The sequence below is a fragment of the Schistocerca piceifrons genome, chromosome X, assembly GCF_021461385.2.
Source record: "Schistocerca piceifrons isolate TAMUIC-IGC-003096 chromosome X, iqSchPice1.1, whole genome shotgun sequence".
NCBI classification, from domain to species: domain Eukaryota; kingdom Metazoa; phylum Arthropoda; class Insecta; order Orthoptera; family Acrididae; genus Schistocerca; species Schistocerca piceifrons.
Genome location: NC_060149.1, coordinates 51,044,664 through 51,116,752, shown reverse-complemented (window position 1 = coordinate 51,116,752; position 72,089 = coordinate 51,044,664). Strand labels below are relative to the sequence as shown.

General features: G+C 38.2%; 1 protein-coding gene across 1 annotated transcript; it reads left to right on the top strand.

Moving 5' to 3' along the window:
* Positions 1–18,672: 18,672 nt before the first annotated feature.
* LOC124722171 lies at positions 18,673–49,337 on the top strand. Its single transcript, XM_047247372.1, has 4 exons — positions 18,673–18,836; positions 26,247–26,985; positions 27,669–28,724; positions 49,239–49,337. Exons 1-4 carry the CDS (start codon positions 18,673–18,675, stop codon positions 49,335–49,337), a joined length of 2,058 nt encoding a protein of 685 aa, XP_047103328.1.
* Positions 49,338–72,089: the final 22,752 nt, after the last annotated feature.

Here is a 72,089-nt window from a genome sequence, read left to right as displayed (position 1 = left end):
GCTTTTTTCTAAATCTTTATGATCACGATAAGCAATATCATCATGTTTATAAGCTTCATCTAATGGATTTATACCTTTATCTCCTCTTGCTAGTTGTTCTTCAAGTTTAGTGTATGGTCCACAGTAATTAAATCCTGATAGATGTATCTCAGGCATTGGAACATTATTTAAAACCCAATTGACTAATCCTTTACCATGGTTTTCACTCTTCCAAAATATATAAGGAAGATTATTCAAAATTACGTATGGCATTCCTTTTGGATTGTTGACGACCAAATCACTAAATTTATTTGCCAACATTTGCATTATTCCTACTTTTTCACTGTGATAATTCTTATTTCCAACTAGTTATTCACCATGAATTACTGCTAATGTACCAATTGATTGTCTAAATCATTCATTCAAACATATTCAGTTTTTCTGTATATTTTTTAACTAAGGCATCGCCAGTTTTTTCGTCTAAACTTGTATTTACATCTGATGTAATTTTTTGGGAAAGATAAAGTTGAACAATCTATTTTATGAAATATTTATATTTATTAGCTGTACTTGATTTTATGTTATTTGGATTATTGTCAGAATATAATGCTCCTGATTCAATGAATATATCTGCATAATTTGACAGATCATAACTTGTGAACTGTGCATTCATATCATCCATAGTTATTTGTTTTTTAGTTAAAAGATACATTAATCCATCACTTCCTTCCTATGTTCTATTACCAATTGTTAATTTATCGCCTTCAAATTTTACATGCAATCTACCAACAAATTTAAATGTTTGAACAGGCTTTAATCCAAAAACTTTATCTTCACTATGATTAATGTGTTCTAACGTTCTTTCACTTACGTTTATTTTTTTAACATTTTTCTGATGGTGGTTTGTGTTTTCTTTCTTCATCATAATTATCTAACAGCTTTGTTATTTCTGATTCACTTAATGTGTAATCTCTTTTGATTGCTGGAACATTGTTAAATTCATGGAAATAATAAGGAACCATTTGTTTTTCAACTTCTCTATTTTCTTGAATTGCTTTTAAAACATTGACACCGACTCCTTCAATTCCTTGTTTTACTTGTAACTGGTTGATACCCTTTTTAAATTTTTCATACTCTGTTCTCAGTTGTTTTTTCCATTTTTTAAATTCTTCCATTAATTGTTCTTTTACTCTCCTGTTCTGTCTAGCTTTTTTAATGATATATAGATCGTATTTTGCAAACATTTACTTAAGAATAAGAAACATTAATTAAGTTATTTATGCTGTTATGAAGTGTTGTATTTTATTTATAAACTTACCTTCATTTGGTTTTCTAGACATATCTATTGTGAAAAATACATATGCTACACATTTCTTTAAATTCATCAAACTTTAAATCTCCACCAACAAACTCATGCTAAATATGATTTAAATTAGTATCACCTTGTCTAAATATATTTAAAAAAATTAAGTTATCTCATACTAGTTGTTTTGGGATCTTAGAATAAGTTTGAACTAAGTAAAAACAATCTATTCGTTTATGTCTTCCTCTAGTGAAATATTCTCCAACAATATCATGTTTTTCAAGAATGAAGTCATCGAATACAACAACTGAATTATCTAGGCATTGATCTAATGGGATAATTTGTTCATTATTTCCTTTGAATGCAGCTATTTTTTCATCACGTTTATCTTCAATTTTTTCACATGTATTTATAAATTCTTGATATTTTGATTGTTCTAAACTCTTTGAATAAACATACAAATGTTAAATTTTATTCCAATTCAGCCATCCTGGAGCTAATATATTATTATCAATCATTAACATTGTTTTACCACAACCACTTGGTCCAATTATTGCACATCTAATAGAATTTGGTAAGAGTTTACCTTATTGTTTTGTGACTTCTTTTCTGGAATTCTTATTTATGGTTCCCAATGTGTTTTGATGATTTATTAATAAAATTTTTTAATAGTAAATGAGTAGGTTATTTCAATTAAGTGGTAAGTCATCTATTCTCCAAAAAAGATTAACTGTTCCAGTATGGGATAGTTTTAGTAGTGTTTCATTTGTTGGTTTTTATTCAACTTTTCTAACTCCAAATATTACATCGATAAATGGTAAACTTTATTGTGATGGAGAAACAATAGAAATTCCTATAGGCCATTACAGTATGAAAAATTTGGAAAAATTTATTCATTCGAAGAAGCCAAATATTCACATCAAAGCAAATGAAATTTTAAACAGAATTGTTATGGAAAGTGATGTAAAATTGTAGATGGACATAGAAGACAGCATTGTAAGTGTCTTGGATTTAGTATCCAAACTGCTGAAGCTAAAGAAATCACTGTTGCTGGAGGTGTTCCTAAAATTATTCCATATGAATTAATCAATATAAATTTTTAACTTGCTGATGTATGTTTGTGAAGCATACTGATTATTTTCACAGAGAATCTAATATTATTGCCTCATTCAAGCCCAATGCAGAATTTGATGGACCAATAATTCATGAACCAAATTATCCTGTAAATATTCCAATTTTTGATCCAATTCAGGACTTAGAAGTTACTATAACTGACGAAAATGATAATGTGATAGATTTTAATGGTGCTTGTGTAACAGTTATTTTAGAAATTTCTCAGTCTACTTTGCTGATGCTAATATTTTTTATTCTTAAATAAATCATGAACGAAGTCGGAAGTTATCAGTTTTATTCATTCCCTGTGAATGAAAAGACTAAAAATAATTTGAATCTCCCCAATAAGAACGTAGAGATTAATATAAATGTTAGAGATGGTTGGGTTTATCCAAATTATGTTCAATTGTACATGAATTTCAGTATTATTGGAAGTGATGGTACAGATTATCCAACTTATGACGAAAAATTCAATAAGAAATTTTTCGATAATTATGTAGCAAAACTGTTCGAGGTTATCACCATAAAGAAAGGTAACAATATTTTGTCTAGAATGGAATTTCCATTTATTTCTTCCTCGGCTCTTATTCGATTGACTTCGACTATAGCCAATGAGTTAACCATGGAACGTCATATTCTTAATAATGGAAAGATAAAAAGTAAGAAAAATGAAGTACTTAATCCATTAGAATTATTTGGTGGACTTTTTAAAGATTCTAAAGAAACAATGTGGGAAGGAGAGTTAACAGGCGTTTTTTCATGGTCATCGAGTGCCGGAGATTCTATTTTTCGTTGGTCAGATTGTAACCAAGCTGGAGTTGAAGATGTAACTAAACTTCCAAAAATTGTTGTAGAATCAATGGAAATTCATGTTCCTGTTGTTAAATTTGAATCAGAATATTCGCTTGAATTAGAACAAAATAGTCTTAAAATCCAAAAATCCCCATATCTTTCTTTGAGCCATTGACTGTAGAGATTGCTGGATTAGACGAAAACATATATTTTTAGTTAGATATTACAAATTTCTATAACAAAATTTGATATGCTTTATTTTACCTTCGTTGTTTTCCAAACTAAAAGGAAAAATAATTAGTTAGTTGACGCTTCTTTATTCGATGAATTACATATGAAAATCACATAGCTATGCTTTCAACTACATGAGTTTCAACTACTTTTTGAGAACAATAAAATTTTATGTCTTTTTATTAACAATTTTACATCTTTAGTTTTTTGCAACACTAATAAATTTTTATATCTCTAAATCGAAGTTGAAATTAAAATATTTACTACAAACAAAAATAAATATTCTTTAACAGAACTTTTGGGAAATAATGTAAATCCAACTAATGAAAGATTTGGATTATGGTTACCGACAAAAAATTTAAATAACTAGAAGAATTTAAACTAATTACAGAACCTTTTTGTGATAATATAATGGTAAAAAACAAACATGCTTTATAGAAATTACGTTTTCTGTTTCTTTGAAAATCTCTATATAGTTAATAGGCAACACGTTAAAACTAAATGCATATAAAACAAATTTAACGAATTTTTCTCTATCTTCTTAATTTTTTGTTTTTTATTTTTTTTGTATTCCTCTTAATTTGTTAGTATCTCTGTTACCCCAATATACATACTGTAAAAGATCATTAAAAATAATACAACAACTATTTTGTAACGAATCTGTTAATTTTTGCCACATTTTGGCTAGTGGAACAGAATAAAATGGAGCTTTTTCGAAATATCTGCTGTTATTACTTATTAATTCTAAACAGTCTGTTAATTGGTTAAATTCTTGTTTTTTCTGGAACCCTAGATTAATGTATATATAAATTGTTGCTTCAAATCTTGTAATTCCATTTTCTTTAGCTAATGCAGAAGGAAATGTTTCCTTTAATCGTTTATCAGAACAATTTAAAAAATTTATAATATGGTCACCAAGCTGTTTGTTAACACCAGGACTTGTTAATTGACAAATAAATTTATTGTAGATTTTAGCTCTAGAATTAGAATTAATCCATGTTAAACAGTCTTTTCCAACAGAATTACTGTTGTTAACTATTACATTACAATTTTCTTTACATTCTCCCTGCATTCTAAAATTAAAATTATTTGTTAAATATTTACAAATTTCTTCTTTGTTATACATTCCAGCAAAATCTTGTGTTATATCCAAATCCAATAAATAATATTGTTCCTTTTGAAGTTCTTCTAAAATTTATGGTATATCTTTTAAAAGCGTATCAAGTTTAACATCTGCTAATTCTATTTTGTAAGGAATAACAACAGAATTTTTATATTTTTGTTCTGTAATTTTCATATCTTGGGTAATAATTTGTTTAGTAGCTTTAATTGTTTGTGTATTAGAATCTAGTAAATAAGGAATTTTTGCTTTCACTCCATGTCTTGCCAAACTAAATTTAGAAAAATCTAGATCTTAAAATACTATTAAAACCACCACATGCTTCCTTTTTTACAGGAAATTTTCCATTTCTCATTTCTCCTTCACAATCTATAAAATCTGTTATTTTAATTACCATTATATTATGGCAAATTTATTCTGTAATTGGTTTAAATTCTTCTAATTTTTTCCTTCGTTTGTATATACTATACATCAAATATTTGTAACAAGATTATTATTATTTAAATTTTCTGTAAGTAACCATAATCCAAATCTTTCGTTAATTGGTTTTACTTTATTTCCCAAAAGTTCTGTTAAAGAAAATTAATTTTTGTTTGTAGTAGACATTTTAATTTCAACTTCCATTTAGAGATATAAAAATTTAGTAGTGTTGCAAAAAAGTAGTTAGAAGTAAAGATGTAAAATTGTTAATAAAAGAGACATAAAATTTAACTGTTTTCAAAAAGTAGTTGAAACGGAGGTAGTTGAAAGAATAGCGATGTGATTTTCATACCTATATGAGTCAAACAGAATATGTTACAAATTTACAACGATTTTATGAGATATTACTGGATGATTGATTAGATAACTTCGATGTAAATTTTATTACAGAGCAGATGGTTCAGATGAGGTACAATTTCAACGATTTTACATGGAAAACAATGCAGCTACTAACGTTTTCATAGCTGCATTCACTACATCAAACGCAAGACTTAGATTGTATGGTATGTTAGATAAACTAGGAGAATCTGTTGCATATTTTGATATTGATTTTGTAGTATATATTGATGATGATAAAAATACTGTGGAAATAGGTTGTATGTTAGGTGAATTGACTAATGAATTAGGAAAGAATTGGATTACAGACTGAGGTTCAACAGGGTCAAAAAGTTACTATTATGAGAAAAATGATGGAAAAACAGAAATGAAGGCGAAAGGATTCACATTAAATTACAAGAATATTCAAAAGTTGAAAGGTGAGTCGATGATAAGGTTAACAGAAAGTGAAGTTAAAGAAAAGATACAGCTGGAGTACAATCAGATAACAAGAGATGTTGAAACTAAAAATCTAGTAAACAAACAGGTTAAGAAAGAATTTTCATTTCAGTATGATAAAAGAATTGTTCTAGAAAATTATGATATGGTGCCTTATGGATATGCATATTTAAATAATTTATCTATATCTTCTAAAGTAAATAAGAAATTCATACCACATTCCTTATACAAATAGAATAAATTAGTTAGTTGCATTTTGTTGTATTCTGCATTGTCTAACTTATTGGTTATAGAGTGATAGACTTTTTAAAATAACAAATAAGCTTTAATGTAATTTTGTAGGTAAATTATTAATTGCCAAATTAGAATTCACTATTTGCTTTACCATAATAGAAAAGAGAGAATCGGAATTTTCTATTCCCTCCCATATTTCTATATTTGCTTCCTCATAGCTATCAAAGTACTTTTCGTATTCTCCTCTGTCAATTCTCTTTAATGCTCTAACATGTTTAGTATGATCCTGAGTTCTTGAGTCTTCTATAATTAATGATGGTTTAAAATATGCTTTGCAAGTGTATTACACTCAACTTGTTTTTCTCTTGGATTATTACTTCTTTCGACAAAGATGCCATACTGAAATTCATCCCATACATTAGTCGTATTTATAAAGATTAAAAATTTAAAAGATTATTAAAATTTTCTTCTATATAAATGGACACTCTACTTAAGACGCTCAATAATGCAAGCAATTCTAATCTGTTTAAAAAGATTAGTGAGCTTGATGTAAATGAGTGTTATTATATCACTGATTGTGAACATTTAAAAACTAGATATGGTGATAAAATTTCTCTTGAGCTCAATAATAAATTTAAAATTATTTTGCCAGAAAGGTTCATAAAATAATAGATAACTAGGACTTCCAATTTTTAAAGACGGTGACATTAAACTAAAATATAAAAGAATGAAGAGAACAAAAAATAATGATAACGAATTTCATGATCTGGAGTTTTTTTTCGTAGCCGTAGAATTTTATTTGAAAATTTTTGTTTTTTATGGCTTGCATTCGTTTATAAAAAATTATAGTAAGTAAGTTGCTAGTGTGTCAACCTAGCTGTTTATAAGAAATAACTGTTTCTAAGAAATAACTGTTTATAAGAAAAAGAAGAACATCATTAAATCATTTTCAACTGCATTCAACGTACCCACTTACTACTCACAGCCTTCAGGGGTAAGTATTTCTGATACTTCGGTCATTGTCAAATGTTATCAGTTTGGGTGTGCAGTCATACTATATTTTGGTCGTTACAATGACGAATAGGTGGATGGTTTCCTAGGACAACAGCGTTTGGTGTGCAGCAGAGGTAGCCAACGGCCAGGACAAATTGACATTTCCAGCTTAAGGCCCTTGCCAGTGATGCATAAAAAGAAAAGTTCCAGCCAGCCACCTAGTCTGTTCTTGCCTGAAGCTGCAGAGGCAGGTGCAGTGACTGCACTCTTTTTATAGCTGAATGGTGAACTACTACACAGTACTCAGTATGTGTTGGGTCATCTCCCGGATCATTTGTGTTGCGTGCATTCCCCTGTGAAAATTGAGCGATTCATTGTTGATCACTGCCAAGTGTTGATGCTGGACATATTGATAACATCCAAATTCCTACCACTCCAATCATCCCTAGATGCCCTCAATGGTCGGGGATGTTGCACTCTGGTATACACACTCGTCTACTACCTGTACTTCAGCTGTAGCCGCGGCACTAGTTTTAACTGACAACGGAGGATTGGCACAGGTTGCGTATGAGGGGACAGGAATCCTGAATGTGGACATCAGGACATGAGTGTGGGGAATGCGCGAGTGTTTCAGCGATCTCTGACATCTAGGCATGAGAACTACTGTTATGTACTGGATCGTGGTTTAAGTGCATCGTATGTTAACACTTCACAATCATATGGCAGTGGATTCTGTCTTGTAGTGGTATTTGCTGTTGTCTCTTTCCTGTCACACAGTGGGCCCTTCCTCCTTCCAAAGGTAGTGGAGGGAACCAATGTAGGAATTCTATAGCACTTTAAAAACCCAATTGCGATGTCAAGTTCCCAATTGATACCGATCTCTGACATCTAACCATAACAACATTTTTACTAGTGATTGGAGCACGGCATAAGTGTGTTGTGCTTGGTGCTCCTTAATACATTGCAACGGTATTTGTTGTTACTGTCCCATCATGGTGATGGACCCTTTCCTCCCTCCATCGTCCTAGTGTAACTGAGAAAACCAGTCAACATACGAATTCTATCGTACTTTTAAAACAGAAAATGCACTTAGCGGGCATGTAGTGGTCAGAGAACTCCATAACCATGATGGTATAATTCATGCCAAAATTTGAAATTGCAACTATTATTTCATACATCGCCTTTAAGCTAAGAATTGATGTAAAACTGCAGTAAACAACAGGAACCTAATTATCATTCCAATGATACAGTTGTGATATAAGATTTGTCAGGATACATTTCAACAACTGTATAATATCTTTACAATTTTTTTTCTGTGTTGAATTCATATGAATCTATCTTATGTTTAATAAAATACACAACTAATAAGTGTTTTTACAACACAATTTCTTATGTGCTCAACAGACATATTCATTGATGTAATTTCATTTGTCACATTAATTTAAACATATATTCTTATACAGTTGGGCAGAGATATTCACTTATGCTGTCATAACATTTGTCAAGCATGTGGTTCTTTATATTCTAATGCAGTTGAGCATAGAAATTCACTTACACTGTAATAACATTTGTCAAGCATGTGATTCTTTATAACAGTTTTAAATATATCCTCATTTTCCAGCTTTTTGATATGTTTTGGTAATGCATTAAAAAGGTTGATGCCTTGATTACATACATGTTTCTGACGTTGGGTCCTTGCTACAGCTTGTAAGTGAAGATTTTTACATTGCCATGTATCATAATTATGGTAGTCTGTATTGGTTTTCATTTTGTCCTGATTTCTTTTGCTCACCAACAGACATTTCAGAATGTGTAATGATGGAATTGTTAAAATTTTCAATGCTTTAAAAAGGGGCCTACAATGTGTTTGAGGTAGGTTCTGAGTCATTATCTGAATAGCGCATTTTTGTAATTTTAAAATCTCATTTAGACAACAATTTGTTTTTCTCCAGAATACTATCCCATAGGATGCAATGGACTGACAATAGCCAAAATATACTAATCTGGTACAGTCATTACTACAAACTCTTGAAATTGTTCAAGTGCAAAACATGCCGAATTTAGTTTTAGTGCTAAGCTCACCACATGGTCCTTCCAGTTTATCTTCTCATCCATGTGCATACCCGGGAATTTTGCACACTGTACGCTTTCAAGTTGTTTGCGCTCTATGGCGGGATTTAGGTCGTCATGTTCACTTATTTTTCCATATTGCACATAATTAGTTTTTTTTGCATTCAGTGTTAGCTTGTTTGCACTAAATCATTTTTGTATATCTTGTAGGGCATGGTCCACAGTACTGTGCAATGACTGCTTCATATCACTAACTATTAAACTAGTATCATCAGCAAATAACATGATTCTAGCTCTTCCCTCTGACACCTGAATATCATTAATGCAAATGAGGAACAGCAAGGGGCGTAATACACTTCCTTGGGGTACTGCTACTGTGACCTCCCTTGGATCTGATCTTAGTTTAATTTTTTGGTTAATATTTGGTGCTGTAATTTCAACCACCTGTATCCTCTTTTCCAGATACGACTCAAACCAGTTTTTTACCAGTTCTCTGATACCTATAGCTTCAAGCTTTTCCAAAAGTATGCTGTGGTCAACAGTGTCAAAGACTTTCGACAGATCTAAATTTATCCCGACTACTCTTTTTCCCTCTTCCAATTTACTGATTATTTCTTTTGTGTATTCCAGTACAGCTGTTTTGGTACTTCTCCCAGCTTGAAATCCATGCCAATTACTGTTTATCAGATTGTGGATATTAAGATAATGTGTGGCTCTATATTTCATTAGTATCTCTAAAACCTTAGAGAAAACTGGGAGAAGTGAGACAGGTCTGTTCTTTTCTATTTTAAGCTTATCAACCTTTTTCAATGGGGGAACGATTTTAGAAATTTTCGGTTTCTGTGGAAACACACCCTCAGCCATTGACAAATTTGCTATGTGCGCCAATGATTTTGTTATTTGATTAGCTGTTTTCTTTACTAGTATTACTGGCACCTCATCTACTCCAGCTGACATCTTAGACATCAGACTTTTAATCACTTTTAAAACTTCCTTTTCATTTGTTGGGACTGCCATCATACTGCTGGCTGCCTTGGGTGCTGGTCTCTTAACCTGCTCCCCAAAATTCCTGCTTAATGTCTGGGGTATATTTAAAAAGTAATTATTTATATAATTAGGCATGGCATATTTATCTACCATTTTATTCTCCTAATCTTTTAGAATAATTTCCTTATCTTTGATAGGTACCCCAGTTTCATTTCTGTATTATGTAAATACAAAACCAGGATTTAAGTTAAAAAACATAAAAGATATGTATACCTAAAACAACCCTTTTTGATTAAAAATCGTTGTTGGTACCCAAACATTCTCTAAAGATACAGAAAATGCAGTCATAAAAAACTTGGTTTTAACTGGCCAACTGATCACTGAGTAAGTGAGTAAGACATCATTTATGGTATGTAAGTGCATAATTTCAGTTTCTTGTAGAAGGTTAAGTGTCCTCCTTTTGTGAACACCATGTAAAATCGTTAGGTTCCTGAATGTGAGTGGCTGGTGACCACTAGATTTGTGATGGAATAATAAAGTTTCAAATTGAGGAAGTTGAGAACTCCCACTATTCAAAACTTCATGTGTCAAAATCATCTTGCCACGGAATCCATTAAACGTTTCTGCCAGATGTCTAATGTCACATAGATTACTATAAAACACCATGCAAATTTCGTCCACATAATGTCTATAAAAACAGATTTTAGTGGAAGTAACGGAGGCCCACAAAAAATAATTACATTCGAAATAGTTGACAAATACGACAATGATAAGCCCCATGGATAAACCATCTGAGTGCCTGTAAAATTTATTATCAAAAGTAAAATAATGGTACGACAACAAAAGTCTAAGTATAGTTATAATCTCCACAGATGCATCAATTCCCAAACATCATTACCAGAAAAATTTTTCTTGAATAAGGGAGATAGTCTCTTCTAATGGATAGATTTGCTATCTCCAAAGAGAACAAATTACTGCCCACTGGGAAAGATTTGCTGTGCCACAGTTTTATGAGCTAATTTGTATTACATATAGCAAAATTATCATGAGATAAATTCTTACTGTGGGTCAATTTAAGCGAATACCTGGAGATATGCTCACCTGAATTCCCACCCCATTAATAACTGGATGTATTGGAAAGTCCTTATGAGTCTTAATTTGCACTCACGTATTAGGGGCCTTTGGATTCATTACCCTAAAATTCTGTACTCTGTCAGGGGGATGATGTATTTACATCCTTTGAGGCAAACCTTAAACTCCTCATTGTAGGTTTTGGAAGCATCATCATCTATTTCATGCATACTGTTCTGTTGGAAAAGCTGTGAGGTTTTGTCAATTTAGTTTTTTCATCAACAATAACCACAGTATTCTTCTTATCCACTCATGCAATTATGTCTTTCTCTGCATGGAGCTTTTTGTTAATAGATGTCAAAATCATGTGGTCCCTATTATGATGTTTCATGTGGGCAGACGTCTCAATATGTTCACTAGGTTTGGAAGTGACTCTTAGTTTGTTGAAGTTATGGCAAGTGGAGGTGTCAAGGGCTGTTATAACATCTGCTACCAAGGAGATTGCAGCAGCTTTATCCAGACGTGGTTACATGCAATTGTTATAACCTTTAATCACCAATAACTGCGTGGATATTCAAACACACTCACTTAGAAACAATCGCTCATTACATTATAACAACTCAGTATATCTTATTCGACTGCCGTGCCGTGACATGCAGCCGGCGCCGTTCGTAGTTAGGTGGCGCTCCCGCGCTCAGCCGAGTTGTGCAGCACCTCTATCGCCGTTTGTGCGTACTGTCATGGCGGCAATGTTAAATGTTGTGGCACTGTCACAACACTTTTCCCCCCTTGAAAAAAAAATCACTCACTTCCTTGGAGACATGGACAATGCAGAGACATCCATGGCCTCTTGCGAGGCCCCAAGAAGATCCCGCGGAGAGACACGAGAGTATGGTCGAAAATGTCCAGGACAGAAGCTCGTGCATGGAACGTGCATCCTGGACGAGATATGGGTGAAAACTCCGGAGCAGCATCCATAGGTGTCGTGGACCTGGGGGTGTGCTCCAGCGAGATGGGTCCCGGAGAAGGCGGCGTCGCGACTGGGGCCAGTTCCGGCGTACTCGGAAGCGGTAGCGACGTCGGCTGCATCAACACATACGGTAGATCAGCAGCAGCGACAGGACTGGCTTCTCGGGCTGGTGGAGGCCAAGGAAGGGGCGGTGGCACCGGCGTGGCCACCACTTGTGGGCGCATCTGGTCATAATGGCGAACAATCATGCCGTCGTCCGTACGTATTTCACAAAGCCGGCGGCCGCGAAGAGCCTTGACCACTCCTGGAATCCATTTAGGGCGAGATCCATACCCTCTTGCCCACACGTCGGCGCCCACCAAGTATTTTCCCGCACTAGGGGACACAGCGCAAGGCCTGACAGGGTGAAGCAGGTGCAGTAGAGTGCGCGGTTGGCAGCCATGCAAGAGTTCAGCAAGGCTGCAATCACCCAGAGGCGTGAAGCGATAAGAACTCAGAAAATGCAACAGAGTGTCATCTGTGGAAAAATCACTAAGGAAGTTTTTCATGTGGCTTTTGAAAGTGCGGACAAGGCGTTCGACCTCGCCATTCGATTGCGGATGGAAGGGTGGTGCTGTAACATGATGAATCCCGTGTCCAGTACAAAAATCACGGAAGGCCTGCGAAGAGAACTGAGGGCCATTGTCCGTGACGATTGTGGATGGAAGACCTTCTAGCGCAAAGATTTTGGACAAAGCCAGCGTCGTCGCCGCAGTGGTGGGCGACGGACATCGAGCAGCAAACGGAAATTTCGAGAAGGCGTCAGTCAACAGTAGCCAATAAGTACCGAGGAAGGGGAAGGCAAAGTCAGTGTGCACCCATTCCCATGACTGCACCGGATCAGGCCATGGAGAGGGCATAGTACGAGGTGCAGCCAGTTGTTGGGTACACTGACCACACGCAGCAACCACGTGGGCGATGTCCGAATCAATACTGGGCCAATAAACGTGCCTGTGGGCCAGGGACTTAGGCCGATAAATACCCCAATGGCCTTCATGCAACAGTTTGAGAACATCTTTGCGAAGAGAGGCTGGCACCACGACCCGTGGAGATGCGCCATCCGTGGCCAGAAGAACAACACCATCACGAACAGACAGACGAAGGCGCAAGGCATGGTAGCTGCGAAGGGGATCCAATGCCCGGCCCTTGGTCCTGTCCGGCCAACCCCGTTGAACAAAACCGATCACCTGACGCAGGACCGGGTCCCGCGCAGTAGCCGATGCGACCTGCGAACCTGTAAGTGGAAAACCCTCGACCGCATGATGTTCTTCCTCATCAATGTGGAAACAGAGTAGTGCATCGCGATCGCAAACTGGATCGGGGCCCATTGGCAATCGCGACAATGCGAGACAAGTATAAGGCCCAACGTTGCAGGCGGTGAGCTGCCTTATCCGGAAGCGACGCCGATGGGCTGAACAGAGAGACCAGCAGCTTGTGGTCGGTGATGAGGTGAAACTTAGAACCATACAAAAAAAAAAAAACGCTGAACTTTTTTAGAGCATAAATGATAGCTAGCGCCTCCTTTTCGATTTGATAATAACGCCGTTGCGCATCGTTGAGGGTCTTGGAAGCACAGGCGATGGGTCGTTCCGACCCATCCTCATACAGATGGGCGAGAACAGCCCCTAGGCCATACTGAGACGCGTCAGTCGCCAGAACCAAGTGCTGACCCGGACGGAATGTGGCAAGACAAGGCTCCGACTGCAAATGAGCCTTCAGGTGGACAAAAGCCTGCTCACACTCGTTGGACCAATAGAAAGGGACGTTTTTGCGTAACAGTTGATGCAGAGGATGAGCTACAGCCACCGCGGATGGAATGAATTTGTGATAATAAGCAATCTTGCCTAGAAACGCTTGAAGTTCTTTGACCATAGGCGGCCGGGGTAGAGCGTTAATGGCAGCAACGTGCTGACATAGAGGACGTATACCCTCACGGGACAAGTGGAAACCAAGATACACAATGGAGGGTTGGAAGAACTGTGACTTGTTCAGATTGCACTTCAACCCAGCCGAATGCAAAACCCGAAACAGTGAACGCAAATTGCGAAGTGCTCCTCAGTGGAGGTTTCCGTGACAACAATGTCATCCAGATAGGTTATGCAGCCGGGAACAGAAGCCGTGAGCTGTTCCAAAAACCGCTGAAAAATGGCCGGCGCGATAGCGACGTCAAATGGTAACCGCTGGTACTGATACAACCCACAAGGAGTGTTGATGACGAGAAATTCCTTGGAAGAAGCATCCAACGGCAACTGATGGTATGACTCCAATAAGTCAAGTTTGGAAAAGAACTGGCCCCCAGCGAGCTTGGTAAATAACTCCTCAGGACGGGGAAGGGGATAAGTGTCAATGAGGCTTTGAGCATTGACAGCGGCTTTAAAATCACCACACAATCGCAGACTCCCGTTTGGTTTAGAAACCACCACGATTAGCGATGCCCATTCGCTGGAGGTAACAGGAAGGAGAATCCCTGAAGCTGTTAACGTGTCTATCTCAGCCTTGACCGGTGCACGCAACGCCACTGGAATAGGGCGTGTCCGGAAAAACTTAGGGCGAGCTGTAGGTTTAAGAGTAATGTGGGCTTCAAAATCCTTGGCACGACCCAGACCAGCAGAGAACACGGACGAAAATTCAGAACACAATCCATCCAGCTGTTGATACGGAATATCCTCAAATATGAGGTGCACATCATCATCAATGGAGAACCCGAACAACTGGAAAGCATCATAACCGAACAGGTTTTCAGTGCCTGCACGATCCACCACATAAAACGTGAGGGGTCTAACAACAGACTTGTAGGCAGTGGAAGCATCAAACTGGCCAACGATAGGAATTTTATGTTTATTATAAGTTCTCAGATTTCGCGTAACTGGAGACAAGGGAGGGGAACCCAACTCCAAATACGTGCGAGAATTGATGAGAGTTACTACAGAGCCAGTGTCCACTTGCATGCGAATGTCTTTATCCAGAACACGAACCGTAATAAACAACTTATTTGTTTGAGAAAGCACACAGCTAACATCCATGTCCGATGCCTCGTCCTCGTCGACAGGAACTTTAGGGGACTGACACACAGAAGCAATGTGGTCTTTTTTCCTACATGAATTACACGTGGCCCAACGTTTTGGACTCGCGGCTCTGTCATGCTGTACGAAACAACGTGGACAAGAAGGAAGTGCGGAACGAACCTGCTTCTGTGGTTGCTGTTTTCGCTGCGAGCATTGCGGCCCAACGCGATGTTGTTTACGCGAGTGAACCGCCGCCACATCTTAGTTCTCCTGTGAAACAGGCAAATTGTCCGTGTCGAAAGTGGTCTGTACAGCGCCTACATCACACCACGCGTCTATTTGCGCGCCAGCAGCGTGAGACACTTCAAAGGATTGAGTGATGCTTAGAACTTCCGACAACGACGGGTTTGGCAGTTGTAGGGCACGTTGCCGAACTTCTTTATCAGGAGCAAGCCGTAGAATAGCATCCCTAACCATTGAATCAGCATAAGACTCATGATGAGTGCCCGTGACAAACTGACATTTCCTACTCAGACCGTGCAGTTCCGCCGCCCAAGCCCGGTAAGATTGATGGGGCTGTTTACGACACCGGTAGAACGCCACGCGGGCAGCAACGACGTGGGTGTTTTTTCGGTAATAGTTAGACAATAAGTCACACATTTCTTGGAAGGACAGAGTGGCAGGTTCCCGCAGCGGGGCTAACTGAGTTAGCAGCTGATAGATCCGTGGGGAAATCCAAGGTAGACATAACGACATACACATAGGAGCGTCGACAACGCCGAAAGCCTAGAAGTGTTGCCGCAAACGCTTCTCATAATCCTCCCAATCTTCAGCGGCCTCTTCGTAAGGAGGGAATGGAGGCGGAGAAGAGGAAGACAGACGATGAGTAAGCGACGTCGACAACGCCTGAATAGCAGCCATCAGCTGTGTTTGTTGTGCCTGAATAGCAGCCATCAGCTGTGTTTGTTGTTCAATGAGCGCTTGCATAAGCTGTTCCATGTCTGCCCTGTCACGAACACACAAATCCACAATGCAGTGAAAATATCCCATCCTCGTTGCCAAAAAGTGTTATAATCTTTAATCACCAATAATTGCGTGGATATTCAAACACACTCACTTAGAAACAATAGTTTGTTACATGATAACAACTCAGTATCTCTTATTCGACTGCCGTGCTGTGACATGCGGCCGGCGCCGTTCGTAGCTAGGTGGCGCTCCCGCGCTCAGCCGAGTTGCGGAGCACCTCTATCGCTGTTTGCACGTACTGTCGTGGCGGCACTGTTAAATGTCGTGGCACTGTCACAACAGCAATATTTAAGGCCTTTGTTAATGATATGAAAGCAAGTTGCATTAGGTTCACAACATATTCTGCAAAAGGAAATTGGACCTTCAGTTCCTAAACTGTTGCTGGGCTGTACTAGAATAAATGTTTATAAGATTTTGAAGCTCTTGTGTGCCATTGATCAGCTAGCTAGTCTCCCAACTACAGCAATTTAAACACTAAGCAGATCATCAAAAACATTATCTGCATACATCTTGCACCTCAACATAAGTAGTAAAAGCTAAATAGTTAATATTATCTCTCACTTTGTACAAACACCTCATTTCCCTATGAATATGGATCTTCACACAGTGAAATACATGACACATAGGAGACAGCCTTTAACGCCTCAATATCCTGAAGTGCTGGTGGTTAAAAGTTGGGATGAGCTTCTTAGTGGGGCATTGCCTATTAAATCTTATATCATATTTAATTTCATTACCTTGTACTTCATTTTATGAAAACAGGATACTTGAAACAGCAAACCATCATAAAATTTATTTCAATACTTCGTGGCTTCTTGGTAATATGGTAGAAAAACCTTATAATGTGATTAAAAAAGTGATCACAGCTTGAAAAAAATGTATTTTATTGGTTCAAAAATGATGCATTTTACCCAGGTAGGGCATCGTCAGGTTATATGGAAGTACAACAGAAAGTAATGAAGACCCAAACATAGACTGCAACCAAATTCAAACAACAAAGGGAACATCATATAAAGCAGGGTGATTGCATTTCAGTGATCTTATTCCTTTCATACAAAGGCTCTAAGACAAAAGTTGAACAGGATAATTTCTTACAACAGTACATGAGAGTGAACTTGTGTAATAGACATAGAGGGAAGGAAGATGATAAAAGTAAATGAAGATCTGTGTCCATTTCAGTCTACATAAGATAAGAAGACAAAGATAGAGAGATTCCTGTATGTCCCTCAAAATTCAGAAATGTAACAGGTGAATCAGACTTTATCTACAGACTAAACAAACATTTTGTAGAATGAAAATAATTGTATGAACAGTTTATATTTATTTCATGTGTTTTTTTTTCTAAGAAGTGTCCAGAGACAGATTCAGGCATATTTCCAAAAGATATAAGATGGAGGGTGTACCAACTAAAGAGAAATGAGATGGACAGACTGACAAGCTGCAGAAAAGGGCTGAAGAGCAGACACAGTTCATTAAGAAGGACATACTTAAGTTTAAATGCAACTTATTAAATTTTAAAAAATGTATGGTAGGTACAATACTTCTTGAGTTAAACAAGGGTTGTTAGGTTGCTCTCTTTTGAAGTATAGAGGGCAGTGTACAAACATTTCAACCTTGGCTTTGAAGATCCTCATACTGGTAGTTGCACAGCCTGTGCACACTTTGTTGTTGAGTTAGAGTCAGCTCAAGGTTTGGAATTAAAATATAATATAAGAAAAGATTATAGGTTACATAAAATAAGGGCAAAAAGATTTTTCAATATTTTAAATGAAAATCAAAAGAATGTGTTTTGACTGTCAGGAAAATCAACCCTTATCCAGACAGTTTATTGGAGAGGTATTTTACTCCATACAGGTCTGGAAGTATAACTGTATGATCTTAAAATACTCACAAAAGAAAGCACACAAAGTGTTTAACCATACATGGCCTGAGACTGACTCAGGAAGGGACAAATGAAATTGTATCTGCTGTGAGAGACTATTTAAATTCTTTAAAGCAAGATATATTGGAAAAAGGTGCAGAAAATAATTAGTGTCTTATGATTTTCTGATTCTTGTGGCTCCCAAACCAAACACTCTAAAATGATAGAAATGATTAAGAGTTGCGTTGAAAGTTTAAAGATATCAGAAGGAATTAAGAATTATTTCCCAATACATGTGTATAGCTATTTTACCTCCTGACAGGGTTTTTGGCATTATTGACAAAGAAATAAGAAAACATGAAACAATCTATCTGCCTTTAGAATATTATGACATTTTGGGAAAGTTTGGGGAGGTTAAAGTTTGTGGTAGAGACTGGTTAGTTATAATGTGAAATCAATCTCTAAAGATGTGATGAAATCAAAACTGCTTTTTAAGATATCTGAGCCAAGAGTACTGCATTATGTAAGAAGATCTAAGATCAGAGCACAATGCGTTTTTAAAAATAATTTGCTTCACTGATAGACATTGAGGTGCTGAAACCTGCAATGAGAAGTGCTTCAATAATGCCTGAAGCAGCTCAACTTCCATCAGTGACTCACCTAACCAAAAATAAAGCCAATGACTTGAAGAACTTCACATCATATATTGAAAATGAATCAGAGTCAGTTAAAGAGTTCTATTCAAATGTTGTCAGAGGAAGTGCTAATTATACTGAAGACAAAGTTCTGTATTATGAAGAAACTTTTCACTAAACAGGACAAAGATTCATTAAAGAGTACTATATGTGTGTGTTGTTTTGGATTTCATACAACACTCAATACAAACATTCTGTTAAAATATGTTAATATGTCGGCTGTCTGGGGATAGGAAAATATCAGAGTGTGAGTTATAGCGGTTTTATTTAAACTAAAGTCTTTCTTCAAAATTTACAAAACAGTATTTGTGTGGTAGGACTGATCCTCCAAGCCTACCAATAACTAAATCAGAGATTCTTCTAAACATAAACTGTCTGTAGTAACCATACAACTTCACCAAACCAAGCCCCGGGCGTCTCGTGAAGAGCGACGCGGAGTCCACATTGCCGTCACCTGAGTCCGAGAACGAGTAGAGGCCCTGCGAAGATGGCTCCGGTACGCCGGCGGCAGTGGATGATGACGTGGCGGCTACGATGACACCAGTGGGCTCGCTTGGCGTGAACTGCCTCTCCAGACTCCTGCACCAGCCTAAATACTGCTTGGCGCATGGATATGGCTGGCTCTATTTGCAGTCACGTGGCGAGCGGAAGGAAAGAGGTCCGCGGCTGTAGTGACCTCTTGCAGCGCCATTGACGCCTCCTGGTGGTCTCTGGGAAGCGTCTGTGTTTCCAAGACGACCGGTCAGGGTGACCCCTACTCGGTCTGGGGCCCGCTGTACCAGTCTGCTTCGCGGGAAGCGAGAATTGCAGGCGCTTAGTCTGGGCACAGTATATGTGCTATTGTTTTAGTTAAAATTTCACTATGAGTTCCACAATAATTTTAAGATTGAGAAACAGATTTTGTTACAGTGGAAATTTCTGTTCATGTGCTAAATTACAAGAAAAATATATAAATTTACTGATTTGTCATAGCTTCTTATTCTGAAATTATCTACAAACTGTAAAGTACTAAACAGCCCATTATATTTAAATGCTTAGAATGTGTATTTGTAACACCTAGCTTAATAAAATAAAGAAGAAACATGAAAAAAGTGAATATGTTGAGTTTTGTAAAAATTTGTGATAGATAACCTTTTAATTTTAGTGTAATGAATCAAAAAGCCCCTACCTAGTATGTGAGTGCAAATTAAGACACATAAGAAGGACTTTCCACGACATCACATTATTAATGTGATTCAGAACATAGGTGAGCAGATCTCATGCTATTTGTGTAAATTGATCCCTAATAAGTATGTCTTTTCTGATAATTTTGCTATAATTAATAGAAAAAGTTCATAAAACTTTATTATGGCAAATCTTTCCCAGTGGGCAGCAGTTTTGTTGTTTTGGATATAAAAAAATCTATATATGAACCTTCTGTTAGAATAGACAGTCTCCATTAATCAAGAAAATTTGTTTAGTTTCTCATGCTTGGGAACTGATGCAAATGTGAAGGTTATGACTTTACATAGACTTTTGCTGTCATACAATTATTTAGCTTTTGATAATAAATTTTACAGGCAGTCAGATGGTGTAGTCATGGGGAATTGTCATGTGGAGTTCCTCACTGACATATTGTCAGCTATTTGGAATGTCCTGTAATTATTTTGTCTGGGCTGCTGCTACTTCCAGTAAAGTACACATTTATTTGGATGATATTTGCATGGTATTAGATGATGATGAGCGTGACAATGGATATCTGGTAGAACAGTTGAATGACTTCTGTGGTAAAATGATCTTTATACATGATGTTATGAATAGTATGGGAGTACTTAGCTTGCTCCATTTGAAACTGTTCTCCATTAGTGATGAAGCAAGCTGGGATAATTTTACTTCTCCTCTTGTTTTGCCATCCACCTCCTTAAAATTCATTTTTTCATGTCTGACTAATTACCGTTAACATATGTGAGTATAATCTGCATTTTCATAAAAGAGAAAGGTTGGCCCTCAGTTTTAAAGAATATAGCACCAGACCTAATTTTATGCTTAGTTTTGTGTATGTCATAAATTTCCGCTTAGTTTTGTGTGTGTCATAAATTTCCTAACTTATTTTGACTAATCCTAGTTAATACTTTTGTCAGGGAGTGAAATCAGTAATTGTTTCATAACTTAAATTCTATTGTTGATTAACAAACAAATATAAATTCTGTAGTAATTATGAACATTTGAAGATGAAACACTGGCATTCTTAAAGTATTTATTTGGCTCTGTTCGAAAACATGTTAGCAAAGCCAGTCCTTAATTCCAAAGTAATTACCAGTTTTGTCAAAAGTATTGTTTGTATAACTATATCTCTTAATTTCACCATTCAAACAAATAACTCGACGTAACCCTTGTAGTAGAAGAAACTGTTAAAAAGAAAGAATTTTTCCATGTTTTCAGTTAATTTAATGAGGTGTGTTTTAATTGTAATTTCTATAAATTAAACATTGAACAATATGTAGTTTCAGTGCCTATTATTGTGATGATATATGAGGGCCTGATTTTTGGCCCCAAAACAGTCAGTCCACAGCTGAGTTTTAGACAAGGAACCCATATTGGTTAGATCAAAAACAATGCATCAACTTAACTGTGAAATAAGTGTAACACAAATAGGCCATGTGTCAAAACTTTGACAGCGTCTGTTCAATATGTACCGTATTATTCTGCAAGAACTGTGAACTGTGTGGTTAGGTTTTTACTGCTCATAGATATTCAACAGCAAACTATTGTAGCAGTATGCTGAAGTATGCCTACAACCTTTTAATGAGGCTTATCATTTGGCAATAGTTATCTGGCCATATTAACTGTGTATACCGGGGAGTTATGAACAGTGAAAGTAAAGAACTGTGAAACACAACTGTGTACCTGTTGGCTACATTATTTACAGTAGTCAATGTTGAAATTCCACCCCACATTTTTCAGCCAGTATCACAACACAGTTCGTCAACACTGAGGACCATCAAGCAGGTGAACGTCACACATTGACAATGTCATCAAATTTGATATTTACCGTAAGCCTTTGACAAGAAATCCCATCATACAGGCCACATCTTGTCATTCTCATAAACATAAGATGGTTACCTTAGAGCCATATACATTGTATTAGTGAAATTGTACTTATGGTTGAATCAATTAATAGAGCGCTGAAAAATTTAAAATATGTGAGTTCCCATAATGAATACAGTCTTTCCATCATTGATAAGTTGTATAGGCTAAAATGACTGCCAAGTGACCTTGGAGATGCCATCAGCTCTTTATTGCAGGATTATAGGTGTTCTAAGCTTTCATGCTCGGGAGCCTAATGATTTTACACGATGCTCTCAAAAGGAGGTTGGTTGGTTAGTTTGTGGGATTGAAGGGACCAGACTGCTACGGTCATTGGTCCGTTTTTCCAAAAACTTCAAACACCCACACAGAATAAAAACGAACAATGGAGATGACAAGAGACGACACAGGACAAGAAAGACTCAGACAGAGACCAGACAAAAGGAAGTAAAACCACACAGAGTGTGACAGTGGTTGGCCGACTATACAGACAATAAAGGAAAAGCCAACCACCCAGAAACACACTAAAAACCCAGTCTAAAATCATAGGCCAAAGGCCAGACTCAACACAAAAAACAGCAAACACTTAGATTAAGTGATAAAAGCCCCCTGCCCGAATGAAACGCAAAACTAAGCCTGCTGTAGCAGTGTCATCTGTTAAAAGGTCAGGGAGCGTATCAGGCAGTGCAAACGTCTGCCTGAGCACATTTAAAAGGGGACAGGCCAACAAAATTTGGACCACCGTCAAAGCCGACCTGCAGCAACATTGAGGCGGGTCCTCACAGCGCAGTAAATAACTGTGTGTCAAGCGGGTGTGGCCAATGCAGAGCTGACAAAGGACAACTGAGTCCCTGTGAGTGGCCCGCATGGATGACCGCCTCACATTCATCGTTCCTTTGATATCACGGAGTTTGTTTGGTGTGGTCAGATTGCGCCATTCAGCGTCCCAAACCGCTAACACTTTGCGGCATAAGACTGCTCACAAATCGGTCTCTGGCAGGCCAATGTCCAGAGATGATTTATGGGTGGCCTGTTTGGCCAGGCGGTCAACATGTTCATTGCCCGGTATCCCAACATGGCCTGGGGTCCAAATGAAGGTCACTGAGTGTCCACTGCTGTAGAGGGCATAAAGAGACTCCTGCATTAACAATACCAAAGGATGCCTAGAGAAGCACTGGTCAAGGACTTGTAGGCTGCTTAAGGAGTCACTACAAATGACATAGGACTCACCAGAGCAGGAGCGGATATGTTCAAGAGCGTGATAGAGGGCAACCAGCTCTGCAGTGAATACACTGCAGCCAACCAGCAAGGAGCGTTGTTCTATATGGTCCATGTGAGTGTAAGCAAAGCCAACAAGACCCTCAACCAGTGAGCCATCAGTGTAGATGACGCCCAAGTCCCCAGACTCGCCAAGAACACAGAGAAAATTCCTGCAGAGGACCTCAGGTGAGACTGAGCCTTTGGGTCCAAGCAATAGGTCCAGCCAAAGCTGTGGCTGAGGTATTGACCATGGAGGGATACAGAAACGAGTCTGCCTTAAAGGTGGAAGGGGGGAAGCGTCAAGGTCAAGAATAAGTGACCGGACACAGACAACGAAGGGATGTCCAATTCTGGGCCACCATTGTGGGAGATGGACCGCCGTGGTGTGGAAAAGAAGATGGTAATTTGGGTGGCGAGGTGAACTACAGATATGTGCGGTATAGTTTGTGAGCAGTAGTTGCCACCGGAGCCGCAATGGAGGAACACCCACTTCTACAAGGAAGCTGTTCACGGGGCTAGACCGAAGGGCACCCGTAGCAAGGCGAACCCCACAGTGGTGGACAGAGTTTAGTAGACGCAGTACAGAAGGGGCAGCTGAAACATACACCATGCTTCCATAATCAATACGGGACTGGACAACGGCTTGATACAGCCGCAATAGTGTACGATGATCAGCACCCCAGCTGGTATGGCTCAGGCTTTGAAGTAGATTGAGATGTCACCAGCACTTGTCTTTAAGCTGATGAACATGGAGAAGCCAACTTAAGCGGGCATTGAAGACTAGTCCCAGGAAGCGGTAAGCCTCCACTACGTCTAGTAGGTGGTCATCGAGGTAAAGTTCGGGATGTGGGTGGACGGTACGACGGCGACAGAAGTGCATCACACAAGTTTTGGAGGCCGAAAACCAGAAGCCGTGATTGAGGGCCTACAACTGTGCCTTCCATATAGCTCCCTGCAGACGGCATTCAGCTACAACAGTAAAAGAGGAGCATGTAACGGAACTGAAATGATGGTGGGCTGACAGTAATTTGGAGCCCGCGCTTCGGAAACGGGCGCGCTGGTGTGAGACTGCCAGGGAGTGCACCCTGATGCCATCTATTGGCGAACCTGGGAATTAGCGCTGTCTCAGACAATGCGCTAAGCTCTTGGAGTCAAATGTGTTCTTTTTCTTGGTAATTATAAGTTATTACTGTATGATTTAATGTTATAAAGCGCTAGTAGTAAATTATTATGACTGGTATGAACTCCAGGGTAATAAATATAAATATTCTTAAATACTAAATGATTTCGGTGAAAAGGTGGTAGGGGAACGCCCCCACTCTTGGTGATACGAGCATAGCTAGAGGTAGCTGGAGACACAGGGACGGAACAATGAATGGCCTGGGGAGTGTTGACGTGAGCGGACGTGCATAACTGTGCTCAGGCAAAAGTGATTGTGCAACAGCGAAGAGGCGAATATCGTCGCCGTTTGTGGAGTGGAACGCGACGAATGGTTGTCGAAGCCGTCTCTATGCCACTGGGGCTGATTGTAGGAGTTCCTGCGCCCAGATTTTATGGCGGACGTGCAGTAGCTTATACGAGTGATACAGCTCGTAGTTCCAGCCGCCATTAAGGGCATGAGGCGTGAAGAGCTGCGTTAGCCACATGCATCCCACCACCAGCACCGACACGTCTACCCAAGGCAAGACTGCTTGAAATTGTTAAGTCGAACTTTGTATACATGTAAAAGGAGAATACCAGTTTTCTTTTGTGCAAGTGCAGAGGACAGAATATAGTAATGAGTAAAATTACGACGCATGTTTTTCATTGTAAAGTGTAGTAACCTGAAACATAGTGTAGTGAAATCAGACTGAGGCCACCATCGCCTCTTTCATTTACAATTCTTTTGGTTGTAGAATACTTTAGCGTTTAAGAATGTAGAAAAGAGCAATGGTCACACCAGAATGAGTCGCCTATTTATAGTTACTTAAAATTTTCTGAGTAACCTTTCATGTAAAGTCACTTAACTAATTCTATAGCAATTGTCCACAGAGTAATATCCCAAAATCATTAAATAAGTTGAAGGGTAGAAGTTTGTTAACCTAAGTTGCTTAAATTGTCTTGGTGGTAATTACCAAGCCAACTCACAGAAATTGAGAGAGTATTTGCTTTGTAGAATCACCTAGAATGATCAGAAATAGTAATATTCAGAATTAAGTTTAAAATTCAACTCAAGCCGTTTCACTTTGAAACGAGCCAAAAAATTGATTTATTCTTTTGCTCCTTCAGAGCTGGCGACCGTAGTTATAAGTATTTTCAGGAGGATTCGACGGTAAGTCTGCTGCTCTCGTCGTGCTGATAGGATTATCTACTGCTGCTAGCAGTGGTGATTGGATACATAAGCTCACTACCAAGTTAAGTGGGTCAGGTAGGCAGTGTTACCGTGTGAACTGTAGGGCACTGTAGGCCGTGGATCGAACCCGTTCAATCATCACAGCTCTTTGAGAAATAGTCCGGTTAGGAGTGTACTAATCCAATAGGTAAATACTGGCGAGTAACGGTCAATAATGTATACGCAAGTGAATTTAGCAAGGTCCATGTAGCACCTAGTTAATGTGGTGTAATGGCGAGGGTAGGAGTGGAGTAAAAGTGAGCTGAGCTTGTGGCAGCTGTGCTGTCTTCAAAGATTAATAACGCCAGAATTCACTACTAACTCTTACCATTAGGGCTGAGCTACTTACGGTTAAAATACGTAGCAGTAAGCGCAAAGGCGTGACAGCTACAAGTCCGTATTGGCTTTATACATACGGAAGTAGGAAGCGGGTCATTCTGTCAGTGGAGGGGTTAAAACAACGGAGTCACTTGAGAACATACCCCATTTACTGATGGAAAGATTCGGCGGTTCGGTCGCAAGCAGAAAGAAATACAAAAATCATCAGCATAGAGGAGGGGAGAGACTGACGATCCTACTGTGAGTGCAAGACCATTGATGGCAATTAGAAGTTTGTAGAATAATGGCTGCAATAAAAGTGTTTTATATAAACTTGTAGTTTCAAGAAAATTTTAAATTTTAAATTCTGTTGTAGACAAATATACCACAATTGGTAAGTTGAAGACGGCAACCTGCAAAGCAGCAAAAGAAAGTCTAGTAGTAGGAGTTAAACAAGTAATACTTGGTTTAATAAACATTTCTATTAGGCACGAAATACTGCAGCATAAGATGGAGTCGAATAGTAACAAGCAAGACGAAAACATTACAAGGTCGGACCCAGAATTAGGGACCATAGATACTGTTGTAGGGTTGGAAAATCCTATAGATGAATCCACACCCACAAAACAGGAGGAACGGGAAGTGAAACCAAAGGTAGTGAAAAGTGAACCCAATGTATCTGTGGATGCAAGTCACAAGGGAGAGGATATGGAATTAACAAGTTTGTTAAACAGTATGATGGCGCAAATTCGAGAAGGGAATGCTAGTTTGAAAGCAGAAATGGCTAGTCATATATCCCAACTGGATGAAAACCTATCTGGTAAAATAAAAGCCAATTTAGATATTTTGAATACGCAAAGCCAACGTATCACAGAGGTAAACAAATCAGTAAATAGCATTAGGGCTGAAATAACAAATGTTCAGGGAAAAGCCACAGAAATAGAGAAAAGATTTGATACCGAAATTCAGAGAATAGAGAAATCAGTGGAACCTTTGGTTAGTGAAAAATTACAACCGATAATTGAAAGTAAATTACAGGTGATAGTACCAGTTGTAAAGAAAGAGATTGTTAAAGAAACGGCAGCTGATATTGAAACACTGCACAATACCATGTTGAGTTTTGATGCATGTGTGCAGGAGCAGGAAAATACACTGCGTAATGAGATAAAATTGTTAAGTCAGCAAGTTCAGAATCAGACGTTTCTTAACTGTAGTGGTATCCCATTGGTAATGCAAAAATCGGAAATACTGAGTAGGGAGGAAAAATACGATCCTCAAAAGAAACAAGGTGGATGGCATCCAATGGATTTTATAAAAAATTGTGAACGTGTCTTACCAACAGACATGTCGGATAAAGAAAAAATTAATTTAATAATAGACGCTTTAGCAGGTCATGCTAAACGTTGGGGATTGAATTTGGATATCGACAATTTGAAGTTTACAGACTTCAAAGAAAAGTTCCTTGAGGAATTCTGGGGCACACAACAGAGAGATAGGTTGTGGAGAGAATTCGTTGTCGCCAGAATGCCAGAACATGGGCGTGGGCTCATGAAAGAATACTGTGAAGGATGGTTCAAGCGTTTGGAGTATCTTAAAGATCGTAGATCAGAATCGGAGATAGTGTGGGAGTTGTGGAAAAAGCTACCTGACGATTCAAAGCGTTATGTAGGAGGCACTCATGGAACATTCGATGAATTTTTAGAAAAAATCGAGAATGAAGATAGGTGGCGTGAAACTAGAGAGTTTCGAGGTTTCAGAAATCAGAATGGAATAGTAAAAGGTGGTAGGAATGAACCGCAAATTAACATGATGAGAGGAAGAGGTCGAGGAGGTAACTCTCAGCGAGGGAGAGGACACTATCAGGGAAACGGGATGCATTATCAAAATCAGGAAAACTAAATACCGCGCAGGTCAAGGGCCTAACGCGCGCGGAAAGAAAGAAATGGCCCAAATATAGGGAAGATCGGAGTAGTCAGTACTATAGTAGGATAGTGCGTCGTTCGCCTGAAGAGCAGTTACATAAACGAAACTTTGCGAAGTATAATGCAGGGATACAAACAGAGGAGAGAGAGCAGGGAGGAATTATTAAGGGAAATGAAGTAGGAAAAGAATATCGGTCGGATGTGAAGGCTCACGTGAATGGAATAAGTACAATTCGAGGTCAGAGTGATGAATTGATGAAGGAAGAGTCAGAGAAGGCGTTGTTTGTCGGTAGGGATGGCAACTGTGCAGAGAGGCAGGGGCAAGGTAGGAGTGATGTGACTTATGGTAAAAGGTTCGTACGAATAGTCGACGAATCGCATCGAGAAGTAATTAAAGAGGAAAGGGTGAATAAGAAAAAGGGGCATAGTGCAGAGACGCATGCCGATTCAGAAATTACCTCGTATGCAGAATATGTACATCAGCTCAAAAGCCAGCCAGCACAATTAGAAAGATCTTCCACTCAAGTGATTAATTTGGACCCGAATATGACAGTGTTAGAGAGCCATACCGATTATGATGTGTACCTAGTGACAGCAAGAGTACATGACTGTGATGAAGATTCTTTTAAAGAAATTAGAGAAAGTGTATCTAACCAAGAGAAAGAGTGTTGTGATCCCTGTAGTACTGAAGCAAATGAGTTGAGTGAGACTGGAATTCCATTAGTAGGGGAAAATAATGAAAGTAAGAGTGGCGAATGCACTATCCAACAAAGGGAAAGTAGAGAAATGGATTATAATTTGCGAGAATTATTTGAACCCGAAGAAGGTAATATTTCTAAGGAGGAGGAATTATCGTCAGAATCATCAGAAAGCATCCAGGGAGAAAAAGAAGTAGAGGAAGTTTCCGATCCCGCAACCGAGAGTTCAGGCATGACAGATTCGAATGAGAACGAGATGGCATTAAAGAGCCTAGACGAAGGACTATTGGAAAAAGTGGTGAAAGAATTTAGGATGAAAAGGAGAAAGAAACCTCCAGATGGAATGGTCAGTATAAAAACTGGAAAAATAATATGGCAAGACTTGGCGGTGGAAAAGGATTTATTATGGGAAGATAAAGAAAGTATGAAAGAGGACAATAGGATGCAAACAATCCTGCCCATTAATGTATGTGGGTACGATTTATATGTATTGTTGGATACGGGTGCTCAAATAAGTGCTATTTCGCACGCATTTTTTGAGATGATCAAAGAGCAACAAGGAGTAGTCATGATGCCAGTAACAGGTGTTAAAGTGATAGGGGCGACAGGGAAATGTAGTAAACCTGTTAAACATCAAGTGATGATGGAATTTAAGATAAAAAACAAGCAATTTTCGAATGCATTTTTAGTAGTTCCAGAGCTCAGTGCCGAGATCATTTTAGGCATTGACTGGTTAATAAAACAGAAAGTAATTATAGATTGTGACAAAGGGATAATAGTTTGTAAAGTTGATAGTGTGGTATTAGAAATACCATTTGAATCATCTAGAGTAATGGAAGAGAACCAGCTGAGATGGGTAGAATTTAGAGATGATCATGATTCAGGAATAGGTCAAAAATTCGATTGGTGTCTGGTGAGGCAGATAGTTGAAGATGGAAATAAGGAGACACTCCTTCGAAATGTAGTGGATAAAACGGAAGGACTATCTGATGCCCAAAGGGAGGATCTATGGCAAATTCTGAAAGAAAATCAGGAAGTATTTTTGGACAAACCGGCACGAGTGATAAATTATGAGTACTGCATGGAGGTAGAGGAGCATGAACCTTTCTTTAAACCACCATATAATGTACCCGTGTCTAAGAAAGAAGCAGTTCAAAAAGAAATAGATAAAATGGTTTCATGTGGGGTCATTGAACGGAGTTCTAGCCCATATAATAACCCACTGGTGATAGTAGGTAAGAAGGATGGAAGTGTACGAATAGTGATAGATGCTCGTACTCTGAATAAAGTAGTGAAGAGGGAGTTGGATCGTCCAGAGAACATAGATAATTTATTGCAGAAGTTTAATGGTGTAAAGTACATGACTAGTTTAGACCTAACTGCAGGATACTGGCAAATCCCATTAAGTGAGGAGTCTAGGAAGTACACGGCATTTTTATTCAATGGCAAATGCTACCATTTCACAGTGGTACCATTTGGCCTAAATACTTCCGTTTCAGTGTTCATTCGGGCTTTAGACAAAATTTTAGGGAGTGAACTTAGTTCGCTAATCACGGTTTATGTAGATGATTTGTTAATTGCTACAAGGACATGGGAAGAGCACATGGAGTTATGCGACAGGGTGTTCAAAGCTATAATTAAAGGAGGAATGACACTGAACCTGAAAAAATGCGAGTTTGTGAAGAAAGAAATAAAGTTTTTAGGTCACATAGTAACACCAGAGGGAATTGAAAAGGATCCCGATAAAGTCAAAGCAATAAGAAATTTTCCGGCTCCCAAGAATAAAAAACAACTAAAGTCGTTTATAGGACTTTGTTCCTTTTATTGTAAGTATGTGGATGATCAGGTGTTCAATAGCCCACATCTGAACAACCTACTTAAGAAGAACAGTGTGTATATGTGGACTGAGGAATGTGAAACAGCATTCAACCGGCTAAAAGACAATTTGGCTAAAAACATAAAGTTATGGCACCCTGACCTGTGTGAACCACTCCACATGGCAACAGATAGTTCAGATTATGGATTGGGAGTATCCATATTTCAGGAGGTAATGATAGATGGGGAAAAAACTCATAGACAAATAGCATTTGCGAGTAGAACCATGTCTAAGTATGAAAGAAACTATACGGTTTCAGAGAAGGAGGCTTTAGCTATAGTATGGGGTTTTAGGAAATTTCAACTTTTCTTATGGGGACATAAGACTGTGGTCCATACAGACCACAAAGCTTTAATATTTTTGAAGGACTGCAGATTGTTACATAACAGGTTGACCAGATGGGCGCTGTTTTTACAACAATTTGATATAGAGATCAAGTATGTTAAAGGGAAAGAACATGCAGTACCGGATGCTTTGTCGAGATTACCGGAAGGATGTGAGACACTAGAAAGTGTAAAGAATAGGGAAGATGTTTTTGAGGTGAATTACTTCAAAAAAGCGGAAGGGAGAGAAAAAATTAGGGAAATATGTCGGAATATGCGAAGATATCAAAGTGATGATGATGCACTCAAGTCGGTAAAGGTCAAGTTTGACAATCCGGACGCAACTAACATAAGGGCTTCATATAAAATACATAAAGGTGTACTGTATCTTCAAAAATTAAATAATCCAGGGAAGTGGAGAGTATGTTGGCCGGAACAACACACTGAAGTGCTGATAGATTATGTTCACTTGGCATATGGCCATTGTGGTGCACGGAAGTGTACCGATAAATTAGATGAATGCATTACCTTTAACAACATGGCACGAAGGGTAGCACAGAGGATAAGATCTTGTGATCTATGCCAAAAGGCGAAAGTAACAAATGCAACTAATCAAGGGCCCATGCAATCAATAAAACCTGATGAAGTATTAGAAATAGTAGCAGTAGATATCTTTGGACCATTACCGAAAACCATGGGGGGTTTTGTGTACATATTTGTAGCAGTTGAACTTTTCTCAAAGTATATAAAGCTATATCCCTTGAGAAAAGCTACTGCCAGAGCTGTGTATGATAAAATGGTGTGTGATTATTTTGTGAAAGTAGGGAAGCCAAAGAGAATACTATCAAATAATGGTGTTCAGTTTTGCTCAAAAATGTGGAAGGATGGGATAACTGAGAAACAGGTAGAAGTGGTACATATCTCAGATTATCACCCATCAAGCAATCCGGCAGAAAGATATATGCGTGAGATAGGTCGGTTATTTAGGACATACTGCCATAGCAACCACAAGAAGTGGGGCATGTATGTGAGTGAATTCGAAGAAATCATGAATTCATTAACAAACGAGAGCACTGGATTTACTCCAGAAGAAATCCTGAAAAAGACAAGAAGTAAAAGTCTAGTAGAAGACCTACTAGAATTTCCAGATAGAGTTGAATTAGATTATGATAGTAAAAAGAACTTAGTAAAAGACAAGATGAGAAAACAAGCAGATGCGAGAATTCGTCGTCATGACGAAAAAGTAAAGAATCCTAAATTCAAAATAGGTGATCTCGTTCTTGTAAAAACACATGAAAAGTCAAGTGAAATTAATAACGAGATCAGCAAATTTAAATATATATATAATGGACCATTTAAAATAGTGTCCATACCCAATGTGAATGCTTATTATTTAGAGTACCCATTAACAGGCAAACGCCTGGGAGTAAGAAACATAGTGGATCTCAAAAGGTATGAACCACGAATTCTACCAGATTGAAATTAAATATATAAATAAATATTAAAGTAAACCAATATGTAAATAGTTTTGTTTCTTTTGTTCTATGTGAAAGGTAAATGTTCACTAAAATATGTTGCAGTATTCTAATGAAACTTCTAGTTTAAGTAGAGACTAAACAGACTGGGAAAGACTGAGCTTCTAAGAAAGCCTTAATAGATGTGTAAATAAGTGTTGTGGAAGAGGTAGAAAAGTGAGGAGGTAAAGTGAAAAGGACGGGCTATAAAGTAATAGGCGCATAACGTGTGTTTTACTTGCCTGAGATAAAAGAAGTGTATTTAAAATTTTTGTAAAAAAGATGTTTAAACTGTACTGTGTTTAGATGTAAGAAAATTGTAAAGAATATATGTAAATCATTTATGTAATGTTTAGCAGGAAAGATAGAAAGAATTGGTGTTTAATTTTAAATAAGTAATATAAGTACCGAGGTGTATCAGTAAGAAAGGGAAAACCCTTGGTAAAAAGCTTAACGAACATTTCAGATTCATTATAGGAGAGACTTCTTATTGAATTATCACTGTTAGATACTTCAATAAGAAGTGGGGCATGTGTAACGGAACTGAAATGATGGTGGGCTGACAGAATTTGGAGCCCGCGCGTCGGAAACGGGCGCGCTGGTGTGAGACTGCCAGGGAGTGCACCCTGATGCCATCTATTGGCGAAACTGGGAATTAGCGCTGTCTCAGACAATGCGCTAAGCTCTTGGAGTCAAATGTGTTCTTTTTCTTGGTAATTATAAGTTATTACTGTATGATTTAATGTTATAAAGCGCTAGTAGTAAATTATTATGACTGGTATGAACTCCAGGGTAATAAATATAAATATTCTTAAATACTAAATGATTTCGGTGAAAAGGTGGTAGGGGAACGCCCCCACTCTTGGTGATACGAGCATAGCTAGAGGTAGCTGGAGACACAGGGACGGAACAATGAATGGCCTGGGGAGTGTTGACGTGAGCGGACGTGCATAACTGTGCTCACGCAAAAGTGATTGTGCAACAGCGAAGAGGCGAATATCGTCGCCGTTTGTGGAGTGGAACGCGACGAATGGTTGTCGAAGCCGTCTCTATGCCACTGGGGCTGATTGTAAGAGTTCCTGCGCCCAGATTTTATGGCGGACGTGCAGTAGCTTATACGAGTGCTACAGCTCGTAGTTCCAGCCGCCATTAAGGGCATGAGGCGTGAAGAGCTGCGTTAGCCACATGCATCCCACCACCAGCACCGACACGTCTACCCAAGGCAAGACTGCTTGAAATTGTTAAGTCGAACTTTGTATACATGTAAAAGGAGAATACCAGTTTTCTTTTGTGCAAGTGCAGAGGACAGAATATAGTAATGAGTAAAATTACGACGCATGTTTTTCATTGTAAAGTGTAGTAACCTGAAACATAGTGTAGTGAAATCAGACTGAGGCCACCATCGCCTCTTTCATTTACAATTCTTTTGGTTGTAGAATACTTTAGCGTTTAAGAATGTAGAAAAGAGCAATGGTCACACCAGAATGAGTCGCCTATTTATAGTTACTTAAAATTTTCTGAGTAACCTTTCATGTAAAGTCACTTAACTAATTCTATAGCAATTGTCCACAGAGTAATATCCCAAAATCATTAAATAAGTTGAAGGGTAGAAGTTTGTTAACCTAAGTTGCTTAAATTGTCTTGGTGGTAATTACCAAGCCAACTCACAGAAATTGAGAGAGTATTTGCTTTGTAGAATCACCTAGAATGATCAGAAATAGTAATATTCAGAATTAAGTTTAAAATTCAACTCAAGCCGTTTCACTTTGAAACGAGCCAAAAAATTGATTTATTCTTTTGCTCCTTCAGAGCTGGCGACCGTAGTTATAAGTATTTTCAGGAGGATTCGACGGTAAGTCTGCTGCTCTCGTCGTGCTGATAGGATTATCTACTGCTGCTAGCAGTGGTGATTGGATACATAAGCTCACTACCAAGTTAAGTGGGTCAGGTAGGCAGTGTTACCGTGTGAACTGTAGGGCACTGTAGGCCGTGGATCGAACCCGTTCAATCATCACAGCTCTTTGAGAAATAGTCCGGTTAGGAGTGTACTAATCCAATAGGTAAATACTGGCGAGTAACGGTCAATAATGTATACGCAAGTGAATTTAGCAAGGTCCATGTAGCACCTAGTTAATGTGGTGTAATGGCGAGGGTAGGAGTGGAGTAAAAGTGAGCTGAGCTTGTGGCAGCTGTGCTGTCTTCAAAGATTAATAACGCCAGAATTCACTACTAACTCTTACCATTAGGGCTGAGCTATTTACGGTTAAAATACGTAGCAGTAAGCGCAAAGGCGTGACAGCTACAAGTCCGTATTGGCTTTATACATACGGAAGTAGGAAGCGGGTCATTCTGTCAGTGGAGGGGTTAAAACAACGGAGTCACTTGAGAACATACCCCATTTACTGATGGAAAGATTCGGCGGTTCGGTCGCAAGCAGAAAGAAATACAAAAATCATCAGCATAGAGGAGGGGAGAGACTGACGATCCTACTGTGAGTGCAAGACCATTGATGGCAATTAGAAAGAGTGGGACGCTCAGGACAGAGTCCTGCGGGACCCCATTCTCTTGTGGATGGGATGTGCTATGGGAAGCACCAATGCGAACTCAGAAGGTGCGGAAGGATAAAAAGTTCTGTATAAAAATCGGGAGAGGTCCCCGAAGACCCCACTCATGCAGAGTAGTGAGAATGTGGTGTCGCCAAGTAGTATCGTAGGCCTTTGTGAGATCGAAAAAGATGGTGATGAGGTGTTTTCGCCGGGAAAATGCTGACCAAATGGCAGTCTCCAGGTACACCAAGTTGTCGATGGTGGAGCGCCCTTGACGAAAACCGCCCTGGTACAGAGCCAGGAGGTCCCGAGACTCAAGGAGCCAACTCAACTGCCGGCTCACCATGCTTTCGAGTAACTTGCAAAGAACGTTGGTGAGGCTAATGGGGCGGTAGCTGTCCACCTCCAGTGGGTTCTTGCCAGGTTTCAAAATGGGGATTACGATGCTTTCCTGCCATTGCGACGGGAACTCACCCTCAAGCCAGATACTATTGTAAAGGTGTAGTAGGCGGCGCTGGCAGTCCACTGAGAGGTGTTTGAGCATCTGACAGTGGATGTTATCTGGCCCGGGAGCCATATCAGGGCAAGTGGCTAGGGCACATTGGAATTCCCACTCAATGAACAGAACATTGTATGATTCAGAGTGGCGCGTGTGAAATGAAAAGCTCCGACATTCCAATCACTCTGTAATGGACCGGAAGGCCAGTGGGTAATTCGCAGAAGCGGAACTATGAGCAAAATGCTCTGCTAAGCTGTTGGAAATTGTGTTGGGGTCAGTACAAACTGGTCCATTCAGTGAAAGTGCAGGGACACTGACGGGGTTCCGATAGCCATAGAGCCGCCTAATCTTGGCCCAAACCTGCGATGGAGAGGTACGGAGGCCAATAGTGGAGATATACCATTCCCAGCACTCCTGCTGGTGTTGGCGAATGATGCGGCGGGCCCGCACACGGAGCCGTTTAAAGGCGATGAGGTGTTCTAATGAGGGATGCCGCTTGTGATGCTGGAGCGCCTTCCTGCGATCTTTAATCGCCTCAGCGATCTCAGGTGACGACCAAGGCAAAGTCCTTCGCTGAGGGGACCCAGAAGAATAGGGAATGGCATTTTCTGCAGCACTAACGATGCCGGTGGTGACTGAGTGGACCACCGCATCAATGGTGCCGTTGGAAAGAGGCTCAATAATGGCAATGGAGGGGAACAAGTCCCAGTCAGCCTTATTCATAGCCCATCTGCAGGGGCGCCCAGAAGAGTGACGCTGTGGCAGTGACAGAAAGATCAGAAAGTGGTCACTACCGCACAAGTCGTCATGCACACTCCATTGGACAGACAGTAAGAGGCTAGGTCTGCAGATCGAAAGGTCAATGGCTGAGTATGTGCCATGCGCCACGCTGAAATGTGTGAAGGCATCATCATTTAGAAGGGAAAGGTCGAGCTGTGCCAATACATGCTCAACAGTGCTGCCTCGGCCTGTTGCCACTGATCCACTCCACAGAGGATTATGGGTGTTGAAGTCGCCCAGTCTATCGAACATGCCTGGGACAGATTGAAAAGGGCTGTTTATGGACAACGTGACCCACCAACCACTCTGAGGGATCTACACTGAAAAGGTGGCGGCAATTGGGCTATCAGCGTAGCCAGGACATGCCACGGGACATCAGATACAGACTGCAGACAGTAAGAGCCTGAGGCGTCCACACCCGTACAGTGACAGCCTCTAAAGGTGTTTGGAGAAGGACAGACGCGCTGTGAAGGGAGTGAAGGACGTAGATGCAGACGCCACCAGACACCCTTTCGTAAGCTGCCGGGTTCCTATAATAACCCCGATAGTCATGGAGGGCGGGGGTTCGCATAGCCGGAAACCAAGTTTCTTGAAGAGTGATGCAGAGGAAAGGGTGAAGGCTGAGAATTTGTTGGAGCTCAGCAAGATGGTGGAAAAAACCGCTGCAGTTCCACTGGAGGATGACATTATCCATGGCTGAGAAAGGCGTGAAGAGACTGGGGATGCAGATTATGCCTCCTGGTCACCTGCTGCCACCGATTAAGTACCTGTGCAACTGCTATCCATTGAGTCCGAGGGACTGGCGAGATCCAGGTCCTCAGTGGACGCCAGAATCTCCACCTCATCCTCAGATGCAGAGCTGGTAGGTTGCGGTGGGGTAGGTGCCACTGCCAGTTCCTTGGTCTTAGAGGTCTTCTTCTTGGATTTCTCACGCTGCTCCTTGGGTTTCACTGGCTGGGAGGGCTTCACCAATTCAGTCTCCGGGACAGAGGAGGATCGTGAAGCCCTATGACCAGCTGGTTGTGGGCACTTATGCCACTGTTGGGCATCAGCCTTCCCGCTTGTGGAAACTTGGGAAGGGAGGGACCCAAGGGACCCCTTGCAAGCGAGAGGAGCTGAAGAAGTTGGACGCTTCTCTGACTTAGAAGCGGGGACAAACCTGAATGCCTTAGACACATTGTCCAGCGAGTGCAGCAAGGTGAAGGTTCCCTGCTATTTTGGGGTGGCATTATGTGGGGCCGAGGTATGCTGGTGGTGGTCATGGAAGTCACCTTAAAGGCTGTACGATACGTGAATGTCATCCTCTGATGGATAGTGCAACCATTTTGGCAGCATATTGGCAAGGCATTTGTCTTCATGGACTTCATGCACATCTTGTGAATGACTTCCTTCAGGGTAATGACATTGCTCAACTGGAGTGGCCAGCATGTTCTCCAGACATGAAGTCTATCAAACATGCCTGGGACAGATTGAAAAGGGCTGTTTATGGACAATGTGAGCCACCAACCACTCTGAGGGATCTACACTGAATCGCCATTGAGGTGTGGGACAATCTTGCCCAACAGTGACTTGATGAACTTATGGATAGTATGCCACGTCGAATGCAGGCATCCATGAATGCAGGAGGACATGCTACTGGGTATTAGAGGTACCGGTGTGTACAGCAGTCTGGACCACCACCTCTGAATGTCTCGCTGTATGGTGGTACGACATACAATGTGTGATTTTCATGAGCAATAAAAAGGGTGGCAATAATGTGTATGCTGATCTCTGTTCTAGTTTTATGTACAGGTTCCAGAACTCTCAGAACTGAGGTGATGCAAAACTATTTTTTGCTGTGTGTATTTCCCAACAATCCATGACATTGTTAAGTGTGTCAAACATTCATAATATACAGAAAACTGAAATAATAATCATTGTGTAGTCTATTTACAGCATAAACCACAATACTTAAATCAAGTAATCTAAGTAGTTATAGTGCAGCATAGCTTTCTGTCTTAGTATAACACAGTAAAGTCTATATATCATTCAGTAAAATATCAGTAAAATTGTTTTAAATTTTCTATAAGAGATGTTTATGTTCATCACTGATGTTTTTTCTAACACATACCACCTGTCTGGTGGTTTCTTGAGTCTTTTAATAACTGCATCAGGTGGTGTCTCTTTCATCATATGTTTTGATGTAATAAGGCCTTTTCAACTACACTGAACTCCGTATTTTTATTGTTGAGAATGCTTTTACATCTATTTATAGTTGAATCACTTATCTTCTTCATCTAATTAATGCCTGTATCAAAGTCTTCCCTAAAAACGTAATTAAATCTTCAATCACCACTTCCTAACCTTTAGATGATACATAAATTTTATTGTAATTTTTTTCTCGCCAGTCAGGGTAAATTCTTTTGCATAAGATTGCAAACTTTTTCCAAAGTATGTCACTAAGAAACTCTTCCCCAACATTTGTGAAATTGTGAACAAAAAAGTTTCATTGCCAACTTCAGGATTTTGAACTGAAGACTGATCAGACAATTCTGATATGGATTTTTTCTGAATATTAGTGTAGGTAAGTCGTGAGCAATATTGATATGGGTACATATAACAGACTCAGACCCTTCATTTATAATTCTAATTATGTCTGCCAATGAAATGAATGAGATGGACTCCTTTTCCTTCTCATTTAATGTATCGTCTTTAAAGGCAACAAAATGATCCACATTTCGTTTTCATTATTATTAATTCCTTCCTCATCAGTAACATCAATTACATCACAAATGTTAGTTGTATCTTCATCAACCATATGTTCCTCATTCTGCTCATGTTCCAGTACACCTTCACATTTGGAAAGATCTCATAAATATTTCAGCTATCAGTAACAGTCTCATTCCAATTTTCTCCCATATCAAAATTGTAAAATCTTTCTAAAGTCCTTTCTGCAACTCACAGCTGAGATTATTTACTTGATATTCCTGTGCAATTAGCAGTTGTTTTGTGTAGCAATTTTATTGTCCTTATTAGTCCATGTATTGAACTTAATTTCCTTCTCGCTCACATTGTGGACCTACAATGGAGTGATACTTAGTTTAAATGTTTACTAATTTTAGCACCCTGGTTGAAATTTTGAGATTGACGTTGATTATGATTACAGTTTCTGTTTTCTTGCTCATATTCTCTATTTTAGTGTCTCCTTGTGTTATCAAAATGTCTTGGTGGTCCCCCTTGTGATTTATATTATTTTTATGATCACTCCTGCAATGATAGTTGTTGTTTCCTCAATTTCCACCATAATCACCTTGTCTGAAATGATTTGAGCCAATACCCTATCTTATTTCTATCAAATGGTGTATCCAACTTATCTACATATTTAAGGATCTGTTCAACTCACTCATCAGGCTCATACACCAATCCCATCGAACATTTTCAGGTAATCAGTGTCAGCCAATTAAAATGTTGATTTAAATAAACAAGTTTCTTTAATTGAATGTTATGAAATTCTTTCATAGCCCCATAGTCATCTCTGTAAATTGACCTACTGAGAAATTCACTTATAGTTCTAGCTTGTTCTGACTGACCAAGTTTGGTAAAATATTACATCCTACTGTGTGAAGAAGTCTGTAGCTGCCAGCTGCACATCTTCATCCAACAGGTATTGTTGACCCTTCAACACCTTTTTTTTAAGGGACTGAAGGTGTGACAGTCACATGGACTAGAGATCAGGACTACAGGGTGGGTGCTCGAGTCTCTCCCACTTATGCTGACCAGGCTTCCTGATTGGCCAGAATATTGCGTCAAATTGTGACCAGCTCAGAACTCTACAAAACATTCCACAACTGAGGTTTTTCACAGAGCTGTTGCCCCATACACATTCTTCATTATCTGGTGGATGTCTGCCAGTGTTTGTTCTCCAGCAGCCAAGAAAGAAATACAGCATGTTGGTCCTCTTTGGACACATTTGATAATAACTTCACCATAGTTCACATTTCCGCATTTGCCTCATGTCCATTTGAAAGATAAGAATGCATCACTAATCACTTGCCCACATGTTGGTGCTTTTATACCTGCTTGATCATTGTGCTATGTTGCATATTCACTGCAGCAATGCCATCATATGGAAACTTTTTGTCACCTCTTATATGTTCACTAATATTTACACAAACTTAAGTATTAACAAAAGATATGGCTACCTTCAGAAGTACTAAAAAACACAATAGTTCCATTTACAGTATGTCTTCCACCAAGACTGTCCATTTCACATCTTCTCCGCTCTAAGACTGTCGATTTACAACTACTCTCCCACAAGTCTGTGCACAATAGGGAAGGACGAAGATGTAATATAAAATGAAGTGTTTACAATTTTGTTGACAATAATTGCTCATACATCTTTGAAATGATAAATAAAAAATGAATTTACAGAAATTTAAATAAAATGCTTCAACATTAATTCAAATTGTCTCTTGTATGTACAATCTAGGCACAGTTAATATTCTAGTTTCTTTCAATATATTCTTACAGGATTCTCAAGGCCTGTTTACTTGATGCAGTTCTTTTGAAGATTCAAAATTCTCTGAATATGTACATGTGCTGTTCCTCTCCATATTGGTACGCAGTTTAATATATGTGGGAAGAAAGGTCTATAACATATATTAAGAAAAGTTTCTGTGTACACTGGACAGGGCATTTTCTACATCAAAACTACACTGATGACCCAATATAGTTTGACAATTTACTTAATAGTGTGTTAGTCCACATTTGGAATCCAATAATGTAGCAGTTCTGCATGTAATAGAAAAAAAAAACACTTGGTAGGTTTCTGGATATGTGGCACCAGATATTTACTCTCAGATTATGGAATTTCCTTAAATTATGGGTGTGGAGAGACCATCTGATAGTTTCCCAGCTGTGCAGAGTGGCCGCGCGAGTAGAGGCGCCATGTCACGTATTGTGCGGCCACTCCTGCTAGAGGTTCGACTCCTCCCTCAGGTCTGGGTGTGTGTTTCGTACTTAGCATAAGTTAGGTTAAGTAGTGTGTAAGTCTAGGGACTGATGACCTCAGCAGTTTGGCCCCTTAGGAATTCACACACTTTTGAACATAGTTTCCCAGATGTATTCCATTGGGTTCATATTGGGCAAATTTGGTGGCCAAGATGTCAACATAAGTTCACTATCCTGCGCCTTTAACTGGTGTAGTGTGATTCTGGTGCAGTGACATGGACAGTTATCCCACTGGAAGACATCATTGCTGTTGAAGAATACAAGCATGAAGGGATGCATGTGGTCCACAACAATGCCCACATAATCCACAGCTATCATGGTGTCTTTGATTACTACCACAGGTCTCAAGGAGGCCTATGTGAATATTCCCCATAGCATAATACTCTGCCAGTGATCTATATCTGTAATGTAGTGCATGTTTTGAGGAGCAGTTTGCCTGGATGACAGCATATCTGGATGTGACCATTGACCTGCTGTAACAAGAAACATTATTAATCTTATCGCATTCATCTCCATTGATCCATGGTCCAGTACTGATGATCTAATAGTTGCTGCAAATGTAATCCATGATGCTTTTGGATAAACAAGGCAATACTTAGGGATTGTTGGCTGAAGAGCACCATGTTCAACAATCTGTACTGGACAGAGTGTTCTGAAACATTTCAGCATGTACCAGCACTTAACTCTGTGATGAGACCTGATCTGCCACTTGAAATTAGTGGAGAGGGAAGGTGGAAAGGTGGGGGGGGGGGGGGGGGTGGTTATAGAGGAAATGTGGTTAATGAAGTATACCTACATTTGCATACATACTCCACAAGCCACTACATCCTATACAGTGCATGGGGGAGGCTATCTCATAACAGTACTAGTCATTTCCTTTCCTGTTCAACTTGCAAATAGAGTGAGTAAAATGACTGTCTATTGTAATTCTTCTTATCTTGTCTTCATGCTCCTTATGCAAAAAGTACATTGGCAGTAGTAGAATTGTTATGCTGTCAGCTTCAAATGATTTTCTTAATAGTGTTCCTCAAAATGAATGTTGTCTTACCTCCAGGGATGACCATTTGAGTTACTGATGCATACTACATATTCTGATAGGAGATTGTACATGAAAATATATTATTTTGATCACATGGAAATAATTACTTCAGTTATTTTGGATCAGAATCAACAGAAGCATTCTGTTTGGTTTTTGTCAAGTACAATTTGTAGGTGTAACATACAATAATAAAGTTTCATCATCCTATCATTTATTTTGGAATATCAAAAGTAATATAAAACAAAAGTAGGAGATTCCTATGGAATAAACACCTGATATTTCATTCTTACACTCTGTTAAAATATGTAAGGACAGATACTCATATTTACAAAATTGTGGAAGTTTTTAAAAGATGTTTTAATTTAAACTTCGTTATTTAGTACTACTCATAAATACATAATTAATTTGGTTGAAAACATTTTATTTAAAGAAATAGAATTAAAATTTGACTATAAACAAAATTTGTATTACATAAATTTTCTACAGTACTGAAAATTATCTGAATTGAGAATTGAAGTTTCATTATCTTCTTTTGAGAAAAATTTTTCCTCTGTCTGAAAAATTATTGGTTAAAAAGTTATTGGTATTCCAAATTTTGATGTTCTAGAGTTTTCTAATTACAAAATGAAATTTTTTACAAAATGATTTATTACACTTTAATAGCCCTACTTTTTCTGTTTGTTTATATGTATATTTTTACAAAAATACGTATTTTAATTAGAAAGTTATTGTAACTAAAAGATTTGTTTGTATGTCATTCTGGCACCAAGCAATGACTTACTGGTATAAACAGACTTGTAGTGCACTAACTGCCTATTCAGTTTGGGTTTTGTTTTCATGCAAGTTTACTGCTCACTCTGCCTCCAGTTTACAATGTATTTAGATGTGTATGCATTATGCTGTTATGAGGTTTGTAAAACTGATGTTTTCAAAAAGTGATTTTGGAAGAAAACAAATGACATAAGGAAATTTGCAGAGAAGTGTTTCAGTTTCAAAGAATGGAAACCTCCACCATATAGATTATGACACCAATATTTATCTGTATCTATTCTACCAAATAATGAGGAAAAGGTTGTTGTTGTTGTTGTTGTTGTGGTCTTCAGTCCTGAGACTGGTTTGATGCAGCTCCCCATGCTACTCTATCCTGTGCAAGCTGCTTCATCTACCAATACATACTGCAGCCTACATCCTTCTGAATATGCTTAGTGTATTCATCTCTTGGTCTCCCTCTACAACTTTTACCCTCCACGCTGCCCTCCAATACTAAATTGGTGATCCCTTGATGCCTCAGAACATGTCCTACCAACCGATCCCTTCTTCTAGTCAAGTTGTGCCACAAACTCCTCTTCTCCCGAATTCTATTCAATACCTCCTCATTAGTTATGTGATCTATCCATCTAATCTTCAGCATTCTTCTGTAGCACCACATTTTGAAACCTTCTATTCTCTTCTTGTCCGAACTAAAAGTATGAAGGAGGAAAAAGGTATGTACCATTAATAGAGACTGTAAGTATTCCCTCCCAGTGACAACTATAGTGTGCTATATTGGTTGTTTATCAAACCATAACTGCACTTATAATGATCCAAATTGGAAGTTCTTTTCAACAGTATTCAGCTACATGTGAAGATTTTGAAGAATGAAACATTAATATTTTATGTACATAATTTGGGGAAGGAAAATTACACACTGAATGTCATTTATCTTGCTTTATAGAGTGGATAAGCCTCTGATCTCCACAGTCTATGGGGAGGCAAGGATATCTAACACCTTGTTGCCTACTCATGGCCTGACCACCCTTCAGGCTCTTTCAATAGATGGTAATGATGGTAATCATGAACACCCAAACACCTTCATTGTTTCCAAGCAGCTCATTCCCAGGCACTGGGCCATAAGAGTCTGCTGTTTGTCTGAGTCATCTAAGTCACTGTATTTTTCCCATTTGCACCCCATATAATTGTTACCCACTCATCTTTGCTCCGCTTGTATACTTTTCTTACGATGTCACATGCCCAAAACACCATCAAGTAGGTTTGACTCTCATGAAGATCATTTCAGAAGTTTGTCCACCTCTGTTCCTAAGAATTTATTACAGCCCACTTCTCTTAGGTTTGCATCACCAATGCTAAGAATAAAATCCTCTGTGTTGTTAGATTTTCAATATTGGTGCTACCTTGCTCCTTTTTAGGCCCTTTTCGCAAAATTACTTCTTTTGTTATCAGATTTATCAAATATGTTAGAACCCTTGTAAGGTATTTAGAGCAGTAGTTAAACTTTTTGCTGATAACCTGTCCAGTTCCTGAGCATTTTAATTTAGTAGTATCACAATAGTGTCTGAATCTTCCAAGACATCCACTGAAAATAGGAAGAAATTACTTGCCACTGGTTTGGGACTGTTCGTGCTCTTTGGTACTGCTGCAGGTTTCTTAGAAGTTTCTCAACTATGCCTAAGTAGTGCTGATTAGAGTTACTGCAGATTTTTCATGAATCTGTCTCTGTTTTCTTTAGTAACTTTGCCATGTGTGCAAATGGAAGATATGGTCATCATATCAATATGTGTAACATCATCCACATGTTGTAAGGGTCTTGCAGCAAGTACACTGCTAATATTGCTGGTTGGTCAAATGAATTTCCATAGTGAGGAAATACAAGGCCACACAGTGGCAGCCTCTTCCTCAGTTTCTGCTCTCTAACTTATCTCTACCTGTGGACACTGACTAACGTGACTGTTTACTGTGTACATTTTGCTATTAATTACAAACTTGTGGCTTCCACCACTTCTATGCATAATAGTAATTTCATTGCTAAATGCATGCTAATTGGATAATTAGTGCTTGTAGTCTATTCAACTCAATTAGGAACTATTTCATATATGATGCATTAGAAATGAAACTTCTGAAGCCACTCACGAATTTAAACAAGATACTGAGGACACTTCACTCATGCAAATGTCCTGTTAATGACCATTCCACACTTATATGACTTGCCTCCATGGTACTGTGTAAACAGAAGGATAAATGCTATAACTGTATTTATCTCAAAAATACCCATGCCATATGAAAATAAAGAAGTTATTGATCTTAGTGGTATAGGTCATAGATTCCACACTATGCACAGACTACACTTAAATCGGCTAAGGAGGCAGCTTTTGCTGACAAAAATATTCAAATGTGTTATCAAGAAATCTGAGATAAGGTATACAGCAACAAAGGCAATAGCTGGATCATCATATCTAATCCATTCACTAACACAGACATTGTCTGCCTCTTATGCGAAAGTGGCACTAAGCACAGTGGCAGAACGGACTTGGACTCCAATATGACAGAAGAAGATTCCAAGCACCAACACAGATGATTTTTTTGTTGATACATCCTTAACAAACAAGGATGAGGTAGGTGATGTAACAGATCTCCCTTAGGAAATTTAGATGTTAATTTAAAAATCAGGATTGGTAGTCATATAAATTACAGCAACAAATGTCTTTCAGTTTGATATGAAAATCTCAAGTAAAACAAATTTTTAGATATAGATATTTTGCTAAATGTGGAACAGCTGGCTAGAGATTGAACAGATTGCATCTTTTTCTAGACCAGGATACCTACTGCCAAATTATTTCTGTAGAAGCACTTATAAAAATGAAGGTACTGTACTAGTAAACTGAAACACTTTTGCACTAGGTTTACGAATGTGACACTACTGGATACAGACAGGTATGAGAGACACTGCTTCACAAAGCATGGACTACATCTAAATCAGTTTGGCAAAAATAAACTAGCAGCAGACATTGGAAAAGCTTTTCATGAAATAATAGGCCTAAACAATAACGATCATGAAAGCAGACCAGTCATAGCCCTAACTAACGAGGGAAACTAGTGAGCTGGGCCAACTCTAGCAGGATTTGGTCCAGTAACAAAAATCTGCAACAAGTAATTAATACACAAACGAAAGTTCACTCAAACAGCAATACAATTAAAGACAAACAAAAGTTAACAGTGTTTCATCAGAACATAAGAGGCCTATACTGCAAGCTGGATCAGTTCACAACAAATATAGAAGACACAAAAGGTATAAACAGTGCCCACATTCTGTGTCTAACAGAACACCACATCACTGCTGGTATTGAAATGGTCCCTATTCCCAACTATGTTTTGGCAACGTCTTATTGCAGGAACTATATGGACAAAGGAGGAGTAGCTGTATATGTAAAAAACAACGTCTTCTTCACGGCAATAGATGTACAAAGATTCTGCTTTGAGCTACATTTTGAAGTATGTGCTATAGAGGTGCCAGACACTGTCTCCAGATTAACAGTTGTGGCAGTTTACAGGGCACCATCTGGTAATTTTAAAGTGTTTGTTAAACAATTAGATACTCTTTTGTTGTACTTAAGTAGAAAAAATAGGGGCATGGTAGTTGCTGGGGATTTTAACATAGATTTCTTGGTTAATTCTCCCTGCAAGGTGGAGTTTGAAAATCTCATGGGCACGTACAACCTTGTTCCCGTCGTTAGCTCGCCCACCAGAACCACAACCTCTTCCAGTACTCTCATTGATAACGTTTTTGTTGATCAGAGTAAAGTCAACCATATTAATATTGAAATGGTTATAAATGGTCTGTCTGACCATGACAGACAATGAGTTACTTTCAACAGCTTGGGAATTCCTCTGAGTGACACCTCACTTAGATGGAAAACAGTAAGGAAAATAAGTGAGGAAGCTATTCAAACGTTCAGATCATGTCTTCAGCATACTGACTGGACACCTGTTTAGCTAGCAGAAATTGCTAATTCAAAATACAATTTATTCACAAATGAGATAGCAGGTACATTTGAAAGTGTATTTCCAAAAAAGTCATACAGAATCCAACCTGCTAGGTGTGCAAAAAAACCATGGCTCACTAAGGGCATCATAGCTTCCTGTCAGAGAAAAAGACAACTCTACATAGCATCAAAGACTTCTAACAACCCTGCTCAGCTAAAACATTATAAACTCTACTGTAAAATTCTTGCCAAAGTAATTAAAAACTCTAAAAGTATGTGTATAGCATCTGAAATTACTAATTCTGAAAACAAAATTGAAACAATCTGGAATATGATAAAGAGAGAAACAGGGACTGTAAACTACACCAAAGACAAAAATATTGTTTTAACTGTTGACAACTCAGAGATAACTAATAGTGAGGAAATTGCTGAAATCTTTAACCAACATTTTTTAACTGTCCCAACACAGATAGGTTGCCATGGTTCTGTAGATAAAGCTGCCTGTATAATGAAAAATAATTTTCCAGAACCTTTCAGTCAAATAAGTGTGCTTCCCATCACTGCCAATGAAATAAAAAAAATCATACAGTCTTTGAAAAATAAACATTCTGCTGGTATCGACGATATTTCAAGCAAGCTGTTGAAGGCTTGCTGTAGTGAAGTGGCTGAAGTTTTGTCTCACATCTGCAACACATCCATGCAACAAGGAGTGTTTCCAGACAGAATGAAATACTCTGTTGTCAGGCCCCTGTACAAAGCAGGGGATGCTACAAATGTGTCAAACTATCGCCATATCTCTCTATTAACAACACTTTCAAAAGTCCTAGAAAAAGCTCTGTACAACAGGATTGTGGCACACTTTGGTGACCTGAACATCATTAACAGTCATCTGTTTGGTTTTCAAAAGGGAGTTTCAATAGATAACGCAATTTTCTCATTCACAAATGATGTTCTAGAGTCTATAAACAGCAAGAGGCTGCCAATTGGTGTCTTATGCGACCTATCAAAGGCGTTTGACTGTGTAGATCACCAGATACTCTTCAAGAAGGCCTGTCATTATGGCATTACAGTACCTGTAGGGAACTGGTTAAAATCGTACCTCGAAAATAGCAAGCAGAAGATTATTCTAGATGTTTCAGATAGTGTATCACAATATATAGTGGACTCTGAGTGGGGACTTGTGCAGCATGGAGTGCCACAGGGATCAGTGCTTGGGCCCTTGCTGTTCCTCATATATGTTAATGACCTGCCTTTATCCGTCAATAAGCAGTGTAAATTTACAATGTTCGCTGATGATATGAGCATTGTGGTGGATAATGTGTCAACTACTGACTTAGAACCTGAGGTCAATGATATCCTTAAAGAAGTTCTGGGTTGGTTTAGTATTAACTCCCTTTCAATAAACCTGAAAAAAAAACAATTTTATCCAGTTCCAGACAACCCACAAAAACCCAAAAGAAATAGTTATCACACAGAATGATCAGATGATAAAGCAAGTGTACTTATCAAAATTCCTAGGCGTATATGTGGACAGTAGGCTGAACTGGGAACATCACGTTCTACAAACACTAAAACGGCTGACGTCGGCAACATTTGCTTTACGAATTTTGTCACGCTTCAATGACATTACCATCTCAAAGTCAGCTTACTTTGGCAATTTTCATTCAGTCATGTGTTATGGCATCATCTTCTGGGGCAATACACCTGCCGCAAAGAAAATCCTCACAGCACAAAAAAGAGCAATAAGAATCATTTGTGGTGTACCCCCACGAACCTCATGTCGAAATCTTTTTAAACGACTTGAAATACTGACAGTAACATCTCAGTACATATATTCACTGATGTGCTTCATAATAAATAACCCCACTCTGTATGAAACAAATTGCCTACATCATGAACATAACACCAGAAGAAAAGAGGATTTCCACTGTGAGTTAAAGAACTTGGCACTTATTCAGAAAGGGGTAAAGTACGCTGGAACGAAAATTTTCAATTCCCTACCCAACAGCATCAAAAGTATAAGGAGTAGTACATCAGTATTTAAATGTAGCTTGAAAAATTATTTACTTGAGACCTCACTTTATTCACTAGAGGAATTCTTTCAGAGAAATAAGTAAAACCCAGATTGGAAAGATGTTTTTAAATTTTTTGACACTGTTTACTGTTAAACTAATGTAATAATGCCCTAATGTAAAAATTCCTATTTTTCTCATTTTCATTTTTGGGTCACTTTTAAACCCAAAGTGGGAAGTTTTGATTACTGTTCAAGGTTAAAATAAATGCAATAATGCCCTAAATATGAAACTGCTATCTTCACATTTATGTTGACTAGTTTTTAAGCTAATAAGTATGACTTTTGTGCACTGTTATTAATACTATAACAATGTCTTAATTCTATGTATTTTATTATGTATATTGACACGTTCCACATCTGAGTGACTTGCTCACATGTACAGATCTATGGAACAAGTATATAAATAAATAAATAAAAGTAAAATAAAAAAATGTTGAGACAATAAACTATTAATATGTTTCAGCATCCCAACATACAAAGGGACTTGGAGCTGACACTCATTGAAGTAAGTGATGAAAACACAATTGTAATACAAATTTCACTCACCAAATGGATATTTTGACTCATTCCTAAAAAAGTTTGAATCTGCGCTAAATAGGCTTCTACTAGACAACAAATTAATAGACTGTGATAAGCTGTGTGGAGACCTTGATTTTCTTGGAAACAGCAATAGGAAATAGTTATTGCTGAACTTCAAACATACTTTCAAATTAAAACAGACAATAAAAACTCCAACAACAATGACAAAAACTAATATTATTGTCCTGGATTAGATATTTGTGAACACAAGTTATACTGTTAAAAGTATAAATCATTAAGGCAAAGTTGTTAACCACCCCACCCCTGTCCACCACAACTATTACCCAATTGAAACAGCAAGGAGAGTCAATGCACTTAATAAACAAACATTTAAGGTGGGAAGAAATTTTACAAATAGATGACAGCAGCAAAAAGTCTGAGAAATTATCTAGCATTTTCAGTGCCTACTTTGAAATTACTTTCCTTCTTGAGGCATGTGTAATAAGAGCCACAACTCCATAAGTAAAGAAATGATTAAGAACAGGCACCAAAATCTCAAGTGCAAGGAAAAGACAACCGCTCAAATACAGATAAAATGATAACATAACCCCCGCCCCCCTCCCCTCTCCTGAACATTTACATTCAGAAATACATTCAAACCTATAGAAAAGCTATACACCAGCCCAGAAGATGCGTAATGATAAGTTCACAAAAGAGTCAATAAATAAAAGCCAAGCCCTCTGGAAAGCAATAAAGAAGGAAGCAAATACAGTGTTTCCTAAAATGCAAAATAACACTCTGAACCATGAGAATAAGAGGGTTTCTGATTCCAAACATGCTGCAAATCTTTTCATATGTTACTATGCACATATTACAATCAATTTAACAGTCAATGGTAAAAATACATCGAAGCATTTTGAAGGAGGACTGCCAGATTTATTACCAATAGGTCCGATCAATATGCAGTTATTATGAGATGCTTCAGGAACTCTAAGTGAGATCCCTGGAGGGAAGGCAAGGTTCTTTTCAAGGATTACTATTGAGAAAATTCAGAGAACAGGCATTTGAAGCTGACTGCAGAACACTTCTTCTGCTGCCAACATAAATTTCACATAAGAACCATGGAGACAAGATAAGAGAAATTAGGGTTTTTATGGGGGCATATAGACAGTCACTTCTCCCTCACTCTTTTTGTGAGTATAAAAGGAAGTGGTGGAAGGTACTGTCTGCCATGCAACATATAGTGGCTTGTGAAATACGTATGTAAAAATACTGTATAGCAGGTTAGTAAAAGTTATGGACAAAAAAAATTTTACCGATATTCAACATGGCTTTGAGCAAAACAAATCAACTAGTGGCAACGTTTTAGAAATAGTGAGAAAAAAAAGAAACAGCTCTTGTGCCATGTTTAGACCTAAGCAAATCCTTCAGCATTCTGTAGCATGACACAGCATTGGAGAAGTTTCAGGTAATGGCACTGTATTGCAATTGTTTTTGTTGTAGTTGTAGTTGCTAATAAATTTAAAAGACGAGTGTGAAAGTGAGCCTGATATACTGTGTTTCTCAGAACATCATGTTATGAGTGGGATCCACATGATACAGATTGAGAACTTTAGTTTAGCTACTCGTTACTGTAGATCTGTTATGGAAAAAGGTGGTGTTCCAATATTAATAAAAAATAATATAGTGTATAAATCCCTAGATTTAAGCAAATACTGTGATGAACAACATTTTGAGGTGTGTGGCATTGAGTTAACAGCAGACAGTGCAACTGTTATTATTCTGGCTGTTTACAGGGCACCTGCTGGGAATCGAAATGTATTTTTAAGACAAACTGAATCACTTCTGGCCCACCTACGTAGGAAAACTAAATCTATCATTGTTATGGGTAACTTCAATATGGACCTTTTAACAGAAAATAGAAACAAGACAGATTTTGAACATTTAATGTACTGTTACAATTTAGTACCAGTGGTGGACACTCCAACTAGAGTAACTACCAGCTCTAGCACTTTAATACAGATTCAGATTCAGATTCTTTATTAGTCATTCAGCATTGTTACATGCAATAGACTTCGTCAGTTCACTTAACTTATTAATTTTACAAAAAAAAATTTTTTACACATTTAAGTTGATATTAGGCATTTCTAAAAATTCTTCTAATGAATAGAATGGATTGGTTAACAAGAAGTTATGAACATTGTCTTTAAATAATTTGTCAGGCTTGATTGACCCATTTTTAGACAATTTGTTATATATTTTAATTGCCATATACTTATGACTATTGTTAGTTTTGGCTAATCTATTTTGTGGCAACAGCAGAGAAGTACACGTTCTTGTATAGTAGCCATGTCTTTCATTTGTTACACTTAAATTAGGTAGTTCAGCAAGTATGTAGTTAACACTGTCAAGAATATATAAATTAATTACTGTTAAAATTCTATATTTAGTGAACAATGGTTTACAATGTGTTCTATTATCTACCTTAGCCATTACTCTGATTGCTTTCTTCTGGATCACCATAATTTCATTTATTTTTCTGCTGTTTCCCCAGAGTATTAACCCATACCTTAAAACAGATTGAAAAAAGACAAAGTACGCTGTCCTTACGTACTCAAATGTCACACAACACATCAGTCTCTTCAACAAATATATAACTCTTGACAACCTAACCACTATGTGATCAACATGAGAGTTCCATGTTAGACTGTTGTCAAGTACAATACCTAAAAACTTTGCCTTTTGTTTTTCTATTTTTGTAGACTTTGATAGACTGAACCACATATTCTGGGTCTTTTCCTCATTTAATAGCAGACCATTGGCATTAAACCATGATGTTGCATTTTCTTTTGCCAATTTCATATCACTTACAAGGTTATCAAGTACATGGTTTACAGATAGAAAAGTTGTGTCATCTGCATACATATATGTCTTTACATCTATATTTCCTGGTAAGTCATTTATGTGTACAAGGAAAAGAAGTGGTCCCAATTTAGATCCCTGTGGCACTCCATGTTGAACCTCGAGTATGTTTGACAGATGACTTCCTGAACTCACCACCTGGTTCCTTTTATTGAGGTATGATTTGATGAGTTTTAAACTTTTATCACATATTCCATAGTACTCAAGTTTAGAAAGCAGAAGTGAGTGGTCAACACAGTCAAAAGCTTTGCTCAGATCACATAAGGTTACCTGTGTGTGCGCATGGTCCTCAAATGCTGCTAGAATGTCTCTGACTAAGAGCTCTATGGCATGTATAGCTGACCTTCCTTTTCTGTAACCAAACTGTGATGCACTTAACATACCATTTAGTTCTAGGTACTCATACATTTGCTTATATATTATGCCTTCAAAGACTTTTCCTAGTACTGGAATTAGTGAAATTGGTCTGTAGTTTGCAGGATCTGATTTGACACCCTTCTTAAAGACTGGAGTTACCTTGGATAGTTTGAGAGGATCAGGAAAAAACCCTTCTATGAGACACAGGTTTATAGAATACGTTAATGGTGCTGCAATGTAATGTATGATTTCTTTCAATAGATTGTTTGACATATTAAAAATATCTGTACTGTATGAATTTTTCATTTCTTTGACTATTTTAAGAACTTCATGTTGGCATACCTCTCTGAAGTGTTTCAATGATGATCTGGCCCTATTATGATTTAGGTTTGCTCTCTTCAGATAATCTATATATGTTACATTGGGTTTACTGATCAGCTTTTTGATATCATCAGCACAGCTTACAAAATATTTATTGAATGTATCTGCTGGTATTGGGACTGTCTTGTCGAAGTTTCTGACTTCGCCTTTAACAGCATTAATTACTGACCAGGCTGTTTTGCATTGGTTTTTACTATTTTTTATGTAATTTGTGTTGTATCTTAGTTTCGCTAATTGCAACTCTTTCTTATGCAGTTTCTTAGTGATTTTTTCAAGATCCTTAATTTCATTAGAATTGTTTACTTTGGCAAGGCGCTTCAACAGCAGTAGCTTATTTTTTAGATTCTCCAGTTCTTTGGTGTACCAAAATTTACCTTTTCTTGTTTTATGGTATTTCTTTTGAACAAGATGGGCTTTTAAAATACCTGTTAAGTAATTGTGGAATGTTTCATAAACTGTTTGGGCACTGGAATCACAGTTTTGAAATAATTTGTCCCAGTTTGTTATGCTCAACTGGTGTGTTAGTTTTATGAGATTGTGTTTTGTTAATATTAAGGTATTAGATTTTGTTAACTTTTGTCCAGCCTTGCTCTCATCTCCTTTTATAAAATGTCTTAACTTTACTGTTAACATGGAGTGGTCTGAGAAAACAAACTCCTTTACCTTGGTGGAGTACATATCACGAGCACAGTTGACAAAAGCATTATCCAAGCACGCTTGTAGTCTTGTTGGTTCTGAATTTACATGATGGAAGTTGTGCTGCCTCAGCATATTCAGTAACTTATTTACACTGGGTTTGTTACATGTTACATCAAAGCTTGAATTAAAGTCTCCCCCAATTACAGTTACATACTGTTTCCATTTCGTTATGTAGCAGAGTACACTGTCTAAATTATCTAAAAAAGTTTTATCATCTGAGTCAGGGGAATGGTAGATACATACTATGATAAGTTTCATTATATCACATATGATCCCGGTAATTTCAAAGTGTTTCTCTACACATGCCCAACCAAGATCTAGTTCTCTAAACTCTATTTCATTTGAAACATAGATAACAGTACCACCATTACGGTACTGAGATCTGCAAAAACTGTTTCCATATTTATAACCTTCTGGTACATAGTATTGTATTTGTTCTGGTTTAAGCCAATGTTCTGATATACATAAGAAAGAATACTTATTCTGTGGCAATGACTCATCCAGAATTTCAACTTTATTTTCAAGACCCTGAATGTTTAAAAATAGGATGTTGTTGTGACTTATCTGTGAGTTAGCAGGCTGGTTTTTCACATTTTTATTTTCTTCTTGGCTTGAAACCATAAAAAATTATCACTGAATGACACAGATGTATTTTTCCTTTGGCTCCTCCTTAAGCATTGCTGTGTTGCTGCTCCAGTCGTTGTTGGTTCTGTTACTGCTGCTGCTTCTGCTGATAATGATGGTGCTTCTGCTGTTTCACTTATTTCTGGTGTTTGTTGTTCCATAACTGCTGTGCCTTTCTGTGAATTATTAACATTTGGAGTGTTCACTTGCATTAATAAAATTTCACATTTGTCTTGGAGAGGTGTAGCTTCACTGATAGCAGATTTCACATTGGATTCTACAGGATACACACACTTCCTGTCCATGAGAGGTATGACTTTTCTATCATCACACTGCACATTTGAGATTTTATTTACAAGTTCTAAAATTTTGGTTACTATTACGTTTTTTCCCAGTACATTTAGATGGGAACCATGTGTTGTGTGAAATCTTTTCCCTAAGTTGCTGATGTTCACAAATGTTACATTTTCAAACCGCTTGCAAATATTTTGCATCTCTTTATTTGCAGTTTCAATTTCTTTATTTACACAAGACCATTCTATCAAGTCGTAACGGTGTGGCACTGAAAAAACAATAACATTTGTTCCTCTCAGCTCATACAGTTTTCTTTTTAGCGAGATTAAGAGATCGTTTTTTTCGTTCCTAGCTATATCATTTGATCCCGCCAGGAAGATGGAAAAGTCCTTTTTGCTCAATGAGGAAATTTTTTCTTGACTCATTGACGTAGCAGCACTGAATTTTGCTCCTGGTTTTATTGTACAGTTAAAACTAAAATTCTGACTACTTGTACGCCGAAATTCAGCGGCTGTATTTCGTCCTTGGCTGTCGGCATACAGTTCAATTTTACCGGTACTTGCTGTTCCGAGATTGCCTGTTTTCTGCCTATCTTTGCAGTAAGCGAAGTCTTGTTTGGCACTATTTATTATGTCTTTCTTGCTAACACATGTCGATATTGTCTCAGTAGAGCAGCTTAGCGGTGGAAGATTTTTCGTGAGCACTTTCGCATATGATCTTTCACTTAACTGCTGCTGAAATATTCCATGTTTTACCTTATTCACAAAGTCGTTTGATTTTCCACATGGTACACTCGCATTGTTAACTTCACTTTCACAATCCGTAGTCGAAAGAGCTTGAAAGTAATTTTCGTTCACTATATTTATGTTTCTTTCGCCGTTTTCTGTATCTTGTATTATCTGTTTGCGTCTTTTGTACTTCACTTCCGTCCAATTCTCCGACATATTCGTACTTTCATGGCGCGAGTTTTTCATGTTCCGTTCACTTTTTTCTTCTTTAAGTTTCTTGATATCCATCTTCAAGGAACTGATAATAAATTGTAAACTAGACACCCGTTCGCTGAGCTTTGTAATTTCATCCTTACAACTGTCACAATTTTTCTTTTTCACGGCAAAATTCACACTTTTTCTCGGATACGCACAACGAATTTGTACACTAGCCGCCATCTTAGATAATGTTTTTGTAGATAAGGCTATTTGCAGTAATTTAACCACGAAAAATACTATAAATGGTCTCTGTGATCATGAAGGGCAATTCCTCACTCTAAACCAAATGAATGTACAAAGAAAAGAAAATTTCATTTTTAAAACATTTAGGATTATAAACAGACACACCACTGAAACCTTTAATCAGCAATTGTGGCTTCTGGACTGGTCTCCTGTATATGCTACAGTTGATGTTAATTCAAAATTTAATATATTTATCAATGAAGTTACAAGCCATTTTGAAGAAGCATTTCATAAAAAATCAGTGAGAGAAAACCTGTTCAAATCTGGAAACAAGCCTTGGATTACTAAAAGCATCAAAATCTCTTGTAAAACAAGAAGAGAACTATATGCTGCAGCCAGGAGTTCAAATGATAACAGTAGGATTACACACTATAAAATCTACAATAAAGTTCTGAATAAGACCATTCAGGCAGCAAAGAACATGTGCTTGAAGGCAGAAATTGACAACTCGAGCAATAAAGTAAAAACTATCTGAAAATTTGTAAAGAAGGAAACGGGGAAAAATGCAGTTTATAGTGAAAATGTCCAAATCAAAATGAGGGTAATCTTGTTAGTGATCCAAAAACAGTTGCAGACACATTCAACAACAATTTTTTAACAGTAACAGAAAAAATAGGTTTACAAGGGTCCATGAAGCAAGCCATCAATCCTTTGAAAGCTAGAGTACCTGGTTCAGTACAACACATGAAGGTAAAAACAGTCACTGTTCAAGAAATTGAAAGAGTTATTAAATCCCTGAAAAGTAAAAACTCTGCTGGAATTGACAACATTTCTAACAAATTATTAAAATAATGCTCCAGCCATGTAAATATAGTCCTTTGCCACATTTTTGATGCATCACTTAAGCAAGGAATAGTTCCTGAGAGGCTTAAGTATGCAGTTGTAAAACCGCTGTATAAGAAGTGGGATAAGACAGATACTGTTAACTATAGGCCAATATCACTACTGACAAGCTTTTCAAAGGTTTTAGAGTAACTAATGCATGCCAGGATAGTTAAGCATCTCAGTGAACACAATAGCTTCAGCAAAAGTCAGTTTGGATTTCAGAAAGGTTTGTCAACAGAAGATGCAATATTTGCATTTACTGGCAGTCCCTTGGAATTTATCAACAAAAAACTGAAAGTGATTGGCATATTTTTTGACCTAACAAAAGCATTTGACTGTGTAAATCACCAAATTCTTTTACAAAAAGCTGCACATCTCGGTATAAGTGGTGCAACAGGGAAATCGCTCGACTCATATCTGTCAAACAGGAAACAAAAAGTTGTAGTAGATAATCAAGATGGTGTCCCAGTATCTTCAGAATGGGGTACCATCACATGTGGAGTGCTGCAGTGCTCAGTTCTGGGCCCCCTACTTTTTATTATATTTATAAATGATCTTCCTCTCTCTACAGAATATTGTAGATTCACCATTTTCGCAGATGACACTACACTACTTATTGATAATTCAGTAGATAAACTTGAGGTAACAGCAAATAAGGTTTTAAATGAAATGGTGAACTGGTTCAACATTAATGGTCTTATTTTAAATTACTGTAAAACAAACTACATTCAGTTCCACAAAACATCCAAAGACGAGGAAATATTTGTAAAGATAGGTGAGCAGACAATAACCAGGGTAGATTCCTCAAAATACCTAGGCTTGTATATTGATAGCAAACTGAATTGGTCAAACCACATCATGGATCTGTGCAAAAGACTAAGTTCAGCAACATATGCATTGTGCATTGTTTCTTCTTATAGAAATATGGAAACCATGAAGTCAGCATATTATGGTTATTTTCATGCAATTATGGCATTTGGAATTATATTTTGGGGAAATGAGCCACTGGCTAAAAAAGTACTGTGTGTACAAAAAAGAGCCATAAGGATCATGTGTGGAGTCCATCCTAGAGCCACATGCAGCAATCTTTGTAAGAAGCTTGAAATACTTACATCCACTGTGCAATATATATTCTCATTGATGTGCTTCATAAGGAAAGAAAAATCCATCTTTAAGCTGAATAGTGCATATCACAATCACAATACTAGAAGGAAACATGATATCCACCATGAACAGCCAAATCTAAGTATGGTGCACAAAGAAGTCCATTTCAGTGGCTGTAAGATTTTTAATGCCCTCCCTTCAAGAATTAAGTGTTTAGTAGATGATCTCCTGTTTAAAAAATCCTTAAGGCAGTTCCTATTGCAAGGATCATTTTATACATTAGAAGAGTTCCTGAACTACAGTGTTTAACATCTCTTGTATTGTAAATTGCAAATGTATGCCCAAATTTGTATTTGTAATACCAAATATTTTTATTGTAAACATATATTTCGCAATATTTATTTCTCTGTAACACTTATTATTTTGTAATCTTTATCTCTCTCTAAAATGTATTTTTGTAGTGGGACCTAAGTTACTGTTTACTGTTTTTTGTTTTGTAATCTCTATCTAACTCTAAAATGTATCTTTTTGTAGTGGGACCTAAGTTACTGTTTACTGTTTTTGTTTTGTTTTATGTATTACCATAAATTCTGGCCAAAAGCTTGTAAAATTGACACGTTCCATATCCTGTGATAGTGTAACAACATGGATCACCGGAACAAGAGATAAATAAATAAATAAAACAAGCAGCTAACAGAAAATAGAAACAAAATGAGAATGAAAGGAAAATACCAGGACATATTTCCCAGGTGCTGAAATTATAAGGAGTTTCCCAAGGTCCCATTCTTGGCACAGTCCTCTTCCTCCTGTATACAGGGTGAGTCACCTAACTTTACCCCTGGATATATTTCGTAAACCACATCAAATACTGATGAACCGATTTCACAGACCAAACGTGAGGAGAGGGGCTAGTGTAATTGTTTAATACAAACCATACAAAAATGCACGGAAGTATGTTTTTTAACACAAACCAACGTTTTTTTAAATGGAACCACTTTAGTTTTGTTAGCACATCTGAACATATAAACAAATAAGTAATCAGTGCCATTTGTTGCATTGTAAAATGTTAATTACATCCGGAAATATTGTAACCTAAAGTTGACGCATGAAACCTCCAACGTTCAGTTGAGTGTTGTAACAAACATGGGCCACGGTCGGCGAGCTGCATCTGCAGGGACATGTTTACGATGACGACCGTGCTTACGAGTGTGGCTGCAGTGCACTGTTGTGGTTTGGTCTAGCTGTCGCAGTGTCTGCATGTAGCGCTTGCTGCTATTGTTATTCTGCATTCGTCTCCGCACGCAGACCAACTATAGTACACCATGTTACCAGACGTCTGTGATAGTGTAGTGTTGTAGGAACTGTGACCATGGTGTATTCGAACTCTGAAAAGGCGGAGATGATACTCATCTATGGCAAGTGTCGACGAAATGCAGCTGAAGCCTGCAGGGTGTATGCAGAACAGTACCCGGACAGAGAGCATCTAGCGTGCCGCACATTGCAAAACATCTACCGCCAACTGTATGCAACAGGTATGGTCGTAGCATGCAAATGGGTCCGTAACAGGCCTGTCACAGGAGAAGCGGGTGCAGTTGGTGTGTTAGCTGCTGTTGCCATGAACCCACACATGAGTACATGGGACATTGTGAGAGCTGGTGGACTGAGTGAAAGTAGTGTCATGCACATACTGCAACATCACCGCTTTCACCCATTTGATGTTTCGCTACATCAGCAATTACATGGTTATGACTTTAATCATCGAGTGCAATTCTGTCAATGGGCATTAACAGAGAATGCGTTGCAGTTCTACCTGTTTACCGATGAAGCAGGTTTCACAAACCATGGGGCAGTGAATCTACGGAACATGCGTTACTGGTCCGTGGACAATCCTCGCTGACTCAGACAGGTAGAGCGACAGGGACCGTGGACTGTAAATGTATGGTGCGAAATCATTGGCGACCACCTCATTGGTCGTCACTTCATTGCAGGGGCCCAAACAGCTGCAACATACATCGTGTTTCTACAGAATGATCTGCCAACGTTGCTCGAAAATGTCCCACTGGAAACGCGTCGACGTATGTGGTATCAGCATGATGGTGCACCTGCACATTCCGCAATTAACACTAGGCTGACCCTTGGCAGGATGTTCGACAGGCGTTTCATAGGACATGGAGGACGCATAAATTGGCCAGCCCGTTCTCCTGATCTTGCACCTTTCGACTTCTTTCTGTGCGGTATGATAAAGGAGAATGTGTACCGTGATGTGCCTACAACCCTAGAGGATATGAAACAACGTATTGTGGCAGCCTGCGGTGACATTACACCAGATGTACTGCGGCATGTACGACATTCATTATGCCAGAGATTGCAATTGTGTGCAGCAAATGATGGCCACCACATTGAACATCTATTGGCCTGACATGTCAGGACACACTCTATTCCACTCCGTAAACGGAAACCACGTGTGTACGTGTACCTCACCCCTCATGGTAATGTACATGTGTGTCAGTGAAAAAGACCAATAAAAACGTGTTAGCATGTGAACGTAATGTGCTGTTCCAGCCTCTTCTGTACCTAAGGTCCATCACTGTTCCCTTTGGATCCCTACGTAATTCGGTGCTCTCCGATACACACGATTGAACAGCGGAGGAGTGGTACTCAAGCGTCAACTTTAGGTTACAATATCTCCGGATGTAATTAACATTTTACAATGCAACAAACCGCACTGATTACTTATTTGTTTATATGTCCAGATGTACTAACAAAACTAACAGGGTTCCATTTTTTAAAAAAACGTAGGTTTGTGTTAAAAAACATACTTCCGTGCATTTTTTTATGGTTTGTATTAACCAATTACACCAGCCCCTCTCCTCACGTTCAGTCTGTGGAATCGATTCGTCCGTATTTGATGTGGTTTACGAAATACATCCAGCGGTAATGTTAGGTGACTCACCCTGTATAAATGATCTAGACCTGAACACTGAGTTACAAACAAATACTTTTCTTGCAGTTGAAATAAGCATGCTTATTACAAAACATATCCTAAGTCAACTACAAATAGTATAGAGCTTAATAAATTTTACCTAGAGCAGCCAAACTAAATGGATGGATGGATTGTTTGTGGGAATAAGCTGTTGATTAAAAACAAATAAATAAATAAATGAAAACTAAGCTTTTTTAAAAAAAATCCACACCAGTGTGGCAATAGTCTACATCTTCTTTAGAAATAAAGTTTTTGAGCATTTGGTTTATAAATTGCTTCAAGCAGCATTCACATAGGAACAAAATAAATCAAACACTAAATAAAATATGTTATAGTATACATTTACTTTCTGCTAAAACAAGTTTTCACACTGGCTGAATTGCCTACTTTGCCCAGTCTTACAGTATCATGGAATATGGAATCATATTCTGGGATAATATGCCGCTTAGTTGAATCATGCCCTTAATTCAGAAAATAACTGTAAAAGCAATGCAACATGCTCAAAAACAGTTTTGCAAACCCCTCTTTCAAAAGTTGTCAGTCCTTCCACTTCCATGTAGGTATTTTCTAAAGTAAAAGCTCAAGTCTGTGACACAAACCTGTGACTGGGCTATTGGCCTGTTTGCATGTAGAGTGATACCTTTCTTCATTGTGGCACTAGGAGGAGGAGGGTAGCAGGCCCACTACCTCAGCTACCTTTCACCTCTGGGAAGATCCCCAGTACTCATCTGATAGCAGGCTGAGTGGAACTGGGGCCATCATGGAGGGACTGGAATGAGTAAAAGTACCTGTCCCTATCTAGGATTTAAAATGAGGCCCCCAAGGCCACATGTATATACAAGAAACTTGTAAATATGTTAGAAGGACTTCGCTAAGAAAGACATCATGGTTGTAGTGAGTGGGCTGAGCAATAGTACTGGCAGAGATCGTGGGTAGAATACAGAGCATGACCTGGTAAAGACTACACCAGCATTGAGGCATACCAATGTAGATTTTGTACCTATTTTGAGATGCCATGACTGACATCACTTGAAATTTTCTGTCAGGAAAGTTAATTTGAAGTTGGACAGCTGCTTACGTCAGGTATAGAGTCACATATTGATTGGCATGGTTCCTGTTCATTATTCTAGAAGATGGGGTTATACTAGGCAACACATTCATGTCAAAAGGAAACGGAAGGGTAAACTGCCTGGACTAGTAGCAGAAAACCTAGTAGTGATGGTGGGGGCAAGCACTGTTGTGAATGGTTGCAGGTATCAGGAACAGGTAGAAAACAGAAAGAAATACAATTTTATGGAGGAGCTTAGGACTGAAACAAATCTTCAAATGAGAAAGAATCTTAACAACATAAATCTGCCATACTGCACTAGTACAAATTGCTGTTAGTTAAAAATTGTCGGCAACTGACAGATATTTTATTTCCTCCCAATTATATCTGTCTCTGTGAAATGCCGCCTATCTTTATTGCATTGGAATATTTGAAGACTAAGAAGCAAAATTAATGAACTACTAATCAACATCAATGAATTAAAATCATCAACCCCAGTTGACATGATCTGCTCCTCTGAACATTATGTGCCCACTGGTATGAATCGGTTGTATGTTACAGGATCTAGCCTAGCATCTCTCTTTTGTAGATCAGAAATGGAGAAAGGAGGAGTTATCATATTTATAAGTAATTGTCAAAAATTTAAGAGCATAGACCTTAATAAATTTTACCTAGAGCAACATATGGAAGCATTTGCATCAGAAGTAGAATGTCATAATGAATATACCTGGACTTGCAAGTAATTTTAATCATTAGCACAGTCTTGTTTGGTGGCATATTAGATCATAGTTTCATGAATATGTTACATTTATACACTTCACTCAGTCACTGATTCATAAGGACATGAAGTTAATGTGTTATTAAATATGCAGAGACTAAGTACATGTTATTGTTAACCCATGACTGACTAAACATGATGTGTACTTTTCGATAACTAAACCATAAGTACCTGATATACTCTAGTGACATAGACATGTTGACAGTTTAGCTGTTGGCCAACTACTGACAGAAGAATTGTCCTGTACAACTACTTACAGATCTGCATAAGAATAAAAATCAAAATCTGTTACTATACTTTAATTTGCAACAGTGAAGTGAGCAAAGTCAGAGAAAACAAATTTATAATAAGCAAAACAATAACTCTGTTTAACTATGACCCAGATGAGGAGAAAATTAAGAAAATAATTTATTTTTCCATGAAGATTCACAAAACCCAACAAAGATCACTAAAAAATGAAAATTGACTAACTAACAAGTTTTTGTGGTGTAAGTAGACACTCTTTTTAATCAGAAAAATCTGAGCTACCAAATAACAGAATTGGGTTTTATAAATAACCATTACTTAAGGTTCAAATATTCTGGGACATGAGAAATTTGATTATGAATAATTTTTGAAATAGAATGTTTTCGGAAAAGTAAGATGTTTATGGAGAAGAGGAAAATGAGGATTTTCAGATGAGATCTACCAATTTATACACAAAAATTTATTTGTTCATTAAGAATTTAACTCTTTGTGCTTCTTCAAAATCTTAAATTATGAATATACTTTATGAAAATTATTCCTGGGTTCACTAATTAGACTGTGGTCTTCATTAATCAGTAAACTACACAGAGTGATATGACTTTCTCAATTTCTACTTCAATACGAAAGTACATAATTTGTGTAACAATAGTATGTGTGCCATTTGTAAAACTGGATCAAATGAAGAAAAACATTACATTGTTGTCAGAAGTAGTTCAGTAACAAGTAGGATGATTTCACCTTGCTCTGTTACATGTTTATAAATTAACTTGGAGCTCTATCAACCTGCTTAACATCAAGAAGCAAAGAAATGGTGGTTGCTACTGATTTTAATGTAGATGTTCTTAAAAACTCTTCCAGTAAGAAATTATTGCAGTCAGTAGTATTATCATTCAACTTAGCTCCTACAATACACTTCCTAGCTAGGAAGCTAATAGGTCAAAAACAGCCATTGATAATATCTTTACAGAAAGTTCTAATGAATAAAGTTATACATCAAATTGATAGTCAATGGCCTCAAAGAGTTTGACCTGCAGTTCCTTTGTTAAATGTTAAAACTGATCAGAATAAATCTGCTAAATCTAAATTCAAGAGAGTAGTCAGCATGGGCATCCACATAAATTTTTTCAAGATGGGGCAAGATTCAGAACTTGCCAGTTTTTGTATAATTGCTTTTATGAGTTTGAAAACAAGTTGTACGGTAAGAATAAAATTTGACAAGAAATACATAAAACTTATTCTATCTCAAAACTTGGTAGTTATTTACTTATTATTTTTGAGGTGGGTTGCTTAAGGTAGCTAATTAGTAAGCATATTTCAATATTATATGCAAAGTACAACTATTTACATTATTAATGTGAATATTACATTCTCATGTGACTGAATCCAGGGGATCCAGTAAGTTACAAAATAAAGGTAGAGAATATTCACATACGCAATTTGTTCCTAGATCTATTAGGTTGAATCTGAAAATTACAGATCTGGAATAGGACAAAAATTCAGAATGACTGAGAACACTCTGCTGGATATCAGCTAAAATATCACATTAATAAGTGTTGAAGACCGTTCAGGATAGTCAAGTGTTTCAGCGTGCTGCTTCTGGGATTCAGGGAGCATGCCAGCCACGGATTGTATTTGCCCAGAGGATTAACGATGATAGCCAGTGTTCTGGTCAGCCTATTTATGGCACTGTGTTGCATCCGTAGACTTTGAGAATGTCCCAGTTATGGAGAGAATATTTTCTCAAACTTGAAATTTACACTCCCCCCTACCCCTCTTCCTTTTTCCACTGATGTGTTTCAGCTTAAATATATATGTAGAATATAGCATGGCTGCATTTTCCAGTGTGTAAAACTGATTACAGAATCAGCAAGGAGATTCAAAACATTATTTTGACTGGCCACAGTTCTTATTGTAGATTAGATCTGTGCTGAAACTGCAGTAGCATTAAGGAAACAGCTTAATTTACCATGAACAGAGTAACAACTAAGAAAACCCAAGATGTGTAGTGACTGCTAAAGCTGTGATGTTTTCTGGTGTGATTGGCAGTGTTAAATCTGTAAGTGAGTGGAGTCGTAGATTATGACTGCACCAACCCCATATTGAGAGGCGTCCGTGGCAAGAACAAGATGTTGGCAAGGTTGATAAGTAGCCAAGCATGGGGCGTGTTTCAGCATAGTCTTCAATTTTTGGAAAGCCGCATCGCATGACGCGGACCAGTGAAAAGGCACGTTTTTATGCAACAGGTGATGCAACGGCTGAGCCACCGAAGCAGAAGATGGCAAAAACCTGTGATAGTATGCTATTTTCCCCAAGAAGGCTTGCAGTTCCTTAACAGATGTAGGGCGAGGAAGGGCATCGATCGCAGCAACAGTTTGCTGAAGCGGACGAATACCATCCCGAGAGAGTTGAAACCCCAAGTACATGATAGATGCATGAAAAAAATTTTGATATCTGAAGATTACACTTAAGACCGGCAGTCTGTAAGACATGAAAAAGTGTGCAGGGATTCTGAAGATGTTCTTCAGTGGTGGAGCCAGTGACAACAATGTCGTCCATGTAATTTACACACCCAGGAACAGCGAGCAATAATTGTTCCAAGAATCGCTGAAAGATAGCAGGGGCACTGGCAACGCCGAATGGCAATTTTTGGTATTGATAGAGGCCGAAAGGTGTGTTAAGGACCAGAAACTGCCGGGAAGCAGCGTCAAGAGGAAGTTGATGATGAGCTTCTGGCAGATCAAGTTTAGAAAAAGACTGGCCTCAAGCAAGTTTAGTGAACAATTCTTCAGGTCGAGGCATAGGGTGTTGATGAGGCATTGAGCATTTACAGTGGCTTTGAAATCGCCACAGAGATGAATATCACCTTTGGGCTTAGCAACGACAATGACAGGAGAGGACCACTCACTGGAAGTGACAGGAAGCAAGACCCCTGAAGCAGTGAGACGATCCAGCTCCCATTTGACCCGATCACGAAGGGCCACAGGAATGGGCTGGGCCCAAAAAAAATTAGGCCAAGCAGTGGGTTTGAGTGTGATATGAGCTTCAAAGTTGTTTGAACGGCCTAACCCAAGAGAAAAAAGGGACGAAAATGTTGTCGACAAGGAATCAAATTGAGCATAAGGAATAGCATCAGAGACGATATTGACAGAGTCATCTATGGAGAACCCAAAAACACGAAAGGCATCGAAACCAAAAAGATTCTCCACATTACTATGGTCAACCACAAATATGGGAACAGTGCAAACGACAGATTTGTAAGATACCTTAGCATCAAATTGTCCCAAGAGAGAAATCTTCTGTTTATTGTAAGTCCGTAATTGCCTAGTTACAGGTGACAGGATTGGAGAACCCAACTGAAGATATGTCTGAGAATTGATGATAGTGGCAGCAGAACCCATATCCACCAGCTTGCGAACATCCCGACCAAGTATTTGGACAGTGAGGAATAACATCCCTGAAAGGCAAGAAGTACAATTGACAGACAACACAGAAGTAGAATCAGCGTCCTGTTCATGAACATCAGGTATGCGGTTGGATTTGCAAACGAATGACACATGACCCTTCTTTTTGCATTTGTGACACACGGCCCAATGTTGTGGACAATCATCTCGTGAATGTTTCGTAAAACACCGCGGACATGAAGGAAGTTGCTGTGGGGTTTGCTGCAGTTTCTTAGAGGTTTGTTTACAGTTAGGCCGAGGCTGTGCCTGGGAGGATACTGTGGCCATGTCGGCTGCCAGGGACACGCCACACGCTTTGTCAACAGTGCACAGAGGTTGTACATCCCCAACGTCACCCCATGCCTCTATTTGCGCTCCAGCGGCGCGAGAAATTTCAAAAGACTGAGCAATGGATAGGACTTCATCTAGAGTCAGATTTTCCAACAGAAGGGCATGTTGCCTAATTTCTTTGTCGGGCGCCGACTGGATAATAGCATCCCGTACCGTGGAACCGGCATAGGATTCGTTGTGAACGTCAGTAACAAATTGACACTTTCCACTGAGGCCGTGAAGTTCAGCAGCACAATTGCGATAGGATTGATTTGGTTGTGTTTGACAATGATTAAAGGCAACACGAGAGGCTACCACATGCATATGCTTTGGAAAATATACGGACAGAAGTGAGCACATTTCAGCAAAGGACAAAGACGCAGGATCTTTCAAAGGAGCCAATTGCGACAACAACCGATACATTTGAGGTGAAATCCATGAAAGGAACAGAGACTTACATGTTGAAATGCCAAGAAGTGCTGTCGAAGATGTTTTTCGTAATCAGACCAGTCTTCCGCCATCTCGTCGTAAGGAGGAAAATGAGGTAGAGACAACGATGAGAGACGCCCCGCATTGGATGCCGCCACAAAATCATGAATCACATTTGTGAGAAGCATTTGCTGTTCTATGAGACTTGCAGTAGTTGCTCTAAAGTAGCCATGGAAACGTATGGGTCGACGATGAAAAAGAAAAATTCACCACCTCGTCGCCAATTGTTGTAACTTCAAGTTGAACAAATATATTTCGAGGACGACACAATACATGTAAGTCACAGATCAAGTAAACAAAGTAAGATGTGTGTACACTTTAACAGTGAAATCTGAACTGAGTCCGAATCTAGCGGCCGCTGGCTGGCTGGCCGCCTAGGTGGCACTGTTGCTGCGTGGCTGGCAGACAGCGCCACATGTAAAGGACACACGTAACTGGGCGGTGGCACTTTGAAAGATCGGTGAGCCACAACAGTACTTCTGACACAATGAACAATTCCTAATTATTTCATCAAGGTCTGCTGCATAAAAGCTGTAACCAAGTTCAGTATGTAACATTCCTTTCCCTGCATTCAAAATAAATCTGTGAAATCTAAACTGGCCATCAACTATTAATATTTCAGAAATTGTATTAAAAGTGACTAATATCCAACATTAAATACTGTGTGGGCCATATTATTGCAACTATCCTTCTGTCACCAATGTTTTCAGAGATCGTGAGAGGAAATGCCAGTTAACGAGAGCACTGAAGCAAGTAAAGTGAATCAGTTATAATCTGAAAAATGTTTTCACTGAAAGCCAACCCAGATTAGCTCAAAGTCTAAAAAGAAGCCGTAGAGTACTCAAGGAGTAAAGATATCTTAAAAGATGAAAAATAAACTACAACAGTAAGTCAGAAACAGCTCTGATGTTGATGCCATAGCTCAATACAAGATATACTGCAAAATATTGAAATAGTAGTACAGACATCAAATCAGATGTGTTATGAAGGAATGATAGTCACATCAGATAATGTAATAAAGACACTATGGGACATAGAACAGGACCAGACTGTTAGAACCAAAGATAAAAAGGAGTATATAAAATTTAGAGTAAATGATTTATTGATGACGGATATGTGAAGTGTTTCAAAACTTTTTAGCAAGCATTTCATAACAGTTCCTGAAAAGATGGGGTTATGATATTCAGTAGAAGCTGACACTGAATGTCTCAGATGAGTAATTTCAAATAACTACAGTAATATGAACATGACCATCACTACACCAATAGAAAAAACGTCCACCATAAAATCTTTGAAATCAAAAAGATCCAGTGGTTGTGAAAAATACCAGCAAAATTTTTGAAAAGTGGCCATCTGAGTTTAGTAATACAATAAGCTACTTGTATAACCAGACACTTATGAGTGGAGTGGAATATTTCCTCAATGTATATGCTGAAGTTAAACCTTTGTTTAAAATGGAGTTAAAGAAATACCATCAAATTTCCATCCAATTTCACATTTGTCACCATTCTTGAAAATCATAGAAAAGGTAATATACAAAAGGCTTTTCAACCATCTGACAGCAAATAATATACATACTGTCAAAGTCACAGTTGAGATTGCTAAAGGGCTCTAATGTTGAAAAGGCTATCTACACATACAGTGAGAATATACCTAAGTAATTAGACAATAAATTAACAGCCACTGGTATGAACTGTCAAAGGCATTTGACTACGTAATTCACAAAATCCTTTCAAGTAAGTTAGAGTGCAGGAAACAGTGTAACAGGAAATGCTGCAAAATGGTTCAAATCATATATCACTGTCCACAGCTTGTGGTATTGTGGTAGCATTCTCGCTTCCCGTGCACGGGGTCCTGGGTTTGATTCCCGGTGGGGTCAGGGATTTTCTCTGCCTCATGATGACTTGGTGTTGTGTGTTCTTCATCATCATTTCATCATCATTGACTCACAAATCGCCGAAGTGGTGTCAACTAAAAAGGACTTGCAATATGGTGGCCGAACTTCCCTGCATGGGGCCTCCTGGCCAACAATGCCATATGATCATTCATTCGTTCATATATCACTGATAAGAAACAAAGTGTGTCAGTATGAAAGAGTCATGTCTTAAGTAATTAGGTATCATCCAAATGGGAAATAATTATGTATGATGTCCTACAAAGTTTCATCTTAGTGCCCTGACTTTTCCTTGTGTATATCAATTACCTTTCATTGAATGAGATGCCAAGTTAGTTTTGCAGATGTTACAAACATTGCATTAAGTAACATATCAAGTGTAGTCTTAGAAGGGTAAGTTAATGAAATTTTTATGTACAATATTACATGGTTCCTAACCAATTGTTTGTGGTTAAACTTTGAAAACACACACTATATGCTGTTTAGAATGTGTTAAGAAGTTTCTTCCCCATTATATACCTTCAATATTATTACAGGCAAACAGAATAAGTTAATATTGTTAAATTATTGGGATTAAAGCTTGGTAATAAATTCAACTGGCAGGAGCATACCACAGAACAGGTGAAGTGCTAAAAAATCTGTATTTGTTGTGCAAATGTTGGCAGACATAGGAGATATGAAAAATATAAAACTAACATACTTTGCATGCTTTTGAAAATGGGGTCATTTTCATGGAGTAACTCATCACGTCAACCTAAAATTTTCCAAGTCCAAAAAATGTATTATAAATCATTTGTAGTCTGAACTCGAGAGGCCTACTTAAGGAACTGGTGATATTAAGTACTGCTTTCGAATATATTTATTGCTTAGTGAAATTTGCAATTAAACTGCAGTTTGGAAGACCTGTGTAATAATTTCACTGATTCAGAATCACTTATCACAAAGTATTATGATTTGTACAGAATGAAAGGCAAACAAAAGTAGATCAGTATCCCTTAGGATAAGGCACCTAAATGTGCAATATCTTAAAAATAAGCTCAATTTCCTTAAGTGTTTGTGGATGAGCACTCATCACACCTGTTAGTAATAACAGAACATGGACTGAAAATAAATGAAACTGAGCATCACAATTAGATGGTCATGTATTAACATATAGTTACTGCAGGCAATGACACAAAATATGTTTAAAAGAATCTCATTTGCTGAACAGAACACAAAAGAGGGAGCAAGTGAAATGGCTAGTTATGTGGCTTATATAAATACACATTGGACTGGATTAGCTAATGATAAAGGACTATCTTGATAGACTTGACAAAACCATTAGGCAGACAGGCACCACTGACCTTAGTATAACTGGAGACCTAAATATAGACCCAAACTCCAGTAGTATAACCTACATGAGACTATCAGGGATATTAAATTCATAGATAGTCTGCAAAAATCAGCAGAGTCATGTAACTGGGGAGGTATCAGGAATGGTGTAGCACAGGGTTCAGTCTTAGCTTCCTTATTGTTCTTGGTATTTATTAATGACTTGCCACACTATATTAATGAAGATGCAAAGCTAATTATTTGTGCTGATGATGCAAATACAGTAATCACACCCAACAAACAAGAATCAGCTGAGGAAATTGTATACAGGGTGATTCACTAACTATTGTCACTTAGAATAACTCTGAAAGTATGATAAGAGCTGAAAAGTTTGTGGGACAAATGTTGCATGAGAAAACGGGGGCCATAATCTAATGTTGGTTTTTTATTGCTTGGTGGGGTCACTTCAGAGATATGATGGTCAACTTTGATTTTTTAAATGGGATGCTATAGTTTGGTACTTATTTTCTGATAGCAGCCATTGAGACGAATCCAGTGGCATGTAAGAGTAAGATCTTTGAAGCTCACAAAGGTGGCATGAACATCCATTTACGGAAGTTGTTCAAAGTGGTGACTGTTGGTATCAATGTAGTGCTGCAATCATCTTATCATGGATTGAGTGGTATTCCTTATCACATTGGCACTTACCGAATCACATGCTCTGACAATTCTCTCTGACATATCTTCAGGTGTAGTTGGAATGTTTTTATAAACAATGTCTTTTATGAAGAAAAATCCAGAGGTGTCAAGTCTGATGAACGAGCTGGCCATGACACATTTCCTCCATGACAAATCTAATGATTTGGGAATTGTCTCTGCAACGCATTTCTAGCCATCAGCGAAAAATGTGCCAGACACTCATTGTGTTGATACCATATTCTGTTCCTTGTTTGTAAAGGTATTTCTTCCAATAACAGACCTAATGTTTCTTGCAGGAATATGGTGTACTTCCTACTGTTGAGATCTCCTTCAATGAAATAGGGGCCTATAATTATGTCCTCCAGAATCCCACACCATACATTCACTGACCACGGGTTTTGGTTTGCAACTTGCCGGCAGCCAACATGGATTTTCAGTTGCCCAATAATGCATTTTATGCAAATTAACATTTCCATGGTTCATGAATGTAGCCTCGTCAGTAAGTAAAATCAAATTAATAAATGTGTCATCCCTCTGAATCTGAAGTTGAACCCATTGGCAGAATTCAATGGGATGCATACAGTCCATACCAGTTAATTCTTGGTGGAGAGTGATATGGTAAGGACAATATTTTTGGTGATGCAGAACATGGACAACACTACTCTGGCTCATGCCAGATTCCCTTGCGATTTGATGTGAACTAACACAAGGATCTCGAACCACAGTGGCAAGAGTACCAGTTTCCATTTCCTCATTAGTAACTTTCCTTTGCTGGAAATGTTTGCCATGCTTTAAAGATCCAGTTGTTCTCAATTTATCATACACATATTTAAATGTACGACATGTAGGGTGAGTACATTGAGGATATCTTTCAGCGAATAAATCTCTAGCTCTCACTGAATTTCATTGGCATTCTCTGTAAATGAGAAGCATATCGACTTGTTCTTCAAAGGAATACATCATTCATATTTGCTTGAGTCAATGATACTAGTCTTGAAACTGTTGAATGGTGTGTACATGTCAATGGCACATTAGTTGGATGAGCCGTATTTGGTGAATATTCACTATTTGCAGGATATGCGAGAGAGAATTGTCAGAGCATGTGCTTTGATGAGTGCCGAAGTGATAAGGAATACCACTCA

Coding starts and splice junctions, on each gene's coding strand:
- LOC124722171 (XM_047247372.1), top strand. CDS start 18,673: ATGCCTGAAGCAGCTCAACTTCCATCAGTGACTCACCTAACCAAAAAT. Junction 18,837..26,246: donor TATACTGAAGACAAAGTTCT/GTATTATGAAGA, acceptor CATTTCTATTAG/GCACGAAATACTGCAGCATA. Junction 26,986..27,668: donor ACTGTAGTGGTATCCCATTG/GTAATGCAAAAA, acceptor AATACCGCGCAG/GTCAAGGGCCTAACGCGCGC.